Below are 72,089 nucleotides of genomic sequence, written 5' to 3' on the forward strand. Positions count from 1 at the left end.
ACAGTTATACACGCACGAGCATTTGTTTGCTTTGCTTTGTCCTACAAAATGCCTACCAAAGCAAGCAAGGAAAGTAAAATAATAATCTTCTGTCGCTGTAAAACAAAAGGGAATTGTATTTGAATTACATCAGTTTGTTCAATATAATTCTGAATGCCTGATAAATAAATCATGATGAATGTTAAATGGAACAGGACACAATAACACGTGATTGCAGCAAAACCAGATTGATTCTCTAAAGACACTTCAAATTGAAAATGAAGTTCCATGCTGTTTTTAGTATCTATCACCTTCGTCCGTAGCACGTATCGAAACAAGACAAGTTAAAATGTCTTTATATTTAAAGTAACATTATCATTTTTTGCCGCTGTCAAGATGAGTACAATTATATTTCTAAATATTTGCTATTTTACTTGTGATTGACATATAATTGATAAAACATGTGTATGTTAAAATATAAGAAAAAGGCCAAGATGGCCATGGATCGGTCACCTTACCCATTACTTCGTTTAAGGCCAAGTGATATCAAAAGTATCGGAAATGTGTCAGCTGATATTTAAATTCAAATCAGCATAAAAATATTCAAAACTGGTTCAAATTTTAAATTTGTATGTCAACAAACAATTGCAAGAATGTAGGTCAAATGATGGTCAAAAATATTAAAAGTAGATCAGATTATATTAGCATTCAACTTGGCTTGCGCCCTGTCCTATTTTGGTTCGGGGTCCTTGCTGTTGTCTTTTATTGCTAGGTCGTTTTAGGGTTGCGTTCATAGAACGCCGCCTTTCCATGATGCTGTTCATCATTAGAAATTAAACCCTTAGTCATATTCATGTCATTCATGAACAGTCTCAATCAAACCGAGCCTGCAACATTTTCATTTTTTTCGTGTTTGGCTTTCTTTGGGGATTCTGTATTTATCTATTTTATGACAAAAGGCAAAAAAGTAGGTAAAAAGATATCAATAATATCAAATACTAGTATAGGTCAGCTGATAACAAAATTCAATTTGGCATAAGAAATTACACCCATGGTTCAAAATTCAACTCTGCACATCAAAAAACACAAAAAAGTAGGTAAAGTGATATCAAAAATATCAGAAGCAGGTCAGCCGATATCAATATATGTTTCTGCATCAGAAATTACACCCCTTGTTCCAAATTTCAAATCACTTTCATGACAATTGAGTCAAAATGTGACCACCACTAGAGTGTTTACAAAGTTTTTTCATATTTGGGTAGTGTGACCTAGTTTTTGACCCTATGTGACGCATATTCGAATTTAAACTAGAAAATATCAGAACAAACTTTCAGACAAATTTCCAGGATAATTGGACCAAAACAGTTGCCACTAGAGTGTTAACAAGATTTTTCTTTTTTAGCTCCTGTGACCTAGTTTTTCATCCAAGATGACCCATATTCGACTCATAGAATATGCCCTGTACTGTTTTTGTTTGGGGTCCGCCTGGTCTCCTTGCCGCTGGGTCGTGTGGGTGTTGCGTTCATTGAACGCCGCCTTATCTTGTTGATCTTATTTGTCATATTTCATAGAGGCAATTACATAGAAAAACATCCTGACTAAGTTTAATGACAATTGAGTTAAAAATGTGACCACTAGAGTGTTAACAAGTTGTTTTTTTTTCTATTTTTATCTCCTGAACTAGATTTTCATTCAAAATGACCCATGTTCGAACTCATCAGATCAATTTAATAAACCTAACCAAGCATTCTGACAAAGTTTGATTATGATAAAGGCAAAAATGTGACCAATGGAGTGTTAATGAACAAATGTGGACAGACGGCGGACATTCAACGATCTAAAAAGCTCAACCTGAGCTAGCCCACAGATGACATACTTTATATATCATTTAACATGACCCTTGATTGAAAATGAAATTATTCTATTTGATACTTTGCATTACCGTTACACCAATTTTAGTTTGACAAGAATTACATTAAAAGGAAAGAAATTCTGATAAAAGATTTGTGCATGGTAATTGTAGGTAATATTAAAATAGAAAAAATAAGAATACCTAAAGAAAGTCCAACACAACAAAATTGAAAATGTTGCAGGCTCGGTTTGATTGAGCCTGTTCATGGACGGTACTGTCAAGTGCAAACTACCGTCCATGTCCCCTTGCACCGGCTTAAGCAGAATTCAACATTTAACATGAACTGGTACAATTTGGAATTTTGAAACATCCGCAGATGTGTTATCATGGAACCTTCAATGTGACACGTCAGTGCCATTCCATGAAAAGCGGCATATGGTCCCCAAGTAAAAAGAATGCCTGTGCCCTAAACGAGAAAACAATGGGCGGAACTAAATAAAATGGAATTTTGAAAGAAGTCATAGTGCTTTCATAACTTTACATTTAATAACCTTATGGTATACAATAATTCGTAAATTTCATGCAACGAGTTTACAAATAAAAAACATGTATTAAAGTGTAATACAGAGATATCAGTGCTCGGTATCAAGTCACTCTGAAATCATCGTTATTACTCGACATGGCGGCTTTAATTTTAGTTCATTTTGTTAATTTCGTTCATAGCTTTGAGATTATTTCGACCTCAAGAAAACGTGATATGGTGATGAGAAATATAAACGCGCTAGAGCACGTAAATATAGGAGGTTTTACACAACAACAGGTGTCAGTGGGGCGTGAGGTATGTTGCACGTATTCATTATCCCTCATGTACATACTCAATCAAACCGAGTCTGCAATTCTTTTGTAATTTTGTTGTAATTAATGCTTCCGAGGGATCGCTTTGTTTCCAGATTTTTTTCTTTGTTTTCATTTTTTTCTTGTCCTCAAAGTATATACAACAGTATACAATTTGAGATATAGTATATTACAATGAAGAAAATAGAGAAAAACAGAATCCCTAAAGAGGGTCTAACACGACAAAATTGAAAATATTGCAGGATCGGTTGAGCCGTCCTCCTGAAATGTAAGGAAAAAAGCTTAGTTGTTTTCTGTGCTAAACATGCACGCCCTATGTGAGCAACACTCTCACACATTTCGTTTTCGTTAGAAACATGCACAAAAACATTCAAGACGAAGCGTTGCTTTATTTTTTTAAAAAAACGCAGCTTATCTCTTAAACATAAACTACACAAGTGTGTTTTTCTGGAATAAATACTTCAAGCAATAACGCATATCGTCGCTTGAAAACTGTAATGTTCTATCTCCAAATTTTCCAAAAACGAGTTAAATACACAATTCTGTCCGTAATGGACTGTTCTATCTCCTTGGCATGTTTTATTAGTGCTTCAGAGCTTAATAAATGAATTACAACAAAACCATCCTGTTCTAACTCCACAAATTCAGTATGTTTTGATTAATAGACTGTTCTAACTTATTAGACCAATCATACCATCGATAAATGTCACGTGACCTGTGGGGGGCATATGTAACATAATGTTCTAAATCCAAAGTACCGTATCAAAACATTGCATTAAATTACGTGATGGCAGAAACATTTTGAGCTAGTTGGTTATACAACGTTTGCTGTTTATTATATATTAGAACTAAATGTAAGTATTGAATGATATTATGTATTCATAAATTTACTCTAATCATTAACATTTTATTCTTAAGTCATATGAATTAACTGCATGTGATTAAGCAGCAAATAAAACTGCCATGACTTGCAAGTAATTTCGGATGTGTATATTCGGATAGAAACAACTGTGATCATACAATTTCAACAAGCAAACTCGTAAATAGGAAATGTTTATATGTTCGAAAGATTCTTTAATCAAAGGCACATAATGTCTCAGAAACCATTTTTTACTTTACAACAGGCAAATGTGAGCTTTAGAAATTATAAGTAATAATAAACAGCATGCTAGATACTTTTCGCCTGAATTATACTTAGGAATGCTAAATTCTCTTTATAATAAAAGTAGGAAAATGTCAACAAAGTAGTATTTTGACTTCCATTCAAAATATTGAATGCATGTAACTGTACTACATGTGCAATTAAGAAACAATATCATAAGATTGTTTAGGTTACTGGCCAATGCGAAACTGTTTTTTTGGAAACTATAACAGAACTCCAAATATAAAGCTTTTGAGAGATAAAGATAAAAGCAATTTTGGGGCACAGCGGGCCTGTTAGAAAATTTATAGATATTAAACGTTTATATAAAATTTATGTTTTAGAATGCATTAACGTTTTATAACTAATAGAATACTTTAAAATAAAAATGTTTTATACCAAAGTCAGAAGGAAGAAAAATATCCTTATAGTATATTTAGTTTGTCTTGTAATTTGTCTTTGAATTTCTGAATGTATATTTATATGACATTATGTTTGTAATGTTTTGTACATGGACAATCTTTAAATATGACATTTTTGAATGATAAGTAATGGCTTCTACTACCTTTAAGGTCTTTTCTAGCAGATATGTTTTCATTACCTACTTAAGTTATAGCCACAATATTTTCATTCCTACAGTTAGAAGAACTTCTTACGAACACAAACAAAACGTGTAAAGCGCATTACAACATATTTACTATGTTTCAAACTTTAAGAAGGAATTTGAATTTGACCATCTTTTGAATTTTCATGAAAAAAAAATCTTGAAAGATTTTTGTCAGCATTCTAGAGGATTTGAAAGTTTTTTTATTCCCGTTTGCATCTACAGCTTTCTTTTTCTAGACATTGAATCAATTTGAAGGTATTAAATTGTAATGGCTAAAGATATAGAAAAAGATAAAAATGTCAACAAACTTTATGTGGGTATTTTATCTTTATTTATTTGTATTATTATTTTAATGTCATTAATCACAAGTAGTAGTCCAGTGGTAGGACGCGCGCTTAGGGATCGAGAGGTCCTGGGTTCAAACCCCACCAGGGGCACTGCTAATTTCCTTGCGCAAGAAATTTACCTGCGATTGCTTCACTTCACCCAGGTGTAAATGGGTACCTGCGAGGGTGGTATAATTCCGTTGCGCCAAAGTGTCGGCTGCACTAAGCGGAGATTGATAGATAGATACCAGTAGTCCAATGACCAGGGATAATAGTTGTTAAGTCGGTGAACGTGCGTAAGCATGAAACTTAGACTATAAAATGCAATTTAATTACTATTAGATAATATACTTGATCAAAGGACTTTAATAAAATTTCAAATGTCATAGATGCATATGGTCTACGAAATAGTGTGGTCTGAAAGATTACTAATCAAGGGATAATTAGCCGAGAACATTTTTGGCATCCTTTGTAAGATAAAACATACTGTTTCATGTGACATAAATCAATTCAACTTTAAAGACATAATGTTATAAGTCACATTGAACACTTTGATTTTAACAATTTTTGAAAAAAAGTTACAAGGACTGTTCTATCTCCAAATGTTTTCTTAGGTTTTTAAGCAAGGACATATTAAATTCCACATATCTTTAAAGATATTGAGTTGTTCTCCCGACACGACGTTTAGTAGTTTTTAAATTTTTTAAATCCGACAATAAATAAAAAAGTTATGCAATACAAAATCTTTACATGCTTTTTTCTCAAAAGCAACAAAATGGCACTAAGAACAAAACGTTTTTCAAGCGACGATATGTTATTGAATTAATTAATTAATTAATTAAAAGAATCCATTTGAACACAGTTCACCCTAAATTAGAGAAAAAAACATTTTACAAATACAATCATTTAAAACAGTCTTTTTAGAAAATATCAAAACAGCAAAATATCTTTCAGTTACAGTTAACAATAAAAATACAGCACAGTACGTCAAAAAAAGAACACGCTTTGTTGATGAAAATTGTGTATATGGTTGGCAAATTTCGAATTTTAAATAGAAACCTCAACAATAATACTAACATACATGACATATCTTCCTTAAATTTGCAGTGTTATTAGATTTTCCGATAGCAAATGTGTATGTTTTACTAAATGAGAATACAGTGCGAACTTTTGGAACAACCCTCGTACTCACAATGTCTTAATGATGCAATTTTCACCACACTTTCCGTTTATTGATTTAGTAATATTAAACAGGAGCGATACATACCATAAGAATAGCTCATCCAAGTAATATTCCCTATAGTTTAAAAAGAACGCCAGATAACGCTTAATTCATAATGTACATAAACACCTTCGAAAGAAATTAATTTTGAGTCATCTACCTTTGAAAATGACTAAGAGGAGCAAAAATAACTAACTCCTAAAGGGGAAGAATGTTGACCCCCACTTTTTTAAATAAATTTGTTTCAATCATGCTTCTTTTTAATCATGCAAAGAAAGATTTAACCGCTAGATTAAATTTTACTCCTTTGTCCTTGTTAAACAATTACATACTTTTCAACTTACAGGTCTTATACTTTAAGTTCCTGTTTTTATGACCTTTTCGTCTATGAAAATTTGAATAAGATATGAAAAACATTGAAGTGAATCATTGTACGACAATCAATGTTCAGTTATACATAATAATTAACTCTAGTTGGGCATAAAACAGTCGCAAATTATCTAAGCTTATTTTCGCTAAAAATTGTAACTGACTACATAGAACAGAACAGATCTGATTTCATAATCGATCTCGTCTTGATTTATCCTGTACTGCTGTATATCTTCATGCATTGTATAGAGATTTTTATTGTCATTTTACTATCTTATTCAAATTATATGTATCACCACAAAGTAAACGTTATAAAAAAAATCAGAAGAAAAGTCCAATGCTTAACTTTAAGACTGATTGTTATAATCTATAAATGAGAGAAACAAAGAATCCCTATAAGAAAAAATCAAAGGCAAAATTTATATGTTGTCAAGTAGGTTTATTGAACACCCATTTTAAATGAAATAAAAAAATAAGAAAGGCCCTGACCAGTAAATGGTAAGTATTTGTAGGAGCTTAATACCAGCATAAATTACAAAGTTGAATCCAGTTTAAAATAATTGTGCATTCGGTGTATTGTTACGCAATTAAAACTGCACTACATTTTAGATAACGACATTTTGTTTTATTTTGAAAAAGAGCATATACTCGTATATCCTCGTGTATTATTCCACTCAACCACTCAACAAAATATATTAAAATGACTGAACTAAAGTAGCTCAAGTATCTATGGCACAACAATTATTACGTAGAATTTAGTTTTCTAGATAAAATGTTAAACCGATACGTTAAATTTCAGATCTATGCAATGTTATCCCAGTATAATGGAAAAGATCAGTGAATCATTTTATTTGAATAATTTGTCTCTCTGATTTCTCACTAAATTGTTATTTTATCTATGTGTGCAATTTTATTTCATTCTTTAATCATTTCAATAGGCAAAACTATTGATAGAAGGGATTTAAGTGTCGCGGTTTTGTAGATATTAACATTTATTTTACATTTATGCATTTCAACTTTTACCATTTGATCCTTTTTCAGTTACAAAAGTACTTTACATAATGCATTAAAATTGTTTTTAAAGTTGGATTCTATTCAAGCCACGTTACTTTATTTCAGTAATTCAAAATTCTGAATCTTTGCTGCATATTTCATTGAAGAGTTTTCAAAATTATACAGTATATAAAGATTGTAAAAAGCAAGATATATTATATAAATAACACATGTCTGTCGGGGTAATAGAGGATATTAATGACCAAAGAAATGGTATATTACCCCGAAAGACCTTCAACAAAATATTTATTCAGTACTCACTCAAGGAAAAAGATAGAATACACAACATAATCTTTACATTTTAATTTTGCTATAAAACAATAAACTTAACAAAAACGGTTCAAAAATGGTTTTATAGATTTCTACATAAAGTTGAGACACAATATATATGCATATATTTTTTTAAATATCATTACACCCAAAAACATATTGTTACAAAGTCTAGTTAAACTTAAAACATTGCTGAGTATGTTGTTATGAAATAGTTATGTGCCCCAGGGTGACAAAACATATTCCCCCCGGAATAATGTATCTTAGAAAAAACCCATCTTGTTAACGAAGGAGTTAAATTATAGGCATATTTGTACTGATGTCTCTTCTAAGAAGGACAACTTTCATTTTAAAGCATTTATTCATATGTCCCTATCACTTGCTTTGATAGTTGCCTTATCATATGCGCTTTTGACAGTTTTATTAAACAAGTTACATATGAAATATTGCAAAAAGGAAAAAAAAATGAAACACCATATTAATTGTATGAAAGTCTTTTGGTCTGAAGCCAAATTTAATCACCACATACAAAGAGACATTTTTTGTACTCAATAATTTCGTTATAGTTTCTTTTTATTCTAAATGTAAAATTTTTATATACTAAATGTCATTGAATTACTTAAACAATTCAAGATTAATCAAGACTAAATATGAAAAAGAAGTTTATAAATTAGAACGTTTTGTTGGAATAATAAATCCGCGGATTTGTACCACGAACAAAGGGAAATATTTAAAACTCTGAACATTCGAAGAAAATTGAAAGTACCCTTTCTAATGCAAAACATCAATAATACAGTTGACGAAGTAATCAATTGGGATATCAATCTTGAAAATTGAAATGTAAGGTGTATGTGTAAATGAACCTGTCATGTTTCGGTTAGTTTGGCAGTAAAATGATAATTTGATTCAAACTGCATTTTTGCCGGGTATCAAAAGTTTTGATTTATTAGCCTTGTACTCAATCATGATCCAAAACCATGAACATTATTGCTTCTTTGTTTTTTAATCCTTAGAAAGAAATGTGTTCGTCATCCGTTTAAGGATTTATGTGCGCATGCTAGACAAGAAGGCAAAACTACGCTGATAAAAAGCCGAAATAACGAATCACGATAAAACAATCAAAGAACCGTTGATGAGAATACAAAAGTGCTATGGTGAAAATTTGAAATAACGACACAACAAAGCTGAGATGGTGAAAGATCAAAGGCACGATGGTGAAAACACGAAATTTAATAGAGTTTTCACCATCGTGGTGTCATTATTTTGACTTTTCACAATCGTACTTCTCATTATCGTACCTTCGGCTTTCCACCATGGTAATTCCGTGTTTTTCATTGTTTTGAGTTATAAGTATGTTGCGATTGTTCGAACGGGGCACCATTTGAATCAGATATCTGTTTAAGTGTTTGAATAAGAATTTTTCGTATAACCCACTTAATGTTTTTTGTTTCTTTTATAGTTTTACGTATAACAAATGGATAAAAACGGAATAATATCAGAAACACAGTTGACATCACTGGAGTTAAAAACAACGTTTAACAATCAAATGATAATATAATGTTTACATAGAACTAATTGCTAGTCATTTTAATCAGTTTTTTTATTACTGTTGCTTCTGCTTTGGTGGATAATTTGCCAAATCCATTCAACCTTTTTTCTGTAGAATCAGAATTTTCTAAAGAATTTAATTTTATAAGAACAGAAGTTCAAAAGGAAATAAATTTCAATTAAATACTGTTAGTAAAGAATATGTACATAAAGAGCTTGCTTTGTAAATTAAATTGTTCTGAAATCACAAGATAAGATGAAATTCCAGCAAAATTTTTTAAAGATGCTGCATGTTTTTAATTTAAAGATACGATATATAACCTTTCTAGTGAATAATTCCATTACATATAAATCAGTTCCAAGTGAATTGAAGTGTGCTAAGTCAAACTAATTATTCAAAAAGAATAACAGATCTGATGTATCCAACTATAGACCTGTCAGTATTTTATCTATTCTTTCAAATTTTTAGAAAGACTTACAAACATTTTTAGGGTAAGCAGGGACTTTACAATGAATTACAGAGTGGTTTTAGATGTAATTACTCTAATGCCTCCTGCCTTATTCATCTCTCTGATCATCTTCCAAAGGACTGCTCACCTATGTTAGATTTGCAAAAGGCGTTTGACACTGTGAACCATGACATCTTGTGACAGTGGAATGGTTTAAATCTTATTTAACTGGTCAAAGTGAAATTGTAAAATTATATATAATGTCTGAAGCTATGAATATTACATGTCGTGTTCCTAGTACTATTGTTTCTCTGTTATGTCAATGATATGGGTATCAGCATTAGCAAAAGATGTAAGCGTATTTTTTTATGCAGATGATAGTGCGATTTTATATTCATGCCATTTGTACTGTTTTGGGTAAGGAACTAGAAAATTGTATTAAATAGCTTGTTAATAATAAGCCATCATTACATCTTGGTATAGTTATAGAGTGTATTTTATTTCAGTTTTCGGAGAAAATTGTCACAACTTGAGTTGTTTAAATAACAGTGTAACACTCACACCATGCAATCTCAACCATCAGTAAATACAGGATGTAAGGCAAGCTTAATAATTAAAGTTTAATTTAGCACCTAAAACAACAATAAAGATCAGCTAGGCAAAGACAATGTTCACAGGACGCAGCTCTTTTTTTTAAAGATAAAAAATCGAAAAGTTAACATGCTGTTTCCACATGTCATTATGAAATTTTACCAAAGTATCGTGATGACATGTGCATGATAGCTTAACAAGTTTATATGTTGTTTGAACATATCATCACGATAATTCGACAAGTTAAAATGTATTTTGCACATGTCATCACGATACTTTGACAAGTTAACGTGTGTTTGTACAAGTCGTTATTATACTTCGACATGTCAATATGTTGTTTTCACATGTCATCATGATAATTTGATAAGTTAGCATGCTGTTTGTCAGCATGATTCTTTGACAAGAAATGATGTAAATTGCACATGTTAACATGCTCACACGAAACAAATGATATCATCGTTCCACAAGATAGCAAAAACATTGATTACATAAGTCAGTCACGGCGTTCCATACTTATCCATCACTGCGCACATAACTTAAGTGTCCAAACAACGTATTGCCAATATGACAAAGGCGTATTTTGATGATCAGCGTCATAGCACAATGTGTATATAAATGTAAGAATCTTACACCGGTTGACGGTACTAGCCCGTGCATAACTGATACGGCGAAATCGAGCTTGTGAAGGGTTTACGCTAAAACATTCCCGTCTATGACGACAGCCAGTGTTTCATTCTCTTTCTTTATATATAAACTTTCTTTATATATAAACTTTATTATAATTCGAGAAGAAATAATGAAAAGCTATACTTACATTCATCACCTTTCCTTTTAGGAGCAACATAATTCATCATGGAGAAATTACGTCATCTTTAGCTCGTAGTTCATTAATTAAAGACGTCTAGCACATGACTTGTTATATACGGGGATGTAAGATGAGTGTCTCTAGCAAGGTGTAAACAGAAGAAAATCCTAGTTGATATACAAAAACATTATATGATTAAATTATGATAGTTGCAGATTAACTTTATATAAACTTGAATACATAGTTTCTGTTTTTCATAAGATAATTATCGTGTTTAAAAAAATTAATAAAACAGTACTGCAGTCTATAAGTCTGCAATTAAGGTGAAGTAAACAACAGATTCGTGATCTTATTTACAACCATTTTTATTACTTCAGCTTCTTGATCTAATTTACAACCATTTCATTACAGAAGTGCACTAGTATAAATGTTATGTGAGACGTTTTGAGATTTCACAAGTGACAATGTAATATCCTGTTTCTTTCTCTACCTTTTTTGCCAATATTCCGACATTAAACCGGATTTTCCAAATGTTGAGCAAGCAAAGAATTTTAAGAGAAAATATTTAATGACTTATGTGTTATAGAGAGACATCAGTAAAAATATTTATCATATGCCTACCTGTCCATATTTGTCTACATTTAATGCATCACGTGTACAACGAGACAGCCTGCGTGTGATCCGGAATGATAAAGCTGGCGAAATGCCAATTACGTAATGAGTTAACATTTGCTATGGTATACAGTAACATACAGTCACTACTTACAATGGGTAGAAAAACACTCTATATGACTTACATCATAGAAAAGTATCGTTTCTTTGCGGTTTTTTATTTCATAGAATGAATGTTCTTTATTATTCAAAGGAATCAATTTTTTATTATGTTGCCATTAGTATAATACGTAAACAAACATTTAATATTAAATGTCATAGTCTGCTGGTAACAATAACAGCTTCTACCCGTGCAATTAGTTCAAACAAAAATCGGTTAACACATCCTTGCCGTCCGATCAATTTTTGCACTGGTCGCTATTTTAAAATATTTCATATAAAATTGAATGGTTTGCCAAGATTCAAAGAAAGAGAAGTACAGTAAAAGTATTTAGCGTTGAAAAGGGTAAAAATAACATTTTGTTCTTGCGCATACATTTGAGAATTAGTTCGATAACAAACACATGATACGTAATGCATATACATGTATGTATTTGACTAAGATGAAACTTCGTAGTCAAGTCGAAAATACATTCCCTAATCAAAAGAAAAATATTTATCATACAAGAGAATATAATAACAAATTTTACCTAGCTACTTATCCCGACTCTTTTCTCTAACGAAAACTTTCTGGGTTTTGTTTAGGTTTTTTTGTTTGTTTGTTCCTCTTTTGTTGTTGTTGTTGTTCTTTTCTCAAACATGTAAATTCTATCTCTCTGGATGTGTTCTGGCTATTACATTGCAGTTTGTATGAACACTGCCGTAAAAGAAGATCGGTGGATTGAAAAAGATCCTATCTATACAATCTATGAATGTATGTATTCTATAAATATGCCACAACCAATCTTAAAAAGTGGGGAGAATACATTGATATGAGTGGTCCGACTTGTCATCCGTCCATATATCTACCTTTAACTTGAGGATAAATGAATCGTTAGTTATGGTATTTGATAGTGATATGGAGAGGAGATGACATTTGTTGATTCTGAGGTCATTTAGATAAATGTAACGACCACAATGATACTCTTCGGTAAATTTTTATCCGATCAAAAACTTGAATAAGGAATAAGTCAAGGTTTCTTAAACTAAATAGAAACGTTATATATGACGAGTAGTGGCCCCCGTTTGAATTATATGTCATTGTGTTAAAGATCATAATCATATTGAATATTTTATATACAAAAAGCTGAATGTCTGTTTGATAACGTGAAAGAATGAGCTTAAAATTTCCTAACTTAGTAAGGACATTGCGTGTTGCGATAGATGAGGTTAAAATGAGCCTTAAGTGTAAAATCGATATCTTATTCAACCGATATCATACAGAAGCAATTTAAATGTTTTGCAATTAATATTATGGCCGGATCATTTTTGCTTTGAAGATCAAGATATCTCTTTAAATCAGTATGAACACGTGTTGTATTTTTGCTGTCAATCAACCAATAAGCATGATATTCATTGATAGTATGAAGTTGCAAATTATATGCATACGTTGAAATTATCACCATGATATAAATCATTATGATATACACTACTTTGTCTAAGTTGTAAACAAAATAGGTAAAGGGAAGATGGCAATGAATAAAAGACAAAACGATGAAGTGTGTGCTACAAAACAAAATGGAGCAAAATTAGAAATAAATTATCAAACGTTAACAGATGGTTATTGGTGCATCTGATTTCGTAAGGAAATGAAAAAAAAAGTCAAACTTTTAGCTCAAGAGGAAAACGAATTGTAAAGTAACCTCGAATAAGTAGTCCAGCGGTCTCTTGTTCGAATCTCTGGTAAGAAGAATTTTTCCTGGACAACTCTTGTTGGACATTTAGTCTATTGGCCAATTATCTCTCTACGCTGATACAGAAATAATGTGTTATTAGGAGTCGGTCACTTGCGGATAAGTTCGTTATTGCTTGTTAGATACGTAGGACAGCGCTAGATAGATCGACTACCGAGATATCAACAAAAACATGCGATAAAAAAGAACAAACAAACAAAATTAAACAGACAAATTATTTCAGATAATGAAAGGAATCATGAACAAACCTTCACGTGACGTTTTTCATCACCAACACAACCACTTAACGATTCTTTAAACAACATTTCACATTAAAATTAAACGCCTTCCCTTATTACATTTTAAAACTTTAACAAATTTATGTCTCTGTGTAAAAAATTTAACTTGAAATGTAACTTGAAAGGTAACTGCTAAAATAATAAAAGGGTTATTTAAATCGGTACACCTTACGTTTGCGTGATTATGTCTAGATATATCTTCAAAGATCCTGGTACGTTACGTTTTATCTGAATGTGCATTTGCAATCATATATACTACAAATAAACAAACAGCTGTTTGTATAAAAGTTTGGAAACCTTTCTGTTGAAAATTTTTCAATTATATTTAATCGTATATATATACACCCACAGTACGTTCTTTTGAGTGCAGATATTAGTAACCAACACTTCAGAGCAAACTCATTGATTGGCTCATTTTTCCAGGGTTAACTTATTGTGACGAAGGAAAAAAGGATAGCGAAAAAAAACCATATTCAGTTGCTCGTTCATGGTTAATTTTTTCTAGCGTGTTATTTTGTGACATGAGGATATGTGTTTTATTTTTGCTAAATATACAAGTAAGATGATATCACTCGGCAATCTGATTTATACTCGGGGGGCTACGCCCCCTTGTACAAAACAGAAAGTATCGTGTTTTGATGCTCTTTCTATAACATCTTCACATCTAGAATTGTAACAGTAATAGTGACAGTAACAGTGGTGAAGGGAAAGAGCTTGGCACCCTTAACCTTTTTGACCACAGGTTCGTATCTCGGAAATATAATTTGCCTTCTCTAAAGCCTAGGCAAAACTATGTTTACGAGTCAAAAAGTCGCTAAAACAGTACATGTTCTTTTGGTCCGGACGATAAGCGCTTTAGAACAGCAAAATGTTCACGGCGTTGTGGACCTAATTTTACTCTTGAGCTTACTTGACAAAGCTTTAAAATGTGATTACTATACTTCTACTGATTCTTCAATTTGCCAGACTTTAACACTTTGAATGTCATATTAACAAATAAAACTGGAAACAAGTAATCCCTCGGAAACATTAATCATAAAAAATTACATGAAAATTGCAGACTCGGTTTGATTTAGTCTGAACATGAGGGATAATGAATAAGTGCAACATCCCCCAAGCCCCCTAGCACCGGCCTGAGCGGTACTCAATTCTCAACACTCAACAAAAAACTAACTCTTACAATATGGAAACAAACCTACAATAAATTATTTCTAATGAAAGGAAAAAGTTTTTATACATTACAACAAATTACAAAAATGCAAAAACCACAGTGTATTATACTATCTGGTAGGATATACAACCAGCGACATTCTGTGTAGTTGTCTCACTAATTAGCGTTACATTTAATCGTTATAATCATGTAATCGTCATAGCAAACGATATATAAATATAAAATATAAATTCTCCTTACCCGAGTATCCTCTAGAAAGTACAGACAAGATATAATATGTTAAAATGAATTTACAAGTCGTCGTTTTTCTGATGTTCTGTGCTGGTTCGGGTTTAGGAGAAAAGGCTAAATTCTGCGATAAATCACAAAGTATCAGTAATGTAATAATTCCAGTTGACCAAACATTTAGTCAAGATGACTTTGATTATTATGTAAGTACAGTTATATTGTTCTCCATAGCTTTCTACTGAATCAATAACGGAACATTAGGATATAAAAGCAACTATAATAACAAGATTGTATACTTAACATGTTTCAAAATATTAAACTTAGAACAAACCTATAGCTCTTTATCAAATATATATTAATATTGTATGTGCCGTAAGAAAAACATATCATTAGAAATGTGTAGTTATTAAAGTTTTGTTTCTGAAATGCATTGAAAAGTAGCTGGTTGTGATTAAATAAATTTTTGTTGTTGTTAATTTAGTAATTATAAGTACAATTTTAATACAATTTAGAAAAACTATACTGTAGCCTATTTATTTATCTTACCCAGCCGCATTCATGAACATATGACAAACTTGCAGTATAGCTAGAGTGCGCCTTGTTTGTTTGTTATTTTTCTGGACAGTGTTTTGACAGATCGAATGTGACTAACCAACTTTGCTGAATTATTAACTTTGCAGACGTTTGTCCTTGTGTTTGTTGTACTACTGTGATGTAATAAATGTCAAATTATTCCAATATATATTACTCACAGAGTAACTTATTCACAATATCAGGATCTTATATTACTACTTTATTTATACAGCACACTGTTATTAAGGTTGCAGGTCCAGTTTTGAAAGAAGCTTTTGTCTTGGTGCCTAACCCTGCACCGTTTTCAGTTATCGCAGATTACAAATGTAGGATAACGAAGACCGGTGACTTTGCCTACCAGCAAGTATGCAATGGATTGTAAGTTTAAATTCAATTTTCATGTAATGCCTGTGTAACATTATGCAAAATTACTGCAAAACATTTTAAATAACATTTCTAAATAATGAAATCAAGTAAGTTAAGAAAGAAATGAATTTCTAGTTTATTCAGAATGCTAAAGTAAACAAGGCCTTCTCGTTTTATTTTATGATAGACGGTATTCAATAGTTGATGAAGTAAATTTGGATCATATGCAAGGCAAGTGCAGATATCTGTTGAACGTAGCCGATTATTATTGACTTTTGTTCTCATATTTTGACTCTAGAAATATGTTGATGAATAATTATTTTTTAGTTAAGGCGACATATCACAATAATACAAAGATAGAATTGTTCTTCAGCGATCCAAACTGCAAGTCATGCATAGAATACAGCTTCCCAATGACGTCCGAGTCTGACGGTGACAAGATCACAGTTACAATTATAGATCCGAACGGTACGTTTCTTTAAGATAAATGTATAGAAATTTCTGTCAACGGTTTTCATGGTTTTCCAAACGTTTTGGACATTTAATTAGCATTCTAGCACATCATCTTTTGAAATGAAATACATGTATCAAGTTATACCAAATACATTTACAAAACTTATATCGAAGGATGAATGATAGTTTAATAAAAAGTTTAACAAAAGAAGATTCGATTTTATCAGTCCAAGTACTTCATGCGCAACCAGTATAAAATAAATTGTGGCTAGATATGTGCTACAAATACGGGTTACATTTCCACGGTGTCAAGGGTATACGCATCATTTTTCCGCGTACCGTCGTAAAATTATCATCCTGCGTGCAGCATCGTATCATTTTAGACAAAACAAACACTTAAACACAACATGCATGATGGAAAACGGCCTGAAAGTCACACTTTTGAAGTAAGTGTATTCATAAAAGTGTGTCTACGGAATACGAGGGTTGTTCAAAAAGTAATAGGACTATAGTTCTACTGTTCACATTTTTTAATTTAGGTGCACAATTTTACAAGATAATTATATTGGAACATATGCTCTATACACAGTGAAAAAAATCAATAAAATATTTTTAAAAATAAGGAGTCTGTGAAAACTTCAAATGACAAAGGGTACGGGACCTGGCGCTAACAGCACAATAAATGACGTTTATGACGTCGTTAAATAAAAACAAAATATAACAAGTGTCATTCCGTCTAAAAGAATTCTCCCTAGTGTTCTAGGTGTCTAAATCATGAAAATTTGACCAGACCTCATATATGTAGATGAAGTGAGAAAGACAACGATCACATTCTCGTTCCACTCTCTGAAGAAGACACCCGATAGCCGACCACTCTCGGCTTTTTCTCGTATTCTTGTATCCTTATAGTTATCAATAGTTTAAATAGGCATTAATTTATGATGTTAGTGAGAAAGCGATTAATAATATGAATAACACATATAATCGTACGCTCTTAAAACAATATGATTATGTAAGTAAAAAAAAACAATATTTATCAATTGAAAAGTATATTTTCCTACTAGGAACAGCGTATCATTTTTAAAAGAAAATCGGGGGAAAATATTAATAATACCTTTAATCATTATTACATTTATTTATTGATTACACGTATCTCTAGTTAAATGAAATAAAATTTTGTTTGAAACAAACCATTGACAGAACTGAATCAATAGACCCGTTGCAGAAATCAAACATGCCGGACAGTTCGCGGACTGTTTACCGTTGATCATTTTGTAGCGCTTCATTTGACGTCACTAACGTCCCGTCAATTTCCCGCTATCATTCTCATCCTTTCCTGCTTGTGATCTCGTATGTGCAGTTTTTGAATTGCTTGCGCAAGCTGAGAACGAGTATCCTAATAGCCGATGTTAAATTTATGTTTTCGTAGTATCTGAAGGAATATCGCTTATTTTTTAGCCAAGTTTAACGATCGCACACATTTTCATTTGTTTTAACGAACGTCAAATTTCTACATTTAACGAAATGACCACTGCTGTTCAAAACTTGATGATTTAGCCATTTCATGTCTGAATGACGTCAAATTTGGGCATAATGTCACTTAAATATAACAAGTTGTGTTGGTGGAATGAATGGGGAAAAAAGAAAATAAATTATAAATAAAATAGAAGTACAACTACACTACACTGCGCCGGGTGTGTGTTACCATAGTTATTCAATAACACAGGGAACACTCGTTAAGCACAAGAATTCAATAAGTGTATGCTAAAATTGAAGAAAACATTTTTCGATCGATCTACATATATAATGATTCTAAATTGAATTGAATATAGAGATGCAAGACCCTTAGTCCTATTACTTTTTGGACAACCCTCGTATTATGATCATTAAATCTGATGTCTTCACCTAGTTTTTATCGAAGACTTGTACGATTTATTTGTTTTAATGAAAACAGCTAGAGCTGGCTTGTGTAAAATGATCACTTGGAAAACTTTTAAAATGAGAAAACTATGTTGTAAATCAAAATACTTATTTGATATAACTAGACGCACATAATATTGCATACAAATTTAAGCTGTTTAATTTCTTAAAAAAGTCATAAAAGTGTGACAACTGACCGAGTTCGTGGTACCGTATCGTGGGTCCGCACTGAAAATTGTGGCACCGTATACATTAGCGCTAGACTTGCACCGCATCATGATGATTAACCTAATGGTTGTATTTATTTATTGTTGCCCGCCTGGGCGAGGTATGTAGATGTATATTTATTATTTACAAACCGGAGGAAAATGCATAAATGCTATTCAGTTCTAGAAGCAAGCCTTGTTATTTTGTGTGCCCGGCGTAAACACATGTGCATTGGACCACGGTCATATTCGAAAGAATTTGAGCCTATATTTTATTATTAAAATCAGTTCGATTAGGACAACCAAAGTGCAAATTGCTAGCTTTCTTGGACATGTAAAGAAGAAAGTTTATAATGAAAATATTATGTATTTTTAACACAAATATGCATATATAAGTGTTACTATTTTATACATACTCTTGAGATAGTGCTTACGGAGAGACTTTCTAAAAAAAAAAACTTTTCAAGCTTCCTACTCAATCCGTGAAATTTAACATTTATCAATTATCATGTAAATGAAATATTGTTAAAACTAAACAATTTGAGTAAATACATTGGATTAGTGAGGAATCGAACCCTGAAACGTCGGACTTAGAAATTCTGGCATCGCTTGTCGAGGCGTGAGCTCGAACCCCGCCAGCGACCATCCCATGTTTCCTTGAGCAAGGAATTTACATTGTTGTGCTTAAAGTTATCTATAAGTTTTATAATAGTCTATCAATAACTGGAACTACAAGGAACATACAAGCATGCAGACAGAGATATGTAATGGATACAGTACGAGTTTACCTTCAAAAGTGTCTTCTTACAGACATAAAAGACAGTTATGAAGAAAAAAAGAGGAACTGTATTTGACTTATACGACGTTTAATTCTAAAGAACCTATGAATTAATAAACACATTTAATTATAGATAGATCTCTGTATGTTCACTTTGGGCAGTGAAAGGTGTAGGTAAAATATTTACGCACGGAACTGTCGTACACTTAGTCAATCGGACATAAGTTTCCTTATTCACATGCTTACCTTAACGCAATGTTCAGCCGTTTATGGCAGTTGAGTTTTTGTGTGTGTCAGGCGGTGGGTACAGTAAATGCCACGTTATTGTTTTTTTTCATAGAATGTCAGACGATATACAAAAAAACTAAGTATGGTACCATCTTCCAACAAACAACTGTTTTGTCAATGCTAAAATCAACAATTACTTTGTTTCTGGAAAAGGCCATCCAATTTCTCAATAAACTAGATTTTCGCATGAGATTCGCATTACTTTCAATCGGTTTCTATAGTGTCCTGTTTGAGGCAGTAAAAAGATCGCCTGTTAAGATTGCTTTTTTTTGTTTAAGCTCAACTATTCGAAAATTAGGAAGAGCTACTGTAATTGTGAATTTTGACAGGACTATCGCCCTTATTGAAAATTCTGTATTATTAAGGCTCTTGTTTTACTATCAAAAAGCGCACTGACTCTTCTTAATAGATAATTGAAGCGAGATTTCGAAGCATTTTTCTTTAATCGCTGATACTGTAAATAAGTTACAATTCTCGAATGAAACATGTGAAAATTAAGTTTATTAATTAATTAAGTATATAAATCATAATGAGAATGTATCTACAAAAATACAGAAAGGCGGACAAAACTTTTAGAAAAAATCGTGCATGTCAATAGCAGTTCTTTAACTGTCCCAAAAAGGACACTGTTTCAACTGTGCTAAATCCACGTGGAAAGTAACGGTTATTAAAAAGTGTCTTCTTACTATGGTGGCCGATTTTGGAACGCTTTTGTGCGTCATATTGGCGCCAAACGGCACGTTATCAGACTTTTGTCTTGCCGTCCTGTCGCTAACGATGTACGTCAAACAGCGCGTTGTCGTGGGGCGTGTTTACGCGATGTTACATTGTCGCTCGGTTCAAATCGAAGGATTGGCTTATAAGCCAAGCGACAGGGCGACATCGAGACAACGCGCCACACTACAACGCGCCGTTTGGCGAGCTTTGCAAGAAACAGGACGACAAGACGAGAGCGCGACAACGCACCTTTTGGCGCTTTGTCGTGTTGTCGATAGCGACAAGACGAAAAGGCGATAACGATACAGGTCGCGTTGGCGCTACCGACAAAAAGAAGCGGTGCCATGATTCTGCATGATGCGGTACCATGTTTATCAAAGTTATTTTGATTTTACAATATTATTTTGCATTATTTGTGTAAAATTGGTATGTAATCAGCTCGTGTCAATGCTTTTTGTGATCATTTGACATCTGATACTTCTTCCGACAACTTTACTTTCGCAAAAGGTTAAAAAAATGTTTGCATCAAGAATACAAATGTTTCACATGTATAAAAGTGTTTTTATTAGTTTCTGATTATAACAGCCGAATAATGTTGCAAATGGTTTTGCACACATAGATGAATCATTCAAAACTTCCGTGTTGTATGCAAACTCTCTAAATAAAATCACTATTAGTAAGAGTAAGAAATTTTGGCATTTTTGATTTATCTCTTGCACTTTTCAGAAGATTACGTAAGAATGATACGGTACTGCGCGCAGGATGATAAATTATCGACGGTACGCGGAAAAATGATGCGTAAACCCTTGACACGTTATTTCTTTTCTTTTATAGCCTCCCAAATTTGGGGGTAAGTTAGTTAAGTATTGTGGTGCATGGGTGTGTGGTTTGTTGCGTACGTGCCGTGTGGTCCAGCGGAACTGGTTATACCCCTTAATGGGGAGGAAAATGTGTTGTTTAGCCAATACAAAGTGAGGATAAACCTACATTGTCAGGTAAACCTCGGAACTTTAACCTTCATTCCGTGAGTCTTTTAAGGTTTTGGGGCCTAACATTATAAAGATATTAGGTTACGTTTATGGTTAGGAACGCATTAGGTTAGGTTAAGGGTAAGGGATAGGGTTACAGTTAGAAGTCAGTTGAACAAAGAACAAACACCTCACATTGTTATAAAAACAAATTGTGTATGTGCGTTAGTGCTTGCGTGCGTGTGCGTATTTCATGTCCGAACATTCAAAATACATATGTAAACATAACCACCATTAAAAGTCAATCTCCCGTGCATCAAGGTCAAATCTAAGTATTTTTCCCATAAAGTTATAAGGTTTGATAAAAATTTATTTCCAGTTCGTAACTTCTTGATTTCAGTTTAATCTGGTTTTGTGTGTCTGTTTGTTCGTTCGTTTGTTTGTTTCAGTTTATGCCTTTTCCCAACAGTAGTTCAAGCATTTAGGCGGGTAGTTTCCTTACCATCCCTCCTAGAGAATTACACCAGTACTAGACTACCTTCCCCCACGCTAAACTACCAAAGCATCTCCCGGGGATCGAACCTACACCAGAGAGGTAACTGGATTAGAAGTCATCGACTCTAACCTCTCGACCACGAAGGCGGTTCAGTTTAATCTGGTACACTTGACCGTCATCACAATGCAACTGATCGTATGCCTGTTAGAGCATATGTTTTTGTTCGTAAATTAGAATTATTTGTATGTACTTGTATGTTCATTTAGTCATTACATTACAGGAAAACCGGTAAATGAGTACTACTGGTCCCCTTGTCCAACTAAATACATTCTGAGACTTCAATGTCCAAGACACATCATTCAAGAAGGCAATAAATGTGCACGGACTGGCGCCTGGATAAGTATGATATTTTTCCTTCTTAAGATAATACTTGATGATAATGAAGCTGAGTCATAATTATGCAGATCAATAATGCTGATTTATATTTCAGCCACAATGTTTAATGAACTTTGATTAAAATTGTGCTAAAACAATGTTTGTATTTTAACTATAATCAAGAACCCATATGTTTTAATGTTTTAACTTTGTATTTATTTCAGGCGTTTTTCTAGTGGGTGAGATGAACAAAAGTAGTGCACCATGGACTGATATCTCATTAGACATCTTCGCTAAAACTGGGGTCAAGTTTGGAGAGATTGATGGCATGAATTGGTTTAACGAAGAACATTCCGGAAGTGAGTGTTGTTGAGGGCGTGGACGGGAACTTGCACTATGAAGTACCGTCCATGAACAGGATCAATTAAACCGAGTCTGTACATTTTCAATTTTGCTGTGTTGGTCTTTCTTTGGGAATTCTGTTCTTCTCTATATTATTTCTCTTACCATTTAGGTACCATCACTACAAGTTTAAAAATAAAAGCATTCGCAAAGATGAACACGCTATATAAGAACAGTTAATACTGCTTTTGTTTGAATCAAAACTAATGTCTATGTTATATTATTTGTTATCATTTTTATTATTTCAGCTCAATGTGATGTTTGTAGAAAATGAGAAAAGCAAAGATAATTGCATGATGATAGACGCTTACACTTCAATCAATAAAATACAAAAGTTATTACTTGACATAACTATAAATGTATTTAGCATCATTTTTTTAATTTGTGTTCTTTTTTCGATGCCATTCTGCACACTTTATCGGGTTGCAAAACTAAGTTTCGTGTACATGCATCATATCTCCTGGTAAAAAGGCCAAATCCTGAGACAGAAAAGAAAAACCTTATCAGGATCAAATCCGCTGTAAACACTATAGCCATTTTATACAATGTTATAGACAGAAAGATAGAGTACCGTACTCAAAGTGCAGATATCGTAGCCAAAATCAGTGTCACATTAAACGGTCATAGATCACATTAGAGTACGACACATTTGTGTAGTGATAATTTTAGTAATCATTTTAGAATTATAACAGAAACGTTAACCATTAAAAGGCTTTGAAATTATCATCAACCAGATCCACATATGATAGATCATGGTTATCAGAAATATTTCATGCCTCCAGATGAGCCAAAACATTACAAGAAAATCAAACTTGAGAAAAGTTTAAACGATTCAAGATTCCAAATATAATTTTTTTACATGTTGTGTGCTATTGTTGACTAATTTCACACAATTTTACCATATTTCTAGTGCGTGACTTACACAGTAAGGGATATTTTGCATATTTTGACTTATTTCTGGTAATTTACTTGGATTGTAAGTGTCGTTTGCATTGTCTACATTAATTCACTTCACAACTAATACTTCTTTTAAATACATTTGAAACATTTTCATGACAATTAGCATGCTGCCTTAAGAGAATATAAATTAAATGCATGGAGGGATCTCACCTGTTAGTGATACAACATTAATGTTCCCTATCGATCGACATACAATGTATTGTCAAGCGCCTAAATATGTCATGGTCATAAAGACACAGGCAAAATTTTCATTTCTTCGTTTTGATTTTTACATTCATAATTCTGTAAATGTCCTCATAATGAATACACTAGACAGTCACATGAACAAAACTGTTCTCCTTAAAAAAAATAAAATGGTGGAATCCTCACTTGACCCACTTGGGTCAGGTTAGAGCGTTACGCTTATTTCACAATAGTTGTCACAGTGAACTCTAAAAACGTTTAAGAAAAAGTCTAATGAATGATTTTCGTTTGTTTAATCATACAATATCCACAATATCTGTTTATGTAACTTCAAGACTTTGTTCAAATCACATTACTAGTGTTAAAAATACTCGGTGATTCTGTCGGCGTCTAAATTCGTTCAACATATATATATATATATATATATATATATATATATATATATATATATATATATATATATATATATATATATATATATATATATATATATATATATAGGTTTTGTGAAAAATATTTGCATCTACAAAATACCTTTTTCAAAAACACTGGATCCAAAGAAGGATACAAGAACGTGGAAAAAACAATAAATTTTTGGAGAAAATAAACGTTCATACAGTGATTTAAAGTATAAATACCCAAGTACTTTCGGCGTATTATGCCTTCATCAGGGGTGTATTACATGTATAATGTGCACACAATCGAGCACAAAATCTCAATACGTGTGTACTGTATAGTATCAAAGATTGAACTGAAACACAGTCGCTAGAAAGGTGATAAAATTACATCGATTATGCATGGCTGTCGTCATAGACGGAAACTCACCAGAAGCTCGATATCGCCGCATCAGTTATATCAACTGGTGTATACATGTAATACACCCCTGATGAAGGCATAATACGCCGAAAGTACTTGGGTATTTATACTTTAGCACTGTATGAACGTTTATTTTCTCCAAATTTATATATATATATATATATATATATATATATATATATATATATATATATATATATATATATATATTTACGCTTCAAACCTAAGATATATAGAATTAATACAAAAATTCATGCTGGGACTTTAACAAATGAAATTTTGACAAGTTATCATGTCTTTTGCAAATGTCATCACGATACTTTGAAAAGTTAACATGCCGTTTGAACAAGTCATCATTATACTGTAACAAGTTTATGTGTCGTTTACAGTCATCATTATACTTCGACATGGTGTTTTCACATGTCATCATGATAATTTGACAAGTTACCATGCTGTATGAACAATGCAGCATGATTCTGGGACAGGAAATGATGTAAATTGCACATGTTAACATGCCCAAACGACAAAATAATATTATCGTTCCACAAGATAACAAAATCATTGATTACATAGGCAGTCACGGCGTTCTATACATCGCTATCACTGTGCACATCACTTAAGTGTCGGAACAACGTATTGCTAATGTGAAAATAGTGTATTTTGGTAATTATCATCATAGCACTCAAAGAATCTTACACCAGTTGATAGTACTGATCCGTGGATAACTGATGCGGCGATATCGAGCTTCTGGTGAGTTTCCGTCTATGACGACAGCCAGTGTTTGTTTCTCTCGTTTTAAATATAAACTATAAATTATAATTTGTTAAGAAATTATAAAAAGCTATACTTAAACTATCACCTTCTTTAGGAGCAACATAATTTATTACGGCGAAATAACGTCATTATTAGCTCGTAGCTCATGAAAGACGTCTTTAAAAGCATGTGACTTGTTATACACGGGTATGTAAGATAAGTGTCTCTAGCACGATGTAAACAGAAGAAAGTCCTAGCTTATATGCAAGAACAAAATAACAAGAGCAGAATCTATATTACGTAATGTACATCTAATCATTCTTTTACCAGTTATTCATGCTTTCGAAAAGTTTCTTTTGAAATCCTGCTCGAAATATAAGTGTCATGAAAATCCCTTTTTTAAATCACTGTTTTCTGATATGATTCAATCAAGATGATATTTACAGATTAACTTTAAATAAACTTTGCGTTCGTAGCTTCTGTTTTTCATTGTTTAGTTTAGAAAAAAAATCAAACAGTAGTTCAGTCTATAATTTTGCAATTAAAAGTAAACACCATCTTCTTGATCTTTTTACAAGTTATTTTTAACTATTTGATAGTGCACTTGTATAAATGTTATGTGAGACATAAGTGCATTAAAGTTTTGAGATTTCACAAGTGACAATGTAATATCATTTTTCTTTCTCTACCTTTTTGCCAATATACTGATATTAATCTAACTTTCCAAATGTAGAATAGGCAAAAAAGTTAAAGAGAAATTATTTAAGGAGACTTATGTATTATAAAAGTTCATCACTAAAAACAATTATCATATAGCTGTCCATATTTGTCTACATTTAATGAATCACGTGTACAGCGAGACAGCCTGCGTGTGATCCGGAATGATAAAGCTGGCGAAATGCCAATTACATTAAAAGGTTGTATAATGAGTTAAAATTTGCTATGGTATACAGTAACGTACAGTCACTATTTCAGGCCCGGTCACACTGCAAGAACTTTGCTGGAGCGTACCTTGAACGGTAAGGAGAGGGGACCAAATTTCGACAATGCTCGTCACCGCACACAAAATTGTAAAAAATCGAAAACACGGGCGTTGCCTAAGCGGTGCACCGCTGAAGCCGGCGTTGCAATATCGTTGGCTACGGTAGCGAGCGGTAGCGAGCGTTGATAAAGTGGTGTTCTGAGCACGCGGGAGTTTGCTCGGCGGGTGTTTAAAGTTGGTTTAGCGGCATACAGCTTTACACTACGGAGAGCTGCACGTTTGTTTTGTTTGTTTGTTTGGATTTTTACGGCACGTCAACACATAACTGGCCATATCGTGCCGAATGCTATAATTGGCTTAAAATATTATGTAAAAAAAAATTGTAAATGACAATAGAAATGAGCCAATTAGATCCTAGAATACAAGTTTATCTCTTTTAAATAATCAATTATGTTTTTTGATGGAATTGTATTAAAAAGTTCTTTGAGTGAATTTACAGAATAAAATCTATTACGGGCCTGTGAAAAATCATGACATTCAAGAAGAAAATGCTTGACAGTAAAATTTTCATTACAACCTACACAGAAAGGGGCATTGTCATTTGTGAGTAGATAAGAGTGGGTAATTTTAGTGTGTCCAATTCGGCATCGAAGAAGAACTGTTTGATCACGGCGGTTTGACAGAGATAGAGATGGTGACATATCAAGAGATGGTTTTTGTTGTGATTGATGCTTCCGAGGGATCACTTTACTTCCAGAATTTTTTATATCGTGAAGTTTATTAAAAACGGCATTGTCCCAATTTGCTTTCCATTCAGCTGATACGAGTTTATTTATAGCCGGTCTAAAATCACAAGCAGGTAACAATAAGTCAGTTTTTTGAAAATTTAATGATTGTTTAGCTAAAGCATCTACTTTTTCATTTCCTCGTATTCCTACATGGCTTGGAATCCAATATAATTTAACATATTTTGTTTTTAGTATATCATGAAATCGTAAAAGAAGTTTCTTTACCATGATATTGTCAGATTTTTTATTTTTAATGGATATTAAAACAGAAAGCGAGTCAGAAAATATCACAAATTTATCGTGGGTATGCTGTGCTATGTATGACAATGCTAAATCGATAGCTTTTGCTTCAGCAGTAAAAATTGATGCATTATCTGGTAACCTCATACTAGATGTAAAATTATTTTCAAACACAGCCGCACCTACTTTGCAACCTTCTTTTGAACCGTCCGTATAAATATGTATAAAATCTTCATGTTCTTCCTTAATTGTTAGAAACTTCTCTTTGAAATATTCAGGTGAATTTGATGCCTTTTTTATATTTGAAAGGTTAATATTTATTTCAGGGGAATTATAAGTCCAAGGTGGAACATCCTCATCGTCATTTTGAAGGATACTGTCTGGATTAATTTTAAGTTTATCTAAATCATCTTTTAAACGAAGGCCTAATGGTTTAATTTCCTTTGGTTTGTTAACAAATTTTTCAGTATAACATGGTTTGAAAATAATATTTTTAGCTGGATTTTTCCTATTAAATGAAATTCTAGTTGCATATTGAAGTGATAGCTTTTTACGACGAAGATAAAGCGATGGTTCCCCAGCTTCCGCATATAGACTTTCTACAGGTGAGGTGCGAAAAGCACCTAAAGCTAAACGTAAACCCTGATGAGAGCTGCACGGGTGGGTCGCTTTGATCATTCCTCAGCTCCATTATCAGCTTGTCATACAGTCCATGTTTAGGCCTTCTCAGTATCTACTGTCTGACCCACACAACTCTGTCCCTCCTTCTCCCTCAACAGCTTGTTGCAATCTGAGAAGGTTCTGATTCTGCTGCTAGACTAGCACCCGTGATAGTACAGTTTTACTGTAATTTTGAGCAAATGCGATGTTAATGAGGTCTGCAATCAACGGCAGCTCGATTGCAAATGGGCTCTTAGGCCATTTCTCCCCGTAATTTTAGCTAACCTCAGTGTCCGCTCGCAAAACGCTTACAATCACTCCACCATAGTTTGTGCAACGTTTAAGCTGGCGAAGCAGTGGTGGTACAGCGTTCACCAGATTTCTGCGTTAGCCTAGCTGACCCAAACGTCCACGAACTTGCGTCTAACGGTACCAAACTTTGACTTGGCGTTGTTGGAGCAGTGGTGAACTTTGCCAGCTATCACCGCTCGCAATATTTTGTGCAGCTCAAAACTTTCGGAGCAGTAGGAGGGACCTTAAGCGGTGACCGAGCGTATACGGCGTTGCTTTAACGGTGACAAACTTCTGGTGAACGGTAACGAGCGGTGATAAATTCTATTTACCGCTCCAGGAACGCTCCAGCAAAGTTCCTGCGGTGTGACTGGGCCTTTACAATGGGTAAAAAAAGACTTGTCTTGACTCACATCAAATAATAGTACCGTTTCTTTATTTTTTATTCATAGCATTAATGTTCTTTATTATTCAAAGTATTTACTTCATATTATGTTGCCATTAGCATAATGTACAAACATTTAATATTAAATGTCAATTCTTAATCCATAGTCTGCTAGTGACAATTATAGCTTCTAACCATGCGTTTAGTGAAAACAAAACTCGGTCAATACGTCCGGCAGGCGGATCATTGTTTGCACTGTTCGCTATTTTAAATCTTTCCTATAAAATGGAATGGTTTGTCAAGATTCAAGGATAGAGAAGAACGGTTAAAGTATTGAGCGTAGTAAGGGTAAAAAATAATCATTTTGTTCTTGCGCATACATTTAAGAATAAGTTCGAAAATAAATTCCTGATACGAAATGCATATACATGTTATGAAAGGGATTGTAATAACAAATTTTACCTGGCTACTTAACATAAGAAAACTTCGGCTGGTCATCCGTTTATATTTCTACAAATAACTTGAGAAAAACGGAAATGTAAGTTATGGTATTTGATATGGAGAGGAGATGACATTTGTTGATTCCGAGGTCATTTACGTAAATGTTAAGACCACAATGATACTCTTCGGTAAACCGTTATCCGATCAAAAACTTGCAGAAGGAATTTTTTTATTAGGTTTTACGTCACATCGACACAGTATAGGTCAAATCGCGACGTTCCAGCTTTACAGGTGGAGGAAGACCTCAGGTGCCCTTTCGTATATTATTTCAGGCACGAACAAGCACCTGAGTAGAATCACCGACGTTCCCTAAGCTTGCTGGATAGCTTCCTCACTTGAGAGAATCCAAATTTCCTGTCAGGATAAGTTAAGGTTTCTAAAACTAAAGAGAAACGTTAGATATGACCAGTAGACGCCCCCGTTTGAATTTGATGTCAATCAATCAGAAATTCTATATAAAAAACTTGGATGTCTGTTTGATAACGCGAGAGAGATTGGGCTTATGAACACATCTGCGGATGTTTCTAAATTCAAAATTTTACTATTTCACGTTTAAATGTTGAATTCTGCTTAAGCCGGTGCTAGGGGGCGTGGACGGTAACTTGCACTTTCCAGTACCGTCCATGAACAGGCTCAATCAAACCGAGCCTGCAACATTTTCAATTTTGCCGTGTTGGGTTTTCTTTAGGGATTCTGTATTTATCTATATTAGACCAACTCAGTAAGGATATTGCGTGCCAATAAATGATAACGACAGATAAGGTTAGAAACAGCTGTACGATACGAGTATTTTATACATCCGATATCATACAGTAGCTGAATTTAAATGTTTTGCAACTCATGTAATGGCCTGAACATTTTGCTTTGAATATCAAGATATCTCTTTACATCAGTATAAACACATGTTGTTTTTGCTGTCAATCGACCAATAAGCATGATATTCATTGATAGTTGCCAGTTGTAAATAATATGCATTCGTTGAAATTACCACATTGGCATTTATCATTATGGTATACAGTACTTTGTCCAAGTTTTAAACAAAATACGGTAAAGAGAAGATGCAAATGAAAAATAAACAAAACGATAAAGTGTGTGCTTCAAAACAAAATAGAACAAAATTTGAAATAACTTATTAAGCGTTAACATATGGAATTTTGGAGCAATTGATTATGCAATACATGTATGTTAAATAAAAAATAGAAAAACGCCTTTTTAGCACAAAACGGAAAGAAATGTCTAGTAACCTCGAATAAGTAGTCCAGCGGTGTCTTGTTCGAATCTCAGGTAAAGAAGATTTTTCCGTGACAACTGATGTTGAACATTAATTATATTGTGGAATTAGGAGTCGGTCATATGCGGATAAGTCCTAACTGCTTGTTAGATTTGTAGGAAAGATAGATGGATCAACTACCGAAATATGAACCAAATTATGTAAAAATTGGCGAAAAAAAAAGAATAAACAAACAAATAATAAATTTATTTCATATAATTAAAGGCGCTATGAACAAACCTCCATGTAAAATATTTCATCACCAACATAACAACTTAACGATTGTTTAAAAAACAGTCACATTAAAATAAAACGCCTTCCCTTGTAACATTTTAAAATTTTAACAAATTTATGTCCCTGTGTAAAAATTTCAACTTGAAAGGTAACTGCTAAAAAATAAAGGGTTTATTTAAATTTGTACATAAAACAACGTACGTTTGCGTGATTAAGTCTCGATATATATTCAAAGATCCTGGTACGCAATGTATGATCTACGTACATATTTGCATTTGCAATCATTTATCTACAAATGAACAAACAGCTGTTCGTATCATAGTTTGTAAATTGCCATACCGACAGAAATGACATAATTATCAGTTGCTCGTTCATGGTTATTTTTTTCTGGGTATTCATTTTCTGACAACAGGATACGTGTTTTTATTTTTGCCTAACATACAAATGAGATGATTACACTCGGCAATCTGATTTATACTTGTGGCTACGTCCCCTTGTACAAAACAGATAGCATCGTGTTTAAATGTTTTTCCTTTAACATATTCACATCTCGAGTTGTAACAGTAATAGTAACACTAACAGTGGTGAAGGGGAAAGAACTTGGTACCCTTAAGCTTTTGGCCACGGGTTCGTATCTCGGAAATATAATTTGCATACGATTTACTCAAGACTCTCTTGTTGGGTTCGACCATTGATGAACTTCAAAGGCAATCATCGTGAACAATACAATAACAGCACAAAGTGCCTTCTTAAAAGCCTAGGCAAAACTAAAATATGATAAACAAGATCGACAAGGAAAGGCTGCATTCAATGAACGCAGCCCCCACCCGACCCAGCAACAAGCGCCAGCGGCACAGAGCCCAGGAGGACTAGTTTACGGGTCCAAAAATCGCCAAAAGAGTACATGTATTTTTGGTCCGGACGGTACGTCCTTTAGAACAGCAAAATGTGTTGTCGACATAATTTTACCAAAACTAAAATTCCTCAAAGTCGTAAAAGACGAGCATTCAATTCATTCGATAGTTTCAAATAAACCATTTCCAGTTACGCGGTGAAAAGGATTTTTATTAACATTCAAACTTACTGTCTGTGAAAAAAATCAAGTAGGGTATGCATGGAATGGAAATACATGGAAATATAGTCTTAAACTGACGATCACTGTCTTACACATCTGCGGGTTCATTTCATGTTTAAATGTTGAATTCTGCTTAAGCCGGTGCTAGGGTCGTGGACGGTAGTTTGCACTCGACAGGTCCATGAACAGACTCAATCAAACCGAGCCTGCAACATTTTCAATTTTGTTGTGTTGGACTTTCTTTAGGGATTCTTTTTTCTCTATTCTATTTGATAAAGTCTGTACATGAGGGATAATGAATAAGCGCAACATCTCTCACGCCCCCTAGCACCGGCTTGAGAGGTACACCATTCTCAACACTCAACATTAACTCTTAAGCCTACAATAAATTCTTTCTAATGAAAGGAAAAAACTGTTTTTATACATTACAACAAATTACAAAAACTGCAAAAACCACAGTGTATTATACTATCTGATAGGATATACAACCAGCGACATTCTGTGTAGCTGTCCCACTAATTATTTGTTATATTTTATCGTTATCATGTAATCGTCAGAGCAAACGATATATAAATAAATAGAAATTTGATTTACCCAAGTATCCTCTAGAAAGTACAGACAAGATATAATATGTTCAAAATGAATTTACAAGTCTTCGTTTTTGTGATTTTCTGTGTCGGTGCGGGTTTAGGAGAAAAAGCTAAATTCTGCGATAAGTCACAAAGTATCAGTGAAATTAGAATTCCAGTTGAAGAAACATTTAGTCAAGGTGACTTTGATTATTATGTAAGTACATTGTTGCATTGTTTCCATATCTTTTTCCTACTGCACTTAATATAAAAACAGCTATAATAGCAAGATTGACTAGTTAATGTTTTACAAATATAAACATAGAACACACCTTTAGCTCTTTATCAAATATAAATATTATATATATATATATTACAATAGTATGTGCCGTAAAAAATTATATCATTAAAAATGTTATTTTTTTAGAACTGCATTGAATTTTTTTTAAGAACTGCATTTTGGATTCAATATATTTTTGTTGTTGTTAATTAAGTAATTACATGTACAATTTTAATACTGTTTAGAAAAAACTATAACCTATTTATTCATCTTACCAAGTCGCATTGATGAACATGTGACAAACTTGCAATAGATTTATTTGTGCCTTAGAAAGTCTTCCCGTACATTTAATCAAAGATGTTATATTTTCGATCCTTGAAGATCGTTCAGCACGACATAATTGTTGTGTATACATGTTATGTGGTATTTTAAATTTCTTCTATTTTGGCCTTTTTCAACTTGGGTGGTTCCACTATTCCTACTTGAATACTGTATAATCACCCTTAGGATATGTTGCCTGCTTTTTAAATTGTCTTTTGACGTCTTATCTGTGATATGCAGGCTTCATAACCTCAGATCCCCTTTCAAAATTCCATTTTATTTAGTTCCGCCCATTGTTTTCTCGTTTAGAGCACACGCACTTTTTTACTTGGGGACCATATGCCGCTTTTCATGGAATGGCACTTACGTGTCTCATTGAAGGTTCCATGATAACCGTCATATGAACACATCTGCGGATGTTAAAAAATTTCAAATTGTACCAGTTCGTGTCAAATGTTGAATTCTGCTTAAGCCGGTACTAGGGGGCGTGGACGGTAACTTGCACTTTCCAGTACCGTCCATGATTAGGCTCAATCACACCGAGCCTGCAACATTTTCATTTTTGCCGTGTTGGGCTTTCTTTAGGGAGTCTGCTTTTCTCTATTTTGTGGACAGTGTTTTGACAGATCGCATGTGACTAACCAACTTTGTTGAATTATTAACTTTGCAGACGGTTGTCCTTGTGTTTGTTGTACTACTGTGATGTAATAAATGTCAAATTATTCCAATATAATACTTACAGAGTAACATATTCACAATATCAGGATGTTATATTACTACTTTATTTATACAGCACACTGTTATTAAGGTTGCAGGTCCAATTTTGAAAGAAGCGTTTTTCTTGGTGCCTAACCCTTCACCGTTTACCATTATCGCAGATTACAAATGTAGGATAACCAAGACCGGTGACTTTGCCTACCAGCAAGTATGCAATGGATTGTAAGTTTAAATTCAATTTTCATATAATGCCTGTATAACATTTTGTAAATTGACTGCATTACTTTCTATATAACATTTAAAATGACTACATTACTTTCTATATAACATTTCTAAATAATAAAATCAAAGTGAGTTGAAAAAGAAAAGAATTTCTAATTAATTCACATTGCACAAGTTTATAAGGCATTCTCGTTTTATTTAATGATAGACGGTATTCAATAGATGATGAAGTATAACAAATTTACAGATATCTGCACTTGTAATTATTTCCAGTCCTTGCTTCACCTTTGTGCCCTGTCCTCTTTGTCGTTGCCTTGCCTATGGTCCATATTTGCTGGGTGTTGCCAGGGGCAGTGTTCATTGAACGTAGCAGATCATTATTGTTTTTTGTTCTCTAGAAATATGTTGATGCATAATCATTGTTTAGTTTAGACGGCATATCACAATACTATAAAGAAAGAATTGTTCTTCAGCGATCCAAACTGCAATTCATGCATAGAATACAGCTTCCCAATGACGTCCGAGTCTGACGGAGACAAGATCTCAGTTACAATAATAGATCCGAACGGTACGTTTTTTTTTAAGTTAAAGAAATTTCTGACAACGGTTTCTTTGATTTTTTCCACAAGTTTTGGACATGTAAGCATTTTAACACATCAGCTTTTGAATGAAACACATGTATCAAGTTATACCAAATACATTTACAAAACTAATATCGAAGGAGGCATAATAGTTGCGACAGTTTAACAAAACAAAGATTTTTTCAGTCCAAGTACTTCATGCGTATCTTGTTTGAAATAAATTAACTACAAATACGAGAACATTTCATTTTCTTGTTATGTCCTCCCATTTCGGGGGTGAGGGTTAGTTTTATTATTGTGTGCTTGTTGTATGGGCTGATATACCTTACATGGCGAGAGGAATGTATTGTTTTAGCCAATACAAAGTGAGGTTATACCTACATTGTGAGGTAAACCTCGGAACTGTAACCTTCATTCCGTGAGTCATTTTTGGTTTTGGAGCCTAACATTGTATAGACATAAGGTTTAGTTAAGTGTTAGGAATACATAAGGGTAAATAAAGGGTAAGGGTGAGGGGTAAGAGTTAAAATTCAGTTGTGCGTGTATGCGTGCGTGGCGTGTGTGTGCGTGTGTGTTTATTTCATGTCCGAACATTCAAAATACATAAGTAAACATAACTACCATAAATAGTCAATCTGCCGTGCGTACACATAAAGGTCACATCAACATTTTTTTTGGAAAACATTACATAGATAAAATTGCAAAAAGCATTTCAAACGTTTTTGGAAGGACACTTTTAATGCTTTTTCTACATATATAGATAAGTATCCTATAAATAACGAATCTTTCGCAGAACTACCATTGTTTTATAACGATAAATTACTAATTGGCAATAAAAGTATATTTCTTAATTCATGGTTTAAAGCCGGTGTATATTATATCGGAGATATGTTTGATTCTTACGGTGCTTTTCTCTCATTAGAAGATTTTAATAATATATTCAGGCTTAATGCAAACTTTTTAATCTTTCATGGAATTAAAAAAATGATAAATGAAATGATGACAAATTTAATTTTAGTATGAATGACGTAAAAAAAACTTGTGGACCAAAATTGCCTCCTTATCTAAAAAACATAATTATTAACAATAAAGGATCAAAACAGACTTACAATTTATTGAATACTAATAACACACAACCAACAAGTAAAGCAACCTGGATGAAAAAGCTTGATCTTCATTTTGAGGAAAGTAAATGGAAAGAAATTTACGAAATGCCATTTAAAATAACAAAAGATTCTAGGATACAGTGGTTTCAAATTAGGATTATTCATAGAATAATTGGCACTAACTATTATTTACATAAAATTAAATATAATGATAATCCTCTTTGTACCTTTTGTAAAAATGAAAACGAAACTATCGAACATTTGTTTTGGCAATGTAGTTTTGTAAAGGACATCATTGATATCTATTTCAAAACAAAATAGAATATTTTTCCGTCATTAACTGCAGACGAAATGATTTTTGGCTTAATAGATAAAAGTCCTTTATCAAAAACTAAAAATCTAATTTTAATTTACTTTAAGATGTATATTTATCAATGTAGAATGCAAAAGAGTATTTTTGGAGCTAAAAAATATATAACATATTGTTACAACATTGAAAAAGAGACTGCAATGATAAATAACAATGTTGAAACCTTTAATTCCGCGTGGAATTCTTATCTTATTTTCCTTTATGCAGATTAACACAATATTTTTGTTTTCTTCTTCTTATAATTATTATTACTTTTATTATAATTATTATTACTATTATTATTATTATTCTCTACATATATGCAGACTTAAACTTTTAGGCTGTATTGACCAATACAAAAACTACACATCAAACTATTATATTTTTACCCCGCTTAAAATGGCTTTAGAGATAAGTAAATGACTGAAAAGATCAATAACAATATCAAAAGCGCAGACTGCAGTGAGAGAGTGCAGATGAATGAGTGTAGTATGTAAAATGAATTATTTTTCTTTTATGATATGTTCTGTTTTTTACTTTGAATTCATTTATAGTTATATGTTTATATACCCATGCTGTAAATACAATGTTTATAAATTTATTTGATCAATAAAAAAAAAAAAAAAAAAAATAAAAAAAACATTTTTTTACTCCTTAAAGTAACAAGAATGGTTAAAGTATGTGTTCAGTTTATAACTTCTTGATTCCAGTTCCTGGTACACTTTATCATCATGACAATGCAACTGTTCTTATGCCTGTTAGATAATAAGTTTTTGCTCGTAAATTAGAAATATTTTCGTACTTTTATGTTAATTTAGTCATTACATTACAGGAAAACCGGTAAATGAGTACTACTGGTCCCCTTGTCCAACTAAATACATTCTGAGACTACAATGTCCAAGACACAGCATTCAAGAACGCAATAAATGTGCACGGTCTGGCGCTCGGATGAGTATGATATTTTTCCTTCTTAAGATAATACTTAAGATAGTGGAGATAAGTCAAAATTATGCATATCAATAATACTGATTTATATTTCAGCCACAACGTAAGAAAGTTTATAACAATTGTGCTAAAACAATGTTTGTATTTAAACTATGTTTGTATTTAGAACCCATCACTCATGTTTTAATGTTTTAACTTTGTATATATTTCAGGCGTTTTTCTAGTGGGTGAGATGAACAAAAGTAGTGCACCATGGACTGATATCTCATTAGACATCTTCGCTAAAACTGGGGTCAAGTTTGGAGAGATTGATGGCATGAATTGGTTTAACGTAAAAGATACAGGAAGTGAGTGTTGTTGGGGGTGTGGTTGGTAATTTGCACACTTAAGTACCGTCCATGAACAAGATCAATAAAACCGAGCCTGCAACATTTTCAATTTTGCTGTGTTGGCCGTTCTTTGGGAATTCTGTTTTTTTTCTATCTTACTTTTTCTTAAGGTACCACCATTACAAGTTTAATAATATATATTCGAAAAGATGAACACGCTATATGAAGAACAGTTAAAACTGTTTTTTGTTTCAATCAAAGCTAATATCGATGTTATATTAATTGTTATTATTCTTATTATTTCAGCTCAATGTGACGTTTGTAGAAGATGAGGAAAGCAAAGATAAATGAATGAAGATAGACGCTTAAACCCCAATATATAAAATACGAAAGTGATTACTTGATATAATTATAAATGTATTTAGCATCATTATTTGATTTGTGTTCTTTTTTGATGCCATTTTGCACACTATATCGGGTTGCAAAACTAAGTTTCGCGTACATGCATCAGATCGCCAGGAAAACCTTATCAGGATCAAATCCAATACAAACATCAAAGCCATTTATTACAATGATATACACAGAAAGATAGAGTATCGCACTCAAAGTACAGGTATGCCAAAATCAATGTCACATGAAGAGGTCATTGATCAGATAAGAGTACGACACATCTGTGTACTGATCATTTTAGTATTATCATTTTAAAATTATAACATTGAAAGGTTTTGAATTTATCATCAACAAGGTCCACAAACGATAGGTCATGGTTATCAGAAATAGTTCATGCCTCCAGATTAACCAAAACGTTTCAAGAAAATCAAACTTGAGAAAAGAGTATTAAGAAATTTTAAAGTAAAATGATTCAAGAATTCAATAATTATGTACTTGTTGTGTGCTATTATTGACTGATTTTACACTATTTAATGCCATTTTTCTACTGCGTGACTTACACCCAGTAAGGAATATTTTGCATATTTTTTACTAAATTCTGGTAATTTACGTGGATTGTTAGTTGTCGTTTGCATTGTCTTCGTTACTTTTCTTCACAACTTACACTTCTTTTTAATACATTTTAAACATTTTCATGACAATAAGCATGCTGCTTTAAGAGCATATAAATTAAATGCATGGAGGGATCTCATCTGTTAGTGATACAACATTAATATTCTCTATCGATTGACATACAATGTATTGTCAAGCGCTTAAATAGATCATAGCCAGGGAGACACAGGCAATATTTTCATTTCTTCGTTTTGATTTTTTCATCCATTATTCTGTAAATGTCCTGATAATGAATACACTAGACAGTAACAGGAACACATTTTTTTCCTTATAAAGAATAAAATGGTGGTTTCCTAACTTGACCCACTTGGGTCAGGTTAGAGCCTTTTGATTTCACAATAGTTGTCAAAGTGAACTCTGGAAACGTTTAAGAGCATGTCTAATGAATAATTTAGGTGTGTTTCAATCGTACAAATATCCACAATATCTGTTTATTTAACTTTAAGGGTTTGTTCAAGTCACATGACTAGTGTAGTAAATACTCCGTGACTCTGTCGGCGTCTAAATTTCGTTCAACATTATATAGATATATTTTCGCTTCAAACCCAAAATACATAGAATTTATACAGAAATTCATGGTGGGACTTTAACAAATGTCATTTTAACGTGGTTTGAGTGCATATGAGAATTTTGCTATTTTTGTTATTAATTTGCCTGAGAACCCCTTTCATGTAAGATGAAAAACTGTCAAAGCATATCAGTGCATATAGTATGTCACATTTATGATCTTGTATGATTATATGTACATCAGACATAGTCTAAACACAGGCTCAGAATTGTTTATACATATGTACTTATGTACGTTTTCTTCAATGCAATCAACTCTTAGCTACATATATATAGGCATTAAGATTTTGAATCATGCTAAAGCACTTTTAGTAATCCTGTATGCTTTCCTACTAATACTTTTTCCCATAATATGGCTAAATCTTAAACAAAAGTCATTTGGTAACAATGGTAATATCGTTTTATACAAACTTAATACATGATGTATCCGTATTGTATATAAAAATGATAATGCTGTTATTTCAATATTTCACAAAACATGTTAACATATGTAACCCACATCTTTGCTTTGTTAAAATTTCTAACTGCGTTGATTCCACATAATTGTAATAAAACACTCAAATAACTGTTCTTAATTTCCTTTCATCATTTATTTTTTAAATTTCTAATCTAAAATTAATACTTAAATTTACAGTGTTTTTCTTCCTCACACATGGTTGGCTAGTCACTGAGAAAAACTTAAAATTTCTTTACTGACTTTATTATCTTGACTCTCACTCTTGAATCCTCACTCTTGAATTGCACTAGAAAATCTAGAATTTATATGAAATACGTTATCTCTCTATATTTTGAGGTTACCCTAGTGTTAATTGACAAATTTAATCCCTCTACATATATGATTGCAAGTGTTGCCCAGCCCAAGTTACTGTACCAGAAACAAACTGACTGAGACCTGGACTATTTATGATGTTTACCGATGGTTGTGTTTCCTAAACACAACAATTGCAGGCCTCTTGTCCAGAATTTATGAAAGTAACCGTTGACAGGGTTACCATAATCTAGCCTAAACAGATTCATAGTAATAGTAATAAATAATGACAACAAATGAGGTCTTAATTCTCATACAAACTCAATCATTAAATCAAACCTTACCCAGGTGCATTGCGAAAACTACAACACTTTTAGTTTGCTTTTTTACTTATTTACATCAAATTTATGTTCAACGAAAAGAAGCAACAAAACAGAACTACCACATAATAAACATATACATAGCTTTGAATTTAATTTCACTTCATACATATTAAACTGTTACCCCAGTTATTTGTTGCACCACATATCTTCTTCATGCATATAGGATATTTAATAATAATCCAAACATACGTTAATAATTCGTGTTCTTGTAACAAAGCTAAGTGTTTTGCTCATAGACCAGACATCCAAGTAAACGCTTAGATCACACAACAACGATTGTTTCTACATGCATCAATGTGGTTATTGGGTAAACGATATTTTTAGCTCACCTGAGCATATGCTCAGGGTGAGCTATTAGGATCACTCTTCGTCCGTCGTCTGTCGTACGTCGTCCGTTGTCCGTTCACACTTTTAAAACGACATGTCCTCTGAAACCATAAGATCATAATGAAACTTCACAGGGATGTTCCTTGTGTGAAGCCTTAACAAAGTTGTTCAAAGAATTCCATTCCATGCCATGGCAACCAAAAGAAAAAACTTTAAATATCTTCTTCTAAAAATCCAAAAGAGCTAGAGCTTAGATATTTGGCATGAAACATCTTCTTGTGAGTGTCTACCAAGTTTGTTCAAATAAAAGCCCTGGGGTCAAAATTGGCCCCGCCCCAGGGGTCCTAGATTTTCCCTATATGCATATAGTAAAAACTTAAAAATCTTCTTTTAAATAACCCAAAGAGCTAGAGCTAAGATATTTAGCATGAAACATCTTCTAATGGATGTCTACCAAGTTTGTTCAAATAAAAGCCCTGGGGTCAAAATTGGCCCCGCCCCAGGGGTCATTGATTTTCCCTATATACATAAAGTAAAAACTTAAAAATCTTCTTTTAAAAAACCCAAAGAGCTAGAGCTAAGATATTTAGCATGAAACATGTTCTAATGGATATCTATCAAGTTTGTTCAAATAAAAGCCCTGGGGTCAAAATTGGCCCCGCCCCAGGGGGTCATTGATTTTCCCTATATGCATATAGTAAAAACTTAAAAATCTTCTTTTAAAGAACCCAAAGAGCTAGAGCTAAGATATTTAGCATGAAACATGTTCTAATGGATGTCTACCAAGTTTGTTCAAATAAAAGCCCTTGGGTCAAAATTGGCCCCGCCCCGCGGATCATTGATTTTCCTTTTTGTGTATATAGCAAAAACTTAAAAAATCTTCTTTGAAAAAAAAAACAAATAGCTAGAGATTAGATACTAAGCATGAAACATCTTCTTGTGAGTGTCTACAAAGTTTGTTCAAATAAAAGCCTGGGGTCAAAATTGGCCCCACCCCGGAGGTTATTTATTTTCTTTATAATTATGTGTATAGCAAAAACTTAAAAAATCTTCTTTGAAAAAACTCAAATAGCTAGAGTTTAGATATTAAGCATCTTCTAGTGAGTGATTACAAAGTGTGTTCAAATAAAAGCCCTGGGGTCAAAATTGGCCCCGTTCTGGGGGACATTGATTTTCTTTATATGTGTATACCAAAGACTTAAAAATCTTCTTTGAAAAAACCCGAATAGCTAGAGTTTAGATATTAAGCATGAAACATTTTCTAGTAAGTGTCTACAAAGATTGTTCAAATAAAAGCCCTGGGGTCAAAACTGGCCCTGTCCAAGGGGTGTCATTGTTTTTAACTATATGTTTAAAGAAAAAACTTTAAAAATCTTCTTTTGAAAAACCCAATGAGCTAGACCTTAGATGTTTAGCATGAAACATCTTTTAATGGTTGTCTACCAAGTTTGTTCAAATAAAAGCCCTGGGGTTTAAACTGGCTCTGCTCCAGGGGCCTATATACAGGTGAGAGACTTCAGGGCCATCATGGCCCTCTTGTTAGAATAGCGTTAGCAGGGGAAGCGTTCTCGCAAATAGCGAAATTATGTAATGTCGCGCAGTGGTTTTGAAGTTTTATTTCTATATTTGCTGTGTATCTTTTTTAGGCGAATATTAATTCAAAATACGTATGTGTGGGTAATAGCGAGGGAAAAGATACGTAAAGTAATTGATATCACCGATATGGTATATACTATAAACATATACGGTCCCTGCGCTGATGCAGTTTTGTCCAATGCAAAATAGTTACCCTTAAAATTGATAAACAACGTGTTTTAATGCATCATCATTTTATGTGCGTTTTAATCTAGTTCAATATTATTAAGTATCAAAAAGCTACCTCATTATAGAAATCAACTAGATGAGCAGCCTTTTATTTGTTTACGGAGATAAGAACAAATGTTTCGTCAAATGGACAGAAATGTACATAACCAATGTTTTGCAATAACTTGAGAAACAGAAAATGGGGACAGAAAATTAAGCATGTGTATGTGAATGTTTTTATTTACTTTGCAATTATTTTTAATACTCACAATTAATCGTGTTTCCCTTAGTAAATCATGCGTTTAACTCAAAATCATAATTGACACGGCTGCTTTGCAGCCGTATAATTATAAGAGAGACTGTAACCATAATAAGATTTAACATCTAAGTCTATCTTTGCAAGCTCATTTCATTAAAAGTAATGAAAATAAAGAGTTTGTATGCAGACAATGTTCTACGTACATGGCAGGATTTCAGCTTTTTGTAAGAAGAAAAATTGTCATAGCGTATCTGTGCAAATTATGTGCAAATTACAGGAATCTTGTAATGATTGCATGTTCTTTAAGCATTTTCTGAATTCATGCTCATGATGGTTTTCACAATTACATTATTTCAATTTAATAAAACCTTACTTTGACTTATATATAAGTATGTATATATTCACACATTTGTTTCCTTTTACAACACAAGGAATAATGCTACGTGCGGTCCTACTAAATGGAAAAAACAGAAGCCCTAAAGAACGCCCCAAAAGGCTAAAATGAAAAATGTTACAGACTCGGTTTGAAGGACGGTACTTAAAAGTACAAGCTACCGTTTACGCTTTCTAGCACAGGGTTTAACAGACTCGAACATTTTAGCATAAAAACGCTTAACATTTGAATTTAGAAATATTTTTAGATGTGCGCATACATACGGCGGTTATCATGAAATGTTTATTTCAAAATGTTGATAATAAGATATGAATGTTTAACAGAACTTATAAACATATTTGATCTAATTCATGCGCAAACGAAAATGATAAGACTAAACTACTAAATATTAGAAATAACAGCAAACAGAAAACTTTTGATTTATTTTTTATGTTATCTTAATGATAACCAATGTTATAAAATAACAAATCGTGTTGCGTCACTGACATCCTTTATGTTTTAACATATTGTCACTAATGGGTACAAAGCAGTTAAGTTCAAGGTACACATAATGTCTAAATGACACTTAAGGAGCAAAAATAGAACACTTCTGATATCATCGCATACATATCAATCATTTAGACAAAAAATGAAAAATAATATAAATTGATGATGATTTACAGCTAGATTATACCTAATGTAAACGTCATAAAATGTTTTATCCATTTCAAAATGTTATCTTCACTCTATTTTTTTTCTTTCAACTGTCTGGCCCAATTATGATTTTAGAAACTTGTAAAATATCCTTAAGAAATCGCTTTTTAAAGGTTTTTAGTATTTAAATTTTGTGTTTAATACGCCTTGGCAAAGATTAGACAAATTCTTTAAAATTCTGGTCTATAAAGAAAAAAGCAACCTTCAGGGAAGATATCACATAGACTTTTTTTCAGCTAAATCAAACCGAGCATGCAACATTTTAAAATTTGCCGTTTTGGGCTTTCAGTAGGGATTCTGTTTTTCTCTTTTTTACAGTCTTCACTTATTTTAGATTAGGAAATATGTAAGTATAGCCACTATTCTTTTAATAAACCCAAGACAAAAGAAACATTAATTAATAGCTTACTAAAATAAATTATGCTTTTCAGATCTTCCATAAGATTAACATTTTTTATCAGTAGAAGAGATCAAGGAAATTAAACAATATGAAAACATAAAGTCAATAAAAAGATAAGCATTCAATGACCGCATCCCCCAGCTTCCAATAGACACCAGCAATACAGAACCACTGGCTAAATCATTACAAATGCTGCTGTTATTATTGACAATGTCAGTAGATGGTACATTTAGTAATTTATTCTTGGATGTAAAAAACGTTTTCTATCTACTTTAAACGACACACAGAGCTGAACCATCTGAAATGGTTCAAATAAATGCATTTAAACATTGACATAGAAACTCGTTATAACATACAAAAGTATAGGTATCATGTCGGAGCTTATAATATTTTTTAAAATCCAGATGAATCAGCGATATTTTTGTTTTTATTGTGTTCCTTTCTCTTGATTATTGGCATCTGCGCCGAAGCGCGGCACCCTTTATGGAATGACATCAGATTTTGTGAAAGGGCAAGTGCAACTTCTCGGGCCTTTTCGTCGGTCATAATAGCCGATCATTCCGATTGGTATGAGAGTATTTGATTATCAAACATGAAATCAATGAATAGCGAACTAGAGAATTTCGCAATGCAAAAATAGTCAAATGAAAATATCTTATCCGTCAATTAATCGTGCTATTCGGGATTTTTATTTACCCGTTTTTATTACACAGTGGGGTATTATGTATGTTTTTGCTGAACCTATAAATAGAATGATGCCCTTAACATTTGTGAAAGCTCGAAAATATATTTAACGAAGTAGTTTTAGTGTAAAGAAACGGTCATTCGTGTAGTGATATGCAAATAAATAACGAACTAGAGAATTTTGCAGCAAATGAAATGCAAACATATTCAAACCTTTAATTATAAATCTATTGAAAAAATTTAAATAGGCCTTTTTTACGATTTGAAATTTTGCTGTTCAATATTTTGTTTGAAGGCATGGTTTTTTGAGTGGAACGTTGATTTGCAGAATATTGTGACAATTTTACAACAGAAACTTTCGTCTGCAATTTTAACATGAGTTGTCATGAGTTTTATTGGTAGAAAAGTAAACACACTGATGGGTCAGACGAGGTTTTTGAAGTAATTCATTAAAATAGTAGATTGACCTCCCAATAAAACAATTTACAGACTCTGGTCATTTGGACTACTATTTTGTGTGTTCCAAAGAAAATACCACATGAACTTGAAATTCCAATAAATAACCAATATTAATGATGATATCCAAAAAAAACCTATATAGTATAAATATACTTATACCATATGGGGGTATATTTTGGATATTATAGACCTGTTTATTTGGGATATTATCGTTAATATTGATAGAATTTCAAGTTCCTGTGAAAAAAATCATTTAATATTCTAATCTCTAGCATGCCTATCAAAGTTCACGATCAACAATGTCTTTCGTCCGCACATTCATACATGATATTCAATTCTGGTAAAAACCAATTAACCATTGAAAAGTTTATAAGAATATATGGTCATCTGATGTCTACTATAGTTCATCTTCACTTGCTGTTACTCATTCACTAGTCCTTATAATTAATTCATCAAAAATGAAATTATCTATTATTAACAAAATATTATAACGGTGCGAAGGAAATATCCAGCTTACGGGTTAGTGGTCAAGATGTAAAGCGTTTTTTTGGTTACAGGTTCCTATCTCGGAAGCAGAATTGGACTACGAATTCCTATAAACACTACTTTCGGTTCGAGCACTGATTACTTTAAAAGCAGTCATCGAGACGAGTAAAATAATATATACGACTTTTAAGCCAGAAACCCTTAACTTGCCACTTAAATTTGAAGTTTGGAAAAGTTTATTGCACCAGAAAAAAATAAACGCACGATAAATGATTACTGGCTATGGAACACACTTAAACACAATGTCCTAGACCCCTGTGTCCAAGTTGAAATTCTACACATGGTATAATTACCTTGTGAGTTTCTATGATTTCCTGTTTGAAGAATCACGTCCTTTTTTTGTCTGTTTGCCCTGTTCAATTTGGTGTCCTGTATGTTCCTCCGCTCTTCCTTGTTGATTTTCTTTGTCATTTTATAGTCGTCAAGGTTAGTTTTTATTACACTGTCCTTTTTAGAAATTGTTTGACACAAATTCATGTGCAACGGATATATTAGGGTTCTATTGATGCAATCTGCAACACTGTGACACTTTTCATATCTGAAAAGGGTGCAAATACTTAATCACATTGTCACACGGAGCTCTCCCACGGAGTACTTTACATTTATCTCGTAGGTTCTTATAGCGAGCGCCACTTGAAAGTGGAAGGATCAATTATCTCGAAGGACCAGAAAATATAACAACACTGAAGTGAAGTGCCGGACAACTTTTACACCTGCCACACACCACTTGACACCTGCTGTTGTGAATTCTAAAATCTGGACAAAGATTCCTCGAAAGCATTTATTACAAGAAAATTACATGAAAATTGCAGACTCGGTTTGATTTAGTCTGTACATAAGGGATAATAAAATAGTGCAACAAGGTTCTTTTTTAACATCCATTGATCAAACGAATTATACTTTATAAATAACAACACATTTAAAAGTGGAAAATGACGGTATACTTCACTGTCTGGTAGGATATCTAACCAATTAATTCATGCCTAGCTGGTAACCAATGATTGTTTTTTATGTAAGCGATAAGATCATGTGATCGTAACAGTATATAATATCTTTATTTTGTTCACCAAGTAAATACAAGATATAACATGTTCAACATGAGGCAACAAGTCGTCGTTTTTTTTATTTTCTGTGTTGGTGCGGGTTTAGGAGAGAAAGCTAAACTCTGCGAAAAATCACAGAGTTTCAGTGATGTTAGAATTCCATTTGACGAAACATTTAGTCAAGGTGACTTTGATTATTATGTAAGTACTGTTGTATTTTTCTCCATAGCTTTCTCCTACTGAATCAATCAGGAAATATTAGGAAAATTAAATCAATTTTAATGCAGCAAATGTGTAGTGGTCAAAGTTGTCTACTATGCCCGTGTTACTACTCAGCTATAGCTTTTAATCAAATATATATCAATATTCCATGCGTGATAAAAATATATGGTTACTATGTGTTATCAGTAACATTTTTTAAATACACTATCCTATTATTGTATTTAATTTAATATCATTCATTTTTCGTTGTTATTTTTATGACTGTTATATGTACCATCTTAAAGATTGAAGATATTTAAAATAGAATGTACAGCAAATATCCTCGTTTGTTGGGCATAACGTCATTGATAAAATAGTTTATGAAGCCTCATGACCATGCACCAATCTTGTATTAATTGAAGTTTGAGAATAAATGCGGAACCCCTACCCAGAAAGCACTATAAAGAAAGTAAAAGATATGTTAAAGTTGTAGATTTACCTTGATAGTTCTATGTGATGAATGAAAACTGCAACAGCCCTCAAACAACCAAAATATGTTTTTTAATTTATTGAATAAATTAATTGAATAATTTATTGAATAAATTCTCCGCATAAACCCAATGAAATTGATCGGCTAATTAATAATTTCGCTGAATGTCAAAACAGTCCTCGATGAACTATCAGCTAAGTTTGCAATACTGTAGACATTTTAGACTTTTGTCATTATGATTGTTACTTAATCAACAGTCAAATGATTCCAATATAGTAATTGCAGTACGACTTGTTTCACAGCATTAAAATCAAATGTCAGCAAGCTATATAACGACTTTTATTTAACAACACTTTTAGGTTTCAGGGCCAAATTTAAAAGGAGCTTATGTCTTGCTGCCTAACCCGACACCGTTTCCTGTCAATACAAATTATGACTGTACGATCAACAAGATCGATAACTCCACCTATCAGCAAGTATGCCATGGCTTGTAAGTTGAAACTAGATTTGATATTTTGTCTTATAACGTCATGTTAAATAATTCTTATATCAAACAATAAGCAAGCATTTCGACATAATTAAATCAATTTTGTTGTCAAGTCAATGAAGCTTCAATGTTAAATCCTATGTCAGATAGTGTTCAATAGGAAATGACATGTAACAATCGTACATATACCATGCTTGAATTCTGTTGTAAGACCTGTTATGACCAGGTGACATTAATACAACTTTAATGAGGTGGCCCAGTTTATTGTGTTTTACTTTATTACAAAGAAAATTAACATCATAAATTATGTTGACTGCAGTTTCCTTAAGTTGTTTATAATCGTCTTTTTGTTCGTTTTTTTTTTTTTTTTTTTTTTTTTTTTTGTTTGTTTGTTTGCTTTTGTTTTTGTCTTTTTGTTGGCCTTATATACGGCGCTGTATTTTGATAGGGGTGCGCATATTGAACGTATCCTTCCTCATAGACGTTTGTTTTCATATTGCAACTCTAGACATAGGTCTAAGCTAATGATTGTTTGCTTGCTTTGGGCGGTATTTCACGATAAACTATAGATAATATTGCTCTTCAGCGACTCAAGCTGCACAACCTGCCTTGAATATAGCTTCCCAATAACATCTGAGATTGACGGAAACAAAGTTATATTTACATCATTAGAATCGAATGGTAAGTTATAATTTATCTGTTATATAATGTTATAATATTTTTTGGCAATTTCTGTTAAAAGTTTCTTCAATTGTATTATTGAAAATTCTGTTTGTTCGTGGTGTTATCCCAGTTTAGACGTGTTAACAATTTTAAAAGGCGCATGCGAAAAAGTTGTATGTCAATATATTTGCAAATTGATATCGAAGGATGAATATAAAATAATTTCAATCTTTTTTTTCATTTCTTATTATATTTTTTTTCATTATAATAAATGTATGAATATCTTAACCGTATCTTTAAGTTCGTATGGGTAATCATTTTTTTTTTGTCAGACAGTAAGTACTAGTAATATTTAAAAAAAGAATCAAAACTTAATAAAAATGTTACAGTTTACAACAGGTTTTGAACCCACTATCTTAATTCATTTTCATCTTTAGTTAGTGTTTGAAATTATTTTTTGTCCAATAGGATTGCAGTGTTTGAAATGAATCTTAACAGATTTAAGTCGGCTGCTTATAAATTATTTAAAACATTAAAAGTACGTATTTACAAAATTAAATTGGTCAGACGCGACAGAAACAATTAACTGCGCGTGCGTAAATCATATTCATATTCACTGGGTGAATATGATTTAGGCATGCGCAGTTTTAACTAGGTGTAGTGTCATATTCACTAGCTAAAGTTTTCTTATCTTAACTGGAATCAGACTCATTATTCAATGACAATACATCATTGACTATTTAACATTGTTGCATTTTGTTCTTTATGGCATACTTTTTAAAATTGTTGCATTTTGTTCTTTATGGCATTTTAATCGATTCAAAAATCTATTATTCCATAAAAGTTACACTGCAATAATAAGTTTATTGATAACATGTTTTTACTTTTTGTGTGTGATTTTTAATTGATCCATTAAATATGGCTCTCGCCCCGCTCAATATGACATTTACTGGTAAATATCACATCATATCCAATGGCTCACTATAGCTAGTTAATAATCGTATAATATTAAATGAGATGCAACTGCTCGTATAACACTGTATTTTATCCATTACTTTACAGGGAATAAAGTAAATAACTACTACTGGTCTTTTTGTCCAACTAAATACCTTCTGAGACTACAATGCCCAAGACACAGCCTTCAACAACACGATAAATGTGCACGGACTGGCGCCCGAATAAGTATGATGTTTTTCCCTCTGAAGATGATATTTGATGATTTCAATGATGAGAAAAATGCAGCTTTGTCATGCTGTTTTAATTAACATTGTTTAGTGAAAAATTATCTAAATTTTCTTACAAAAATATTTGAAGTTGATTACTTCTGTTGAAGTATTTTCATTTGTTGTGTACATATTTCAGCCGTTTATCTAGTGGGAGATGTTAGTCGAAATAATGTCCCATTGACAGACATTTCCTTAGATATCTTCGCTAAAACTGGGGTCAAATTTGGAGAAATAGACGGCATGAATTGGTTTACAACAGAAAATACTGGAAGTGAGTGGGGTTTTTTTTACTTGTGTTTTAATGAAAGGTTAATTCTGAAAAAAATAAATAAAACTTTTATGTGAAAAAAAAGGTTCACTACATAATATGGAAAAATTATTATTATTTTGTTCTATCAATGCCAATTGAATGTTACATGTATTTATCGAAATCGTTTCAGCTCAATGTGATGTTTGTCAGAGACGATGAAAGGAAAGATAAGTCAATGAATGATAGACGCCTACTTCTTATATAATAAAAAAACTGATAAAAACATTAAATACTTTTAGCATCAATATTTGACTTGTCATTTTATATTTTACCCCCTTACTTGTTTGTAATGTTAAATTCCCATAGGTCGCTGGGAGTTATTCTCGCTATCAATGCAAATGTACCACGTGACTAAAAAATTTGTATTGTTACATAGGTAACAGTATTTTTAACAGTATAAAATCTGGTCAGGTGGTTCATTTTCTAAAGAAAAACGAAATGGCTTGCATTTTTTTTCCATTCATCTTTTTAGTTTTCGAAGTTCATCACGAAGAGGTATCACGAGAGTGACTATATCAGACATACCACTAAAATTAAGTTTTGCACTCCGAGTGCTCTTCGCGTCTAAAATATCCTTTGGTTAAATAATAAAAAAATTAACATCCGTTTTCATCGGAAGTTAACTGGTATTGCATGGGAATAATTATGTTGGTACAATTATGTGCCAGTGAAACATTACAGGTGTGGCATCCTGTTTTATATATATACTGAATGTGTACCGTGGGTTCCGACGATGCAGGTGTGGTAGACAGTAATCATCGTAAATGAACATCATGTATCATCAATTGCTTAAAGAATAAAAGAACAATAACGTTTCAAGTATACTTACAACTTGGAAGGTAAGGAAAGTTGAGTTATTGTAACTTCTATTCAGTATTGTTACAGTAAGATTTAGTTGAAATTTTCAGATCGTTAACACTATTACCCAACGTAAACGCTATGGGTAAGAGTATTTTCCTCTGGATGATATTTTTACTGTTACCCACAAACCTATGTGTTATTTATATATTATTCATATGTTATTCATCACTTGCCCCTCACCGCTGTGATTTCGAATCCCGACAGGGACTTTGGATTCTTTCATGTGAGGAAGCTATCCAGTTAGCTTACGGAACATCGGTGGTTCTACTCGGGTGCCCGTTCGTGCCTGAAATAATGCACGGAAGGGCACCTGAGGTCTTCCTCCACCAGTAAGGCTGGAACGTCGCCATATGACCTATACTGTGTCGGTGTGACGTAAAACCCAATCAAACAAACAAATATGTGATTCGGCCCCTAAATATTATAAATTTACATATCAACTTGACACAAATCTTATACATAATAAGGATGAGATCCCTGTGACCAATGTTAAGGCCGAAGATCAAATTAAAGTAACATTTGTGGAGCGACCAATTGACAACTACTAGCGCAAATTTTACCAGTTTAACATTGCGAATTACTCATTAAAGGTCACTAAAGGTATTTAAAATTTCTCTTGAGAAAATTATTGCTTTTATATTGCAAGTACAGTGATATTTAGAATCAATGTTATATACAGCGTAAAACAAACAATGTTTTGAAACAAGAATCAACCTTAAAGATATTTTAAGACTTTACATTTTATACATTATCTGCTAAAACATTTACATGTACACAAATTCCACGCATGTATAACACTTTAGAAGTTAAAGATTATTTCATATGCTGACAAAATTTCAACTTTAATTGTTGCTTACACATATTTATACAGTTGATGATGTAACTACAAGCAACAAACTAGATAGAATATTAAGAATGAATCTATTTCCTGATATTGTATTTTTTTTTGTGAGTGTAATGCCGTACAACATAACCGTTCCTCATACATACAATCTTAACAAATATACATTGTTACATACTTTTAAATGATATACATGTATTGAGAAATATTTATGAAATATAATGTGTATTTTCAATTTACGTACTTTCACTGTAAAAATATTTTTCACTGCAATGAAACATATTTTTCGCATTTTCACTGGTATCTTGCCGGACTACTTTCTTCTTTTTTCGCACCGGAATAAAGTTTGTGACTACTTTCATTAGGCAAGTGTCATCTTATATTACAGAAAACAACATCTTTCAGTTTAAAGGTGTTTGATTCCAACGTCTTTATTTATATACCAGACATGGGGCATATATGCATAGTAATAATAGTTATCAGTAGAACTATCATGAGAAATAAAAACATAATAGATATCAAACTAAAACAATCCAAACACAAAGAAACCAAATTTTTGTTGTGAAGTCTGCATTTAAACAATACTTCAAAACGTAGTAAAAGAAATTATGTGTTGTTAAAAACTCAGTTTTTAGTAATTTTATGTCAAAAAAGTGCATCATATCACTGCTAGGCCTTCTTCAAAAAAGAGGTATATTACATGAATGGGCAATATTCTGATTGTGCTTTATGCTTTAAAGCATGTGCTTTCAGGTGATAACACAATCGTGTTTGCAAACTACCGATTTCAAAAATGCTTACACGGAATTCGTCCCTGCACAATGTAAATGCAGGCAAGGTTAACCTCTCATCTGTTAATGTGAGTTTGACCTTGACGGTATGAGTCAAAATGTTGCAAATGACACATGTTCTTAATACAAATGGAAATGTTTTGGGCCAGACATTAAACAGGCCCTGTAACAAAACCTCAAAGTGTAACCTTAATTCTCCATCAGATTATCTCGTTCGATCTTCGATTGTGACCTTGGTTTTGGAGGTATGGGGTTTTGGTGTTACGCATGACACACTATATTATGGTTAACATATGCGCAAAATTATTTATATTTCTGAGATGATTGGACCGGACACGAAGTGTTAAGAAAAGACAGTCAGACGGTCAGAGCGTATAGTTATATCCTGTTTTTTCTTCGAACAGGGGGCAGGGCAAATGAACACAAAAGCAAGAAAGAAGCCATTTTAAATGCTGCTGTTATTTATTGATGTTCATAAATCAATTCATTCAATATTGTTTGATGTTAATCACGTTTTGTTTTCATCAATTTCTGTCAACTTCAAGGGACACACGGAGCTGAAATAATTAAATTAAATGCATCTGTTACTCTTTCTTACAAAGAATAATGTTAAACATTATGACATAGCTTATAATATGTATTAAATGCTAGATGAAGCATTGAGATGTAATTTATGTTGTCCCTTTTTGTTGATTATATCATAAAGAATTACATGTACATAAAATTGTAAGAAGCAAACTTCTTGAAATATTTAAAGGTTACAAAACTTCCGGAGCAAATCAATTTATTTTTGTTAACTGATTTTTGATGTTGTAAATATATTGTGCACTCACTTCCGGTATTTTCTGTAAAATACCAATTCATGCCATCTATCTCTCCAAACATGACCCCGGTTGCAGTGAAGATTTCTTTGGCAATATCATTCCATGGAGCATTATTTAGATTGACATCTCCGACCAGAAACACGGCTACAATGTCATCAAAATAACAATGATGTTATAACATCAGTCAAAGATGAAGGAACAATGTAAATGAGCAAGCGACGAAGAATTATCAAAAACATTATATTCAAGAGAATACATAATACATTGTGAATGAGATAAAAGATAGTATATGCAATATTTCTTCTTATCATAAAAATGTTATGCAAGTAACGAAATAACATACTTGTCCGGGCGCCCGACTGTGCACATCTGTTGTTCGTTAGAATACTGTCACTTGGACATTGCATCCTCAGAATGAATTTACTTGGACATGGGGACCAGTAGTACTCATTAACTACATTATCTGTTAAAAACAATGAAATTGAACATCAATGTTCTGTCTCTTAGAAAAAACTCTGTAAGTTAAAGATGACATTCTTTTTTGTAGCCTCAAATCAATGTAACCATAGTGCATAATATAACCTTATTCAATTATACAATGTTCTTAGATGTTAATTCTCTGCGATGTATTTTTGTTTTTATTTTACATTAATTTTTCTTCAACAAAGAATTATTTCAGGAACATTCAACACACGATCGTATTTTATTGTAAGTTAAAATAATGTTTATCAATAGAATCGCCAGGATGAAAAGTAAATTTACTAAACAACTAATTATATCAACAGTTAACAAAACTGTTTAGTTCATATATGTTTTATAACATCTAGTAACTTACTATTTGGATCTGTGTACTGGAAAGAGATCATGTTTCCCTGTGTTACTATGGTGAGAGTTAAGGTATATTCAGTGCATGCAGGTTCGCTTAAAAGCAATTATATATTAATATGATAATATATTCAGTGCATTCAGATTCGCTAAAAAGCCATTACATGTTAATATAATAAATTAATGTATTTAATTCACAAAATAACATCATAAGCATTTTTTTCATGAACATGTTGTAAGTTGCTCAAACATTACATGCATCATATGACAGCTTTCAAGCTAAATTGTTTTGGATTATTATGTCATAAAGTGCATCTCAATTCGTTAGTTTATTTCTAGATGTTTGTTTATCTTACACATATACACAATTCACGACGCTATTGGTATTTAAACGTTTGGCTAGATTAATGTCTTGCTTGTAATGCAAAATACATAAATGGATTTATATTACGATAATGTTGCATAGGCTAAACTTACAGTCCAGTGCAAACTCGTTGGTAGGTTGTAGCATCGATCTTGGTTATCATACAGTTGTAATTTGAACTAACTGTAAATGGTGCTGGGTCGGGAAGCAAAATATAGGCTTGTTTTAGAGTTGCACCTGCGACCTAAATCAACATTAGAACAAATAAATTTCAGATATGATACAAAAATGTTGTCCTGATATTTGCAACTATTTTACGATTCTAAGTTTTAATTTATTTTTTCATACGAGTATATTTATTTTTTTTTAATTATTTATATTTGTTTATTTATTTATTCATTTATTTTTTATTTATTTATTTATTAATTTTCACGTAAAATATTAGATGGTAAGATGAACCGAACAAGCACTTTGTTGAGTTTGTGTCATAAAGGCAGACTATATAAAAGTATGAACATTTAATTCATTCCGTATCATTATCATATCTTAGTTTAAACACTTTTGTATTTAAACTTTTTGTTTGCATAATAAATAACATTAAAACAAATTTTACGAATTGATAAGAAAGCTTAAAAAACTTTGATTACAACATTTCCGTGATCAAAATTTCACACATTTTATATTAAAGAAGACAAAATATGCAATATTAAACTTAAATATAAATATCATTTCTAATTAAGTTGTGCTTGCTTTCTTATAAATACGTACTATCCTGAAAATAATTATTCCGGAGTAATTCAAGATTCGTAACTGGTCTTAAAAAAGGAAAACTTCAAGTTTAAGTTTACTGAAATTAAATTTAGAAAATACAAGACTAAACGTTTAATCTTATTAACCAAAAAATTGATCTTATTTTAGTTTAATAATTGTCAAATACATAGCACTTACAATCATTACATGTTATTGAAATGTGTTAAAATAGTAAACATATTTTCTTATACATGCAGTAAATGTTTAAAACCAAACTGCTGTTCATAATGTATTAACAGTGATTTAAAGTGCTTCCACTTATCATGTTTGTGTGCTTTAGAGTAAATTTTGAATTACAACATGAATATATTTTTCAAAGTGTTAAAACACTTTAGTTAAAGAATTTTGATATGTTTTAAGTTTGGCAGTTGCTTTTGTCGAATGAAGTATTTTCTAAATAGAACAAAATGAACTTACATTATTATCAAAATCCTCCTGTGTCAACGTATAAGCTGGAATTCTAACATCACTAAGGCTCTGTGAATTTTCACAGAAATGAGTATTTTCTCCCAAACTTAAACCAACACAGAAAATCACAATAGCAATGATTTGTAAGCCCATAATGACTGTTCTTCTTCCTTTGTACTGTGTAATTAAAATATAGATATCAATAACACTTTTAAAGGCGATATATGACATATTGCATTTAGATGAGATATTGTTATCAAGATATTTTTATTAGTATCAGCTGGATAGAATCTAATTGGTTGTATATCTAACGGGGAATGGCAATACACTAAACATGACAACCTGTCAAAGTATGCAAAACAGCCATTTTAATAGAGTGTTTGAATTACTATTCCACCCCTAAGAATACAAATATATGAATTGAAAGGCAACTATATGAAATATGTTTTTATTTGAATGATTAAAACACATTTACTACTTTAAAGAAGATTGGGCTACAAATATAATCAAAGGGCTGCAAGCTTTGTGGTATCTTCTGATCTTTGCAATCTAAATCGTACTGTATATCTGTATGTATTTTCCTGTATAAGTTTATTTTTATTTAGTTTGATACATACGGAATTTTGCATAACTACAGTAGAGTTGCATCAAATAATCATTGATGTTCATTTTTTATGACAGACAACACTTTATCCTTGCATATCATGGCTACTTCCTTAAACAAAGACACTTAAAAAAGAGTTTAAACAAAAGTTGCCTCGATTGGGATTTGAACTCCAGACCTCTAACACGCTAGACGAGCCCCGTTACCCCTGCACCACGAATTAGTTATCTAAAAGATGCCTGAATAAAATCTAGTCATTTCTAAATTTAGAACTTCCATTGCATTCCGGTTTGTAATCCTTACTAAATTTCAGGATAAACCTGTTCTTTAAAATTGAAGTAAATAATTTAGCGAAATCTTCTCGCCGAAAACAGTCCGACGTGTAGAATCTATATATTCCTCTTATTGGCAGTCAGATTTATTTATGTAGTATTCGGTAATCGACATCGTTAAAAAAAGCATTTTCATTGATTAAAATCAAAATCATCCGCGTAATTTGTGATTGTGCATTTATTGACAATTCTATAAGACAACGCTACTTTTAAACTTTGAAAGCGTTGTAATTTGTTAGATACTTGTAACAAAATAGAAATATTTCTTTCTTTAAAATCGCTAGTTTTAAGCTGTTTTAAGAACTACTTGTTGTTAGGTTTGTCGTGAAATTCTGTGTCAGAGATTGAATGCCAGCTTTGTATTTACTGACCTTCGGTCAGAAAATACAAAAATCTGACAAATAATGTATTAAAAGTGTTCTAAGTGACAACACTTATATAATGAATGATGATATTTTGTTCTGGAACATTTAATTACCTTACATTGTTAGAAACTTTAAATAAGATTATGAATTTCACACTTACTAACAACAAACATATGCAATTCTTTCATGATATATTTGTATATCACGTATGATTCTGGTTTCTTACAACAAATTTGTGTGTGGCATTACATACATGTACCTTCCATTATAAACCAAAAACTTTAAAACATGTTAATATTTTCAACGGAGATGTTTGTTTTTGCCTTTAGATAATTAAACAACGGCAGATGACGTCATAAAACAAGATGTATAAAGATAATTATTATTTTATGTTGAACACAATAAATCCTTTGAAATAAGTTGGTTTTACTTTCCCGTTTGAATCCGCCTATAAAAACACAAAGTTAATTAAACATTAACAATAAGTTTTGATGTGATATGTCAACTTGATAATGAGTAAAATGATTAATAGATGCAGCTTTATACCATGTTTTTGTCTTAATAGCATTATATTGATCATATTTTATTTTATATTCAATATGTTACCAACTTCGCAATATACATCTACTTTACTGTTTTACATTTATCTTTCTTTTAAATCAGCGTTAAGACAAATGTTGAGGTTTAATATATGGCCTTTGATAATAAAACATAATGTTAAAATATAACAATGCCTCATTAATAAATGACAAAATCTGACGAGTTTTCTATACCCATCTTCTTTCTGTTTCGTCATAACTGCAAATATCTGTTTCAATTAACCAACTTATTATTGTTGTTGTTGTTTTTTTTTCTTGTTTCTTATTTTTATTAATTTATTTATTTTTTTTAACAAATATTAAGATCAGTGGCGAAAAGGCCGAGTGGCAATCGCGTCGGACTAGTAATTCAATAGAATAGAGAAAAGCAGAATCTCCAAAGAAAGCCCAAACACGGCATTATTGAAAATGTTACAGGAGCCTGTTCATGGACGGTACTGGAAAGTGCAAGTTGCCGTCCAAGCCCCGTAGCACCGGCTTCAGCAGAATTTACTGGTACTGGTACCGGCTTAAGCAGAATTTAAGATGAACTTGTAAAATAAGTTTTGCTATCCGAATATTTTAAAACCCTGTTGTAAATATATTAACATATCTTACTTTTTGCCTTTTCTATTCTATGCTGGTAAAATTGCTTGATTTAAAGTGCTTTAAATTTTGAATAGGTATTCGTTAATTATGATTTAAAAGAATATAATGTTAGAAAGATTTACTCAGACACTACAAGATATAAAAAAAAACATCTTGCACAAACGCATTCCCAGACAATTCAAAGTACAAAGACTCCCAGCATGGTATTGTGACTGCACAAAGAGCGGGATAGATGGGGCGAACAATTATTAGTAACTTCTTCAGGTAACTCCTAGACGACTCAAAGTGAATGGATTAGAGAAACTTGTTCTATTACCTGAAGATTGCTTAGTGTTTAAAATCCTCGTAAAACAATACTGACGTTTTCTTTTCTTTCTAAGAAGGCAAATAAAAAGGTTAATAACATAATTTGCAAGCTTGATACAACACCAAGAGGCAGGAAACAATTATTGAAGTAATAATAAGATAACAGACAGATTATAACTCTTAACGACAAAACATCATGTTGAATTGATTCCGTCAGTGATAAAATTGCATTTCTTTCACATTAAAACATAAATGTCACTTTCATCTTATCAATTATCAAAGCTCAAAGCCTGAAATAATGAATAAATTTTGCATCGCGTCGTATGTTATACATGATAACAGTACCTAAAAGGTTATTCACATTATCTTTAATACGTTATTGTATTTATCTCAGACGTTGCAGTAAAGTTATAGGTTAAGTGTAGACAAATCCATTTGCTGCAACATATATATTAAATAATATAACCTACCTAACCAGAGATGGTGTATGAATATTTTTATTTGTATTATTATTATTATTATTATTATTATTTAGCTTAAGTCTGCAATATTACAGGAGAATATGGTAGACTCCCATTTTGTATTACTTATTATACAAATTGCATCCGATATTGGTATACACTATTAGTTATGACAATATGTTGTCAGCCAAAACAATTAAATGTAATTTAAAAATCACACAATGATTTAGGACTTATTGGGCAAGCAAAATACGAATATTTTTGCACAGTTATGGATTTAGTTATGTCAAGAAATAGGAGATGTGAATATTTTTGTGAACAGCTTAAACAAAGCTTAAAACGTATTCCTAGAAATGTTCGCGGATACAATATTTCGCGTTTTTCACAACGTCGGCATTTTCGCGGAGACAAACTTTCGCGGATATGTAGTAACCGCAAATTCCGCGAATGTTAAGTCGCTACGGCCTAAATTACAGTTTTTGGAGGCTACGTTTTTGATGCATGACCTTGCCTGTTGGGTGCTTTTCATTATTTTATTTTTTGACAAGTCGCGCCTAAAGCGCAACGTTACTCGATACATTTTCATCTATTGACTACTTTAATGTTTCCTTACCTTTTTCATTATGTGATTAAGTAAGATTTAGTCAGACCCGTTAGCTTTTATTCTCATTTGAATCATAACTGACTTTTTCTTCAAAATGTCGATACGTATTTTTTACACATTATCGGACTGTACATCGCTTTCATTATAACAAAATAACAGCTGTTTATCAATGTAGCACTTGATCGCTATTGTACTTTTAACAAAGGATTACACCTACTCCAAGCAAATTAAATCCAAGTCATTCAATGTTCACAAACTGTAAATGCGTTTGTCAACGCCGTGACTAACCGTCAATAAGCATGATAATTACTAATAATTGATATTTTCTTTTTCAGCGTGCAAACTAGTATCAATAACATACATAAATAATTCTTTACACATTTCTATAACATCTGTGTTTATATGTTGTTTTTTTTGTGTAAGTAGATTATAATAAATATTCTGCACGTTTTATGTTATATTTGGTTGAAGCTAGAAATGTTCGCGGATTTGTTATAAGTGACATATTCGCGGCTATAAAGATTCGCGGAATCATGTCTACCGCGAAATCCGCTAACTTAAAATGCGCGAAATCTTTTCTAGGAATACAGTATTGTGCTCAAAATTAGCATGATGAAATTATTAATGCAAGTAGATGTTACCATTATAATTCTTTCAAAAATTTAAATGTAAACCGTTATCTCTTAAAAGAAATCTCTGCAAAACATTAAAAGCCTATGCAAATGTTCGGTGTTCAACGTTGAAATCGGTATGCATTTAAATATACCCTTTTCAAGAATGCTTTGTACCTTTAGTCTCGAAAATCATTTAATTTTTCACATTGACTGTGAATAACAAGTTTGTTTTTTTTCATTGCAGCAAATATTTAGAAATTAGAAATACTTATTTACTAAATTTGTATTAATCCGGAACTAAAGTAGATAACTTTTACGAACTACAATGTATTTTCATCAAATGATAATTTTGTAATTAAGAAAATGTCTGCTTATATTTACCACCTCATGGTCTCTATAGCACAGTAAATAAATAAATGTAACGTAAAATAATTGTTCATGGCTTACGACACAACCTAAAAAATGATAAACATTACATTTTGTTTTAGAAAAAAATGTTTGGGCCGGTGGCCTTAATCAATTTATTTGACTTGTATAACACAGTAAATTATTTAAGCCGAATTACAAAACTTGTACATACTAAGTGTATGGTAAACAAAACGTGACAGTTGTATTTGAATTATACAAAGCGCTATCAAGATTAATATGCTAATGTTTTTCATTTCATCTGATTAACGAAAATGTTTATATATAGAAGAAATGTTTATGTCTACCTATGTCCCTGATACCATCTTATATAAATTGTTACAGGTTACAGGTTTGCACGCACTTAATGCATTGTTAAATTACCATCAAATATATCACTTGCTTTTGAAAAAGAACCATCTATTTCTTGGCACGTGCAGGTATTGTCCTAAGTCGTATTCTGATATGAATAAAAAGAGATGCTGATACACATAATGTTTATTCGAAAAGTACGTACAAACCAGTTATATATTGAGATTGCTTGTTTCAGCTAGAAGACGGATTTTGTGTTTTTAATTTATAATTTTTATACTTAAGATAAATTTAGAATTATAGATGTAATGGAAAGATAAAATAAGACCCAATATGGCAATTGAAATGTTGCATGATATTGTTTAATTAATTAATACTATATCCATATTTTTTTCATATCATCAAATATCCAAATGCAGCCAGTGCCGTCTGATCAGGGTCTGCATTGTTCACTGTTCAGTCACATATATTATGTCATATTTTCTAACTTTATTTTAAAGTTTAGTGATAAGATTGTTCATTAAGATTCTCACTAAAATGCAACCAGAATTAAAAATCTGGAAGCAAAGCGATCCTTCGGATGCATTAAGGAAGCATTAATGACAAGAAAATTACATGAAAATTGCAGACTTGGTTTGATGGAGTCTGTACATGAGGGATAATGGATAAGTGCAACATCCCTCAAGCCCCTGGCACCGGCTTGAGCGGTACTCAACACTTAATAGTGCTGGCATCAATGATCCATTGATAAAGTTGCATTTAAATGAAAATGATATCACAATTTACGTGACAATTCAACCGAATATGGAAAAAGATCTTGATACAGTGTGATCCCTCGGAAGCATTTATAACAATAAAATAAGATGAACATTGCAGAGTTTGATTGAGTATGTACATGAGAAATAATTAAAAAATGCAACACCCACACATCGGCTTGAGCAGTACTCAATTTTCAAAACTTTTTTGTACGTAAAAATCTAGTACAATGCTTCTGCTTCACTGGTGGAGGAAGATCTCAGGTGCCCTTCAGGACAATATTTGAGTAGAACCACCGACGTTCCGTAAGCTAGCTGGATAGCTTCCTCACATGAAAGAATAAAAAAAAGTCCCTGCGGTAAGGGGCAAGTGGTTTAAAGTCAACGACATTATGGATCGACGGATTTCCCTAAAACTGGGTACTTATATGGCTACTCTATCATGCTAGCCATTTTAAGCAAGGTAATTGTAGGTGCAAACGGACAAAGTGATCCAAGGACACTTCTTTTACATATAACGTTTATAAACTGACACAACATGCTGTTTTATTTAAAAAATGCAATAATAGTTGAGTATCATAAAAACAAAAAAAAACATAGTGTGACGATCAAAGATCCAATAACATTGCCATTATTTTGATTTTTTACTGTGAAGATTGAAAGATTTATTAAAGATTGAAGGAATAGATTATCCAATTTATTCTTGCCCATATGGACTTTGTTTCATTTCCCTATTATACGTAATGTGGCCGGCGACAGCACAATAACAGTATTGCAAAGATTCATAATGCACAACTGATTTGTACTTATTTATAAATACTTTGGTTAAGAATACATTACATTAACCGATTTAAAACTTTGATAAAATCAAACAGTTATGATACAAAAGACATGACATAATTAAAGTGACGTTATGTCCATTCAAGTGTAAAAGAAGAGTTCACATGTAAAAGTCAAACTTACTTTACATTTTTCAAGAAATTGTGTGAAATCTTACAGCTATGCAAGAAAAATAAATAATCCAAGTGACCCGCGGTAATTTCATTAAATACCGTTTCGAATGTATCTGCACCGTTGAATTATTATTTTGATATATAAATTAGGTAATTTATCAATTTCAACATTTTCTTCAATTATTTGTCAGTCACCATGGTAACATTGTATTATAACTTGAAATATATTACTAATCAAACTCAACTTTAAAGCGGAAAATAGCTTAATGTTACTTTAATCTGTATTTGTTGTTGTTGATGTTGTTGTTCATGTTGATTTAAGGAGCAACATTCGTCTGTTTAAAAGGATAAACAGCTATCACGTTATGAAAAGCAGACACATTACAATATTAGCATTTTATGTTATGATATACTTTGTATTAATCAGATATAGGATAAAATTGGAAAGCGTCAGCTTAATTTATCTGCAGCATTGTTCACTGTCATAAAATCGAAACATCAATTTTCATTTTATGATGCTTGTAACGGACAGACAAATAAGCTATTGATTAAATAAAAAATGGAACTAAAATATACCACTATTATTAGCACAATGTTTAACAGAATAAAGCAAAAGCTTGCATTTATTAACTACTCCTCTGTGACAAGAGTTTGTATCGTTCGGTTTTAGTCATTGAGAAATACCTCTGGTGCTCTGTCCTCTGTCGCCATTTTAATGTTTGTTTGCAATGCCTTTGTTCAATTGCTTGGGGCCTTTGTGTCCGAGTGGTTAGAGTTCAATTCGTATAAAACTTTAACTGACCGCGTACAAAACATAATTAGGAAAACTTATTGCATATTTATACTCTGATAAATGAACATAGACATGTAATGTATTTGTATGATTAACTAGTCACGAGTGTGATTATTGTTAGATTGTGAGATTGAAAACTATAATAACATATGCTGCGTAAGCCAACGAAAGGAAATTGATTGTCTGAAATTCTTGTCTGTTTTTTAGAATAATTCAATCAAAGAGCACATTTTATGTTTAATGCAAAATTACTTTCACAAGACATTTAATCTGTAAATGCAATATCTGTTAAAATATGCAGATGTTGTCTAGACGCATTGAATACTTTCAAATTGAAATATCTCAAGTTATTTAAAGGAAAGGATTTTGTTTCGAGTTGATTTAGCTCGCTGTAACTTTTGCTGGAATATTTCACTTCATGGGCCTTCATCGTAGCTACCGTAGATAACACATATAGTTACATTATAAATCACTTGAATTTTAACCAAAGTGGAGATGATTGTGCAACCATCATTTTAACATTTAATTTATGAATGGATTGATTTAAACTAAACCTTGACATTACTTGAACGATCAAATACCGATAATTTACTCTTAAAACAGCATGCCTCCAGATTTTCGTTATGAAAACAATATACAAGAATATGCAGAAATTGTTCTTACACCGTGAGCTATGCATTAAATCATCGTGATAAATACTGTCACCTATTGCATATAACCATGTAAACAATCTTTAATTGTGAATATTTCTACTTTTCTTTTAAGATCTTAGTACATTTCTCAAAAGTTTGATTTTCTTTAAATAATTTGGCTTAATTGAAGGCATGCAGCGTTAAAGTATATTTGTCATAAACTTTTAGGGCTTTTCAACGAGAAATATATTAAAAGATGTTGCAACCTTGGTTTATTCGAAGATTGCATTTGTAAATGAAAACAATTGTGCTAACCGCAGTGTAACCAGCCTACAAATCAGACTTTACTTCAGTGTTGTTATATTTTCTGGTCCTTCGGGATCATTGATGCCAGCACTATTAAGTGTTGAGAATTGAGTACCGCTCAAGCCGGTGCTAGGGGTGTGAGGGATGTTGCACTTATTCATTATCCCTCATGTACAGACTCAATCAAACCGAGTCTGCAATTCTCTTGTAATTTTGTTGTGATTAATGCTTCCGAGGAATCACTTTGTTTCCGGAATTTTATACTTCACAACAGCAGGTGTCAAGTGCCGTATGGCAGCTGTAAAAAGTTGCCCCGTACTTCACTTCAGTCTTGTTATATTTTCTGGTCCTTCGGGATCATTGATGCCAGCACTATTAAGTGTTGAGAATTGAGTACCGCTCAAGCCGGTGCTAGGGGGCGTGAGGGATGTTGCACTTATTCATTATCTCTCATGTACAGACTCAATCAAACCGAGTCTGCAATTCTTATGTAATTTTGTTGTGATTAATGCTTCCGGGGGATCACTTTGTTTCCAGAATTTTGTACTTCACAACAGCAGGTGTCAAGTGCTGTGTGGCAGCTGTAAAAAGTTGCCCCGTACTTCACTTCAGTGTTGTTATATTTTCTGGTCCTTCGGGATCATTGATGCCAGCACTATTAAGTGTTGAGAATTGAGTACCGCTCAAGCCGGTGCTAGGAGGCGTGAGGGATGTTGCACTTATTCATTATCTCTCATGTACAGACTCAATCAAACCGAGTCTGCAATTCTTATGTAATTTTGTTGTGATTAATGCTTCCGGGGGATCACTTTGTTTCCAGAATTTTAGCATTTAATAGTGAACATGTATTTGATGTTCAAAATCCGACAACGAACACAAATGTGTTCATTGGGCGATGAAACGAATTTCCAATTTTGATGACCGTCAAAACTCCTATTGTTCTAATATGGATTGGTCGAACACCGACTTTCGGCTTCTTGAATCATATCATCTATCCCTTTAGCAGAAATATAGAGAGAGACATACCATTTCAGTCTTACAACGCAGGGAGCCAATTTAGTACATAACCGTTTCTTTCCTTGTGAGTTCTGCTTGTAATTAAGTTTTTCTAAAATTTTAATTTGGAAATAAGCTAAAAATAAATACTGTTGGTTATAATCACAAATATTTACCAATTTTACTAATTTAGGTTTTTGTTTGTAAAATCAAGATACTCTCAATTTGAATAAAGGGTTTCATATTTGATAGACACGTTTTATTGCAAAAAATAGTATGTATTATGTACGCGGAAAGTCAGGAAAATGCAACCATTGACACGCTTTTGATTTGTTACAGTAACAATACCCTCTCTCTATCTGTCACATGCACAAGTGATTCTTTTCTTGGCACTGTAAGGCAACAGTATAACAACAACCCACATCCTAAAACAGTTTTTTTTTCAGTTAAAAGTTATTGAAATTTAAAATTTTATATTATTCTTTTTCAAATATAACTTGATAATAAGATATGTTTTTCAGTGCAGACAGCGTTATTGATTCACGGTGCATATCCATATCGGTACCCTCTTTGCGTAATCTGCTGAAACGGTACCCTCTTTGTACATGCACAGGCCACTCTCTGCTAAAAACAAACCAGCGATGGATAACAATACAGTAAAAAGTCAATATAACAAGGAAAGAAGGTATGACATGTAGAAAAGATGTATTCCACGGAACACTAGAATGTTTTATCTATGTGCTGATTTGTCATGTTCCCGTTTTTCATGTACTACAATATGAAAAACAAGATCAACAAGGAAAGGCGGCGTTCAATGAACGCAACCCCCATATGACCCAGCAACAAGAACCAACGGCAAGGAGCCCAGGCGGACCCCAAACATAAAAAGGACAGGGCAACGACACGTTAATCATTAAATTATAAATAATTTGTAACTGATTAGGAATTCAAAGAAAATAATAATAGGCCCACAAAGGGGAAGGGGACAGAAGACCGGGGAAGGGGGGGGGGGGGGTTAATCAAAGAAATAAAAACTAGAGGCAATGGGGAAGATACTTACCGTAGACGAGAAAACAACAAGGGACACAAGCAAGTGTCACCAAAACAGTATGAAACAACATAGACAAACATCTGAGGAACACAGTGGGGCGCCGCCTTGGAACGGTCAGCAGCATAATAATGACTGCTGGGGAGTTTAAACCGGTTAATGGTGCACCAAACCTCGCTCTTAGCCCCACCATGTTCCTATAAACGAGACAGTGTAAATAAAATGAATCCCCGCCAAGTGAAATTCTAACAGTTGTCATGGTTACAAAAGGTTAAATAAGTAAAACACTAAAATGATCATGTAGAAACATATAAAAGTAAACCCAATGACCATAACAAAAGTACTCAATGTCCTAAAGGAAGACAGAGCAACAAGAAAATCACCTACAAGGGCCCGACGAAGCAAGGCAGAAGACGAACATTAAGACAATTCAGTCCCAAAGGGCTTTACGAACTATCCATCATAGAGTCTCCCACTTGGTCCGTCAGATGCAATCAAAAGAGGAAAGCGTAGTGTCCAACTGTAAACGGGTTGAACACTAAACATGCAGTATGTCTTAAAATAGTAGGGTCATAACCTCTTTTAATAAAACGTTTAATGATTTTAGTAAAAACAGCAGAAAAATTACCATGACCCAAAATCTTACGAAGTTTGTAAACCACATCGCCATAAAAACCAGGCTGGCTAATCCCTTGTCGCAGAAGAGTTTTTAAATCACTATTGAATTTAGAAATTAAATCAAAGTTACGATTGTAAAATTTAGTAAAATATTTCCGTAATTTATGATAGCGTTAGCCCTGTTTTAGAAGCTTGCTGGTAATAAAAATATTCCGCTCGTTGAAATCCTTTACGTTGTTACAAGCTCTAGCGAATCTAATTAACTGAGAAACATAAACCCCGTAGGATGTTGCATGGGGTACGTCTCCATCCAAATGTGGATAATTAACTATACAAAAGTTAAAGTCATCTCTTTTATCATAAATTTTTGTGTGAATAGAATTGTTGTTGATAGTAATATGAAGATCCAAAAATGATGTACTAAAATTTCAAGAGTTCGTTTTATTAAGTTGTAGTTCATGTGGATAAATGTAAGACACCATTTGATCAAAATAAGGATTATCTAAATTAAAAATATCATCAAGGTATCTGGAAGTATTATTAAATGCGACTATAACATCTTGTTGTTTCTCTTCAGAGAGACTCAACATAAAGTCTCTTTCATAGCAGTACAAAAACAAATCGGCGACCAGGGGTGCTTTCAGTTTTGCAGCGGCACGGGCTACCTCTCTTCATTTGATTTTTTATATCACAGGTACCCTCTCATTTTTTTACACATAGGTACCCTCAAGGCACGACATATGCTTTTATTTGCGTTAATCGTTAGGTATGTAATATTTCTTTATTTATGTAAATATTACATACTTAACGACTAACGCAAATAAAAGCATATGTCGTGCATTGAGTATATATACCTATGTCTTCTAGGCTAGGGATTCAACAAAATCAGATAAAGTAATTGATTTTTAAAGCACATATGACAATAATGGGAAAAAACTCTTACCCCTGATAATTCCATTTACTTAAACGGAATTAACTCTTAATTAAATTAGTATCAAACTCGAAGAGTGTACCTCTAACATCAACACAATTTTGGTGTAGAATATATCGTAAAGAATACACAATGTTTTATTCAAATATTACAGACAGTATTAGATTGTCAATTTACTCTATGCATGCACTGATGACCAATAAATTACACCAAATAAAAAGCGTCTGGTTTTTATGTCCGACGAAAAGCAATTATGTAAATTTATTAGGTCAGGGCATTATCACAGACAAAAATAGTCGTATATTTCATAGCACGTTACATTAACTTGTATGGATATATAAGAAAAGATTTTATTTGCTGCTTTTTTGTAGAAGCTTGTATCAACTGGATGTTCATCCTTCATGATAATTTTTCTTCGCTTACTTAAAAAGAGGAGAATAAAAAAATGCGATCTTAAATATTTCACTTTAATGTGATATATGAATCTTTAAAAATTATCATTATATTTACGATTTGTCACCATTTTTTCTCATCGAAATAGCAATACTAATAAATAAAAATATCATCAATAATAAAGATTCACAAATATATAGATGTACATATATACATGAAAAATGGAACGCTTGCAGTCTATGTTGAACATACATTTACCTTTATTGATCTACATGCGGATCTTATTTCCAATCGGGAAATCAGGGCTTATTTGAAAGACTGGTAGCTCCAATATTATTATACGGTTCAGAGGTATATATAAACCGAAAGATAAACTACAGATAAAATTTGATAAATATGTTTTAGGTTTCAACTGACAATCACCAAATTTTGCTATTTAATCAGAAATAAAAGTTCTGTTCTGTTCTATATTTAGATCCTCTAAAAATTATATACCGGACAGGATCAGGTCTTTTTTGTTGTGAAAAAATACGTAGCCCATACCCCTTTGGGTTTGATCATGTTAAAGCATAAAGTTAATAGTCTATAAATAGCGTCGTAATAATCATAACAACACTGTCCGGGCGAGCATTCAATGGTCTATGAGCTTCATTCCGTCCATGATTCTAGTTTACATAAGGAAGAAATTTCATAAACCGACCGGTTTAAGTGGTAATTTTTACTGGTTGATGGGGCAAAAAGCCACATAAAGATCAAAGAAAAAGCACAAAAACCCCAAATGTTGACACGTCCGTCCGTAACACTTCCGTGTCCGCTCCATAACTTTTCAACCGCTGAAAACATTTTGAAATAACTTGGCCCAAGTGATCACCATAATGAGACAATGTGCTGAGCACAAAAATTGGGTTGCTACCTTCAAGGTCAAGGTCACACTTAAAGGTCAAATGTTAAAAGTCTTCATTTCATAATAGAAGGCACAGGTGATCACCATAATAAGACGAGAACAGTTTTACATTATTATATTAATTATATGCAATTCAAACAGACTCCAGAATACTTTAAGGAAAACCTTTTTGTACGCATGCAGTCTAGTTTGATTTATTTTTACTTGACGTCAATAAATCAATTCAATATAGTTCAACATATTTTTATCAATTCTCCTTTTTGTTATCATGTACGAATGAATTAATATTTTTAATCAGCATGTTAGAATGGAAATAGTTTATATTTGCTTGCTTGCATTATACATGTAGTACAATAATGATAATGCCCGGTTTATTGTTCAATTGCTTTTTCACCTAGGCTGATTATATTCGATAGACATCGAACTTGAACTGTGCATTATTCTACAACAAAACCCCAAGAGTTGATATCAAAGTGCACCTCCTACAAGCGCAAAATTTCAAAAGTTTGAGGGAAGGATCTGGACGTTCAGTGCAAAATCTATATTTGCACACGTTATAGAAATAATATGAAATTAATTATGTGTATATGTCAGAAGAAATACATTTTTGCAGTTTTAACTGAAAACAAGTACATGTGGGAAAATTATTTATTATAAGATGACTTTTGATTTTTTAGCAGGGCCCTCCGGAATCTCTCTCGGAATTCTTCTCTGCACAATGAAAACACAGGCAATGTTCACCTTCGACCGGTAAAAGTGATCTTAACATTGATGGTAGGGGTCAGGGTGTTTCGAAAGACTCATTGTCTAATGGAAATAGTTTAGGCCAGACATGCAACAGGGGGCAGGGAAAAAACGCACAAAGCATTAAAGAAGTCATTTTAATGCGGCTGCTATTTATTGTTAATAATTCAATTAATTCAATATTGCATGGATGTACAATATGTTCCGGTTTCATCAATTTCTGTCTACTTTAAACATCACACGGATCTGAAATGATTCAAATAAAAGTCTCAAAATACATTGACATGTGTATTCAGACTTACAAAGTGAACAATAATGGAAAATATTATGTCATAGCTTATAATATGTTTTAAAGATACTGTATGTTGTAAGGTTGTTACCACACTTAAGTGAAATTTTATATATGTATACAGGGTCTTTCAAATGGAACCTGATGTATATAATTATGCTTCTTAATCAGTTTTTTAACATCGAAGAATATGTAAGTATGTACTGCAAATATTTGTCAACATTATATGTAATCATTAAAATATATGCATTAATTTCTTTTTGAAAAAAAAATGACTTAGACTTTACAAAAAAAAAAATTCTAATTACCTCCCTTTATTAACATGTTATGTTAATTCGATAATATCTTTACAAAAAATGTGTTGTTTTTTTTAACTTACAATATTGATAAATCTTCATTTGAGCATTATATTTATGATATAAAACCATAAAAGATTTGAGTGACAGGATCTTTAAATGCTAGATGAAAAATTTCGGTATAATCTTTTTTGTCTCTTTTTGCTGATTATATCATATTGAACTTATATAAAATTGTTTAAAGTAATCGTTTTGAAATGTTTAAGGGTAGCAAAACAATTTATTTTGTGAACTGAATTTTGATGTTGTAAAAGTGATATGCACTCACTTCCGGTACTTGTTGAATAAAACCAATTCATTCCATCTATCTCTCCAAACTTGACCCCGGTTGCAGTGAATATTTCTTTGGAAATATCATTCCACGGAGCATTACTTAGATTAACATCTCCAACCAAATACACGGCTGCAATGATATCAAAATAACCATGATATTATAACATCAGTCAAAGATAGGTATCAATTTTAAATGTGCCAGCGACGGAGAATTATCATAAACATTTTATTCAAAAGAATACATTTTACAATTTGATTGAGATAAAAGATAGTATAAACAAAAATGTTATTTCGTCGTATCATAAAATGTTATGTTGTAAACGAAATTACATACTTATCCGGGCGCCCGACAGTGCACATTTGTTGTTCGGTAGAATACTGTCACTTGGACATTGACTCTTCAGAATGAAATGACTCGGACATGGGGACCAGTAGTACTCATTAACTACATTATCTGTTAAACAAAATCCATGTTATCATAGTGCATTATAACCATATTCAATTATACAGAAAATGTTCTAAATACAAAGTTTGTTGTATTTCTTTTACATTCAATTTTAGGAAAAATCAACATACGATCTATTTAATTGAAGGTTACTATCAAATAACATCCGTGAGCATGAAAGAAAGATGGATTTATTATACAACTAACTAACATCAACATTTATCGTAAAAGTTCATGGATATTTTTATAACATCTAGTAACTTACTATTTGGATCTGTGTACGGGAAAGAGACCATGTTTCCCTGCGTTGCTATGGTGTGAGTTAAGTTATATTTAGTACAGGTAGGTCTGCAAAATAGCAATGATATATAAGAAATTATACCATCTTCAACATCTGCAAGGTCATATGACAGCTTTCGAGCTTGATTATTTAAGATTCTTTACAAAATTTAGATACAGTCCCAATCTGATTAAAATCAGCTTCTTATTAACGCTTCGCATTAGGATCTGACGACAACCAATAGGTTGTCACCTTCTCGTGATAGCCAATCATCGGCGAGCTTTCACATTTTTGAAAGCGATGCGGTTTCTAGTTTTTACCGCTGGAAAACCAATACAGAGAAGGCAATTCTCACGATTTTTGTCCA

The 72,089-nt window shown here is 32.4% G+C and overlaps 5 protein-coding genes across 6 annotated transcripts in view; 3 read left to right on the forward strand and 2 right to left on the reverse strand.

Annotated features, from left to right (window-relative positions):
• The first annotated feature begins 15,253 nt into the window (after positions 1 to 15,253).
• Positions 15,254 to 23,322, forward strand: LOC132754735 (uncharacterized). Its single transcript, XM_060745419.1, has 6 exons — positions 15,254 to 15,451; positions 16,069 to 16,199; positions 16,561 to 16,655; positions 22,294 to 22,413; positions 22,613 to 22,747; positions 23,039 to 23,322. Exons 1-6 carry the CDS (start codon positions 15,305 to 15,307, stop codon positions 23,062 to 23,064), a joined length of 654 nt encoding a protein of 217 aa, XP_060601402.1. The 5' UTR covers positions 15,254 to 15,304; the 3' UTR covers positions 23,065 to 23,322.
• A 9,111-nt stretch (positions 23,323 to 32,433) lies between these two features.
• On the forward strand, positions 32,434 to 37,896 carry LOC132754736 (uncharacterized). 2 transcript variants are annotated; one of them, XM_060745420.1, is made up of 6 exons: positions 32,434 to 32,714; positions 33,892 to 34,037; positions 34,511 to 34,605; positions 36,906 to 37,025; positions 37,231 to 37,365; positions 37,654 to 37,896. In XM_060745420.1, the coding sequence occupies exons 1-6, from the start codon at positions 32,559 to 32,561 to the stop codon at positions 37,677 to 37,679; spliced, it is 678 nt and encodes a 225-aa protein (XP_060601403.1). In that variant the 5' UTR covers positions 32,434 to 32,558; the 3' UTR covers positions 37,680 to 37,896. The 2 variants fall into 2 exon arrangements, with proteins under 2 accessions (XP_060601403.1, XP_060601404.1); XM_060745421.1 differs by having other exon boundaries at positions 32,443 to 32,714; positions 33,907 to 34,037; positions 37,654 to 37,887.
• An 8,831-nt stretch (positions 37,897 to 46,727) lies between these two features.
• Positions 46,728 to 50,369, forward strand: LOC132754737 (uncharacterized). Its single transcript, XM_060745422.1, has 6 exons — positions 46,728 to 46,916; positions 47,766 to 47,896; positions 48,480 to 48,574; positions 49,619 to 49,738; positions 49,919 to 50,053; positions 50,223 to 50,369. The coding sequence occupies exons 1-6, from the start codon at positions 46,761 to 46,763 to the stop codon at positions 50,249 to 50,251; spliced, it is 666 nt and encodes a 221-aa protein (XP_060601405.1). The 5' UTR covers positions 46,728 to 46,760; the 3' UTR covers positions 50,252 to 50,369.
• A 2,655-nt stretch (positions 50,370 to 53,024) lies between these two features.
• Positions 53,025 to 56,014, reverse strand: LOC132754738 (uncharacterized). The gene is made up of 6 exons (XM_060745423.1): positions 55,826 to 56,014; positions 54,712 to 54,842; positions 54,245 to 54,330; positions 53,753 to 53,872; positions 53,419 to 53,553; positions 53,025 to 53,142 (listed from the first exon to the last, which is right to left on the reverse strand). Exons 1-6 carry the CDS (start codon positions 55,967 to 55,969, stop codon positions 53,126 to 53,128), a joined length of 633 nt encoding a protein of 210 aa, XP_060601406.1. The 5' UTR covers positions 55,970 to 56,014; the 3' UTR covers positions 53,025 to 53,125.
• Positions 56,015 to 70,220: 14,206 nt separating this feature from the next.
• The window catches only part of LOC132754739 (uncharacterized), a 10,921-nt gene continuing 9,052 nt past the window's right edge, over positions 70,221 to 72,089 (reverse strand). The window contains exons 3-6 of the mRNA XM_060745424.1: positions 71,708 to 71,790; positions 71,332 to 71,451; positions 70,993 to 71,127; positions 70,221 to 70,325 (exon numbers count right to left, since the gene is read on the reverse strand). Coding sequence (XP_060601407.1) covers positions 70,309 to 70,325; positions 70,993 to 71,127; positions 71,332 to 71,451; positions 71,708 to 71,790 — 355 coding nt within the window. The 3' untranslated portion in view covers positions 70,221 to 70,308. The remainder of the gene's footprint in view (positions 70,326 to 70,992; positions 71,128 to 71,331; positions 71,452 to 71,707; positions 71,791 to 72,089) is intronic.

This window comes from Ruditapes philippinarum, unplaced genomic scaffold (genome assembly GCF_026571515.1).
Source record: "Ruditapes philippinarum isolate M1 unplaced genomic scaffold, ASM2657151v2 ctg1916_1_1_1_1, whole genome shotgun sequence".
Taxonomy (NCBI): Eukaryota; Metazoa; Mollusca; class Bivalvia; order Venerida; family Veneridae; genus Ruditapes; species Ruditapes philippinarum.

Excerpts from the sequence above, each read along its gene's own strand:
- LOC132754738 (XM_060745423.1), bottom strand. The coding sequence starts at position 55,969 with ATGGGCTTACAAATCATTGCTATTGTGATTTTCTGTGTTGGTTTAAGT. Across the intron at positions 54,331-54,711 it reads CAACGAGTTTGCACTGGACT|CGAACCTGCATGCACTGAAT; the intron begins GTAAGTTTAGCC and ends ATTGCTTTTAAG. Across the intron at positions 53,873-54,244 it reads CCAGTACACAGATCCAAATA|ATAATGTAGTTAATGAGTAC; the intron begins GTAAGTTACTAG and ends TGTTTTTAACAG.
- LOC132754736 (XM_060745420.1), top strand. The coding sequence starts at position 32,559 with ATGTTCAAAATGAATTTACAAGTCTTCGTTTTTGTGATTTTCTGTGTC. Across the intron at positions 32,715-33,891 it reads AAGGTGACTTTGATTATTAT|CACACTGTTATTAAGGTTGC; the intron begins GTAAGTACATTG and ends TTATTTATACAG. Across the intron at positions 37,026-37,230 it reads ACGGTCTGGCGCTCGGATGA|GCGTTTTTCTAGTGGGTGAG; the intron begins GTATGATATTTT and ends TATATATTTCAG.
- LOC132754735 (XM_060745419.1), top strand. The coding sequence starts at position 15,305 with ATGAATTTACAAGTCGTCGTTTTTCTGATGTTCTGTGCTGGTTCGGGT. Across the intron at positions 22,414-22,612 it reads ACGGACTGGCGCCTGGATAA|GCGTTTTTCTAGTGGGTGAG; the intron begins GTATGATATTTT and ends TATTTATTTCAG. Across the intron at positions 22,748-23,038 it reads TAACGAAGAACATTCCGGAA|CTCAATGTGATGTTTGTAGA; the intron begins GTGAGTGTTGTT and ends TTATTATTTCAG.
- LOC132754737 (XM_060745422.1), top strand. The coding sequence starts at position 46,761 with ATGTTCAACATGAGGCAACAAGTCGTCGTTTTTTTTATTTTCTGTGTT. Across the intron at positions 47,897-48,479 it reads CAGCAAGTATGCCATGGCTT|CGACTCAAGCTGCACAACCT; the intron begins GTAAGTTGAAAC and ends ATTGCTCTTCAG. Across the intron at positions 49,739-49,918 it reads ACGGACTGGCGCCCGAATAA|CCGTTTATCTAGTGGGAGAT; the intron begins GTATGATGTTTT and ends TACATATTTCAG.